The sequence below is a fragment of the Strongylocentrotus purpuratus genome, unplaced genomic scaffold, assembly GCF_000002235.5.
Source record: "Strongylocentrotus purpuratus isolate Spur 01 unplaced genomic scaffold, Spur_5.0 spur5_scaffold_21, whole genome shotgun sequence".
NCBI lineage: Eukaryota > Metazoa > Echinodermata > Echinoidea > Camarodonta > Strongylocentrotidae > Strongylocentrotus > Strongylocentrotus purpuratus.
This window is the reverse complement of record NW_022145607.1, coordinates 33,039,710-33,111,798: the sequence shown is the minus strand read 5'-3', so window position 1 is coordinate 33,111,798 and position 72,089 is coordinate 33,039,710. Positions and strand designations below refer to the sequence as shown.

At 37.9% G+C, this 72,089-nt stretch overlaps 1 protein-coding gene and 1 long non-coding RNA gene across 4 annotated transcripts; both read right to left on the bottom strand.

Moving 5' to 3' along the window:
- Positions 1-18,401: 18,401 nt before the first annotated feature.
- Positions 18,402-24,576, bottom strand: LOC115928027. Its single transcript, XR_004065829.1, has 3 exons — positions 24,510-24,576; positions 21,132-21,211; positions 18,402-20,041 (listed from the first exon to the last, which is right to left on the bottom strand). It is a non-coding gene; the product is annotated as an uncharacterized LOC115928027 (long non-coding RNA).
- A 14,792-nt stretch (positions 24,577-39,368) lies between these two features.
- LOC577272 (xaa-Pro aminopeptidase 1) lies at positions 39,369-71,684 on the bottom strand. 3 transcript variants are annotated; one of them, XM_030994551.1, is made up of 27 exons: positions 71,530-71,684; positions 70,429-70,526; positions 69,308-69,424; positions 68,553-68,616; positions 67,688-67,795; positions 66,467-66,607; positions 65,417-65,584; positions 64,358-64,483; positions 63,108-63,189; positions 62,424-62,512; positions 60,751-60,911; positions 59,886-59,972; positions 59,670-59,735; positions 58,573-58,643; positions 57,427-57,504; positions 56,562-56,633; positions 55,801-55,897; positions 55,310-55,379; positions 54,450-54,554; positions 53,026-53,091; positions 51,325-51,422; positions 50,103-50,201; positions 46,759-49,144; positions 44,158-44,287; positions 43,442-43,569; positions 42,427-42,554; positions 39,369-41,316 (listed from the first exon to the last, which is right to left on the bottom strand). In XM_030994551.1, exons 1-23 carry the CDS (start codon positions 71,573-71,575, stop codon positions 48,938-48,940), a joined length of 2,316 nt encoding a protein of 771 aa, XP_030850411.1. In that variant the 5' UTR covers positions 71,576-71,684; the 3' UTR covers positions 39,369-41,316; positions 42,427-42,554; positions 43,442-43,569; positions 44,158-44,287; positions 46,759-48,937. The 3 variants fall into 3 exon arrangements, with proteins under 3 accessions (XP_030850411.1, XP_030850414.1, XP_030850413.1); XM_030994554.1 differs by lacking the exon at positions 43,442-43,569; XM_030994553.1 differs by lacking the exon at positions 44,158-44,287.
- Positions 71,685-72,089: the final 405 nt, after the last annotated feature.

Genomic DNA, 72,089 nt, shown 5'->3' with positions numbered 1-72,089 from the left:
GCGCATGCTTTCCGATAATAGGATCCCGAGTTCGAACCTTTCCCACTGCCTTTTTGACCTTCATCAAAGCAATTTATCCACAATTATTGATGCTTTATACTCTGGTGTATAAATGAACACCCTGTAGGAGGTAAGACCCCTCATGTACAAGATCTTCTCAATGCCCATGAGCCGCTTAGGAGGATTGCTCCCCAGGGAGTTGAGATGGTGCACACAATGTGCGCTGGCTTGCATTGTTTCCTATGACCGGGCTAATAATATCATTGTAAAGCGCTAATCATCCAAAATTGGCGCTATATAACTCGAAATATAACTATTAATCATAACTTATACTTAACTGATATTGTCTTTAGTAATTATTACAATGCCTACGTTATTTAAGCACTTTGCAACTCCGAAACAAGAGGACACTGTAGTAACCACGATTAGACAGGGCTATGGGGACATTATTTGTATATATATCATTAGTATTTTATTTGTGATCATGAACGTCGATCAAGGGGATCATCTGTCCGACCGTCCTGTACAAGTATATACAGGAATTCGCGCTATATGCACATTCATGTGCATGTGGCTTTTCAAGATTGGTAGAGCGCATGCTTTCCGATAAATAGGATCCCGAGTTCGAACCTTTCCCACTGCCTTTTTGACCTTCATCAAAGCAATTTATCCACAATTATGGATGCTTTATACTCGGGTGTATAAATGAATACCCTGTAGAAGGTAAGATCCCTCATGTACAAGATCTTCTCAATGCCCATGAGCCGCTTAGGAGGATTGCTCCCCAGGGAGTTGAGATGGTGCACACAATGTGCGCTGGCTTGCATTGTTTCCTATGACCGGGCTAATAATATCATTGTAAAGCGCTCATCATTCAAAATTGGCGCTATATAACTCGAAATATAACTTTTAATTATAACTTATTATAGTTATTATAGTTAACTAATACTGGCTTTAGTAATTATTACAATGCCTACGTTATTTAAGTACTTTGCAACTCCGAAACAAGAGGACACTGTAGTAACCACTATTAGACAGGGCTATGGGGACATTATTTGTATATATATGATTAGTATTTTATTTGTGATCATGAACGTCGATCAAGGGGGTCATCTGTCCGACTTCCTCTACAAGTTTATACAGGAATTTGCGCTATATGCACATTCATGTGCATGTGGCTTTTCAAGATTGGTAGAGCGCATGCTTTCCGATAATAGGATCCCGAGTTCGAACCTTTCCCACTGCCTTTTTGACCTTCATCAAAGCAATTTATCCACAAGTATTGATGCTTTATACTCGGGTGTATAAATGAATACCCTGTAGGAGGTAAGACCCCTCATGTACAAGATCTTCTCAATGCCCATGAGCCGCTTAGGAGGATTGCTCCCCAGGGAGTTGAGATGGTGCACACAATGTGCGCTGGCTTGCATTGTTTCCTATGACCGGGTTAATAATATCATTGTAAAGCGCTAATCATCCAAAATTGGCGCTATATAACTCGAAATATAACTTTTAATCATAACTTATTATAGTTATTATAGTTAACTGATATTGGCTTTAGTAATTATTACAATGCCTACGTTATTTAAGCACTTTGCAACTCCGAAACAAGAGGACACTGTAGTAACCACGATTAGACAGGGCTATGGGGACATTATTTGTATATATATGATTAGTATTTTATTTGTGATCATGAACGTCGATCAAGGGGGTCATCTGTCCGACCGTCCTGTACAAGTATATACAGGAATTCGCGCTATATGCACATTCATGTGTATGTGGCTTTTCAAGATTGGTAGAGCGCATGCTTTCCGATAATAGGATCCCGAGTTCGAACCTTTCCCACTGCCTTTTTGACCTTCATCAAAGCAATTTATCCACAATTATTGATGCTTTATACTCGGGTGTATAAATGAATACCCTGTAGGAGGTAAGACCCCTCATGTACAAGATCTTCTCAATGCCCATGAGCCGCTTAGGAGGATTGCTCCCCAGGGAGTTGAGATGGTGCACACAATGTGCGCTGGCTTGCATTGTTTCCTATGACCGGGTTAATAATATCATTGTAAAGCGCTAATCATCCAAAATTGGCGCTATATAACTCGAAATATAACTTTTAATCATAACTTATTATAGTTATTATAGTTAACTGATATTGTCTTTAGTAATTATTACAATGCCTACGTTATTTAAGCACTTTGCAACTCCGAAACAAGAGGACACTGTAGTAACCACGATTAGACAGGGCTATGGGGACATTATTTGTATATATATGATTAGTATTTTATTTGTGATCATGAACGTCGATCAAGGGGGTCATCTGTCCGACCGTCCTGTACAAGTATATACAGGAATTCGCGCTATATGCATATTAAGTGCATGTGGCTTTTCAAGATTGGTAGAGCGCATGCTTTCCGATAATAGGATCCCGAGTTCGAACCTTTCCCACTGCCTTTTTGACCTTCATCAAAGCAATTTATCCACAATTATAGATGCTTTATACTCGGGTGTATAAATGAATACCCTGTAGGAGGTAAGACCCCTCATGTACAAGATCTTCTCAATGCCCATGAGCCGCTTAGGAGGATTGCTCCCCAGGGAGTTGAGATGGTGCAGACAATGTGCGCTGGCTTGCATTGTTTCCTATGACCGGGCTAATAATATCATTGTAAAGCGCCCATCATTCAAAATTGGCGCTATATAACTCGAAATATAACTTTTAATTATAACTTATTATAGTTATTATAGTTAACTAATACTGGCTTTAGTAATTATTACAATGCCTACGTTATTTAAGTACTTTGCAACTCCGAAACAAGAGGACACTGTAGTAACAACTATTAGACAGGGCTATGGGGACATTATTATATATATGATTAGTATTTTATTTGTGATCATGAACGTCGATCAAGGGGGTCATCTGTCCGACTTCCTGTACAAGTATATACAGGAATTCGCGCTATATGCACATTCACGTGCATGTGGCTTTTCAAGATTGGTAGAGCGCATGCTTTCCGATAATAGGATCCCGAGTTCGAACCTTTCCCACTGCCTTTTTGACCTTCATCAAAGCAAAATTTTTATCCACAATTATTGATGCTTTATACTCGGGTGTATAAATGAATACCCTGTAGGAGGTAAGACCCCTCATGTACAAGATCTTCTCAATGCCCATGAGCCGCTTAGGAGGATTGCTCCCCAGGGAGTTGAGATGGTGCACACAATGTGCGCTGGCTTGCATTGTTTCCTATGACCGGGCTAATAATATCATTGTAAAGCGCTCATCATACAAAATTGGCGCTATATAACTAGAAATATAACTTTTAATTATAACTTATTATAGTTATTATAGTTAACTAATATTGGCTTTAGTAATTATTACAATGCCTACGTTATTTAAGTACTTTGCAACTCCGAAACAAGAGGACACTGTAGTAACCACTATTAGACAGGGCTATGGGGACATTATTTGTATATATTATATGATTAGTATTTTATATGTGATCATGAACGTCGATCAAGGGGGTCATCTGTCCGTGCATGTGGCTTTTCAAGATTGGTAGAGCGCATGCTTTCCGATAATAGGATCCCGAGTTCGAACCTTTCCCACTGCCTTTTTGACCTTCATCAAAGCAATTTATCCACAATTATAGATGCTTTATACTCGGGTGTATAAATGAATACCCTGTAGGAGGTAAGACCCCTCATGTACAAGATCTTCTCAATGCCCATGAGCCGCTTAGGAGGATTGCTCCCCAGGGAGTTGAGATGGTGCACACAATGTGCGCTGGCTTGCATTGTTTCCTATGACCGGGCTAATAATATCATTGTAAAGCGCTCATCATTCAAAATTGGCGCTATATAACTCGAAATATAACTTTTAATTATAACTTATTATAGTTATTATAGTTAACTAATACTGGCTTTAGTAATTATTACAATGCCTACGTTATTTTAGTACTTTGCAACTCCGAAACAAGAGGACACTGTAGTAACCACTATAAGACAGGGCTATGGGGACATTATTTGTATATATATGATTAGTATTTTATTTGTGATCATGAACGTCGATCAAGGGGGTCATCTGTCCGACTTCCTGTACAAGTATATACAGGAATTCGCGCTATATGCACATTCATGTGCATGTGGCTTTTCAAGATTGGTAGAGCGCATGCTTTCCGATAATAGGATCCCGAGTTCGAACCTTTCCCACTGCCTTTTTGACCTTCATCAAAGCAATTTATCCACAATTATTGATGCTTTATACTCGGGTGTATAAATGAATACCCTGTAGGAGGTAAGACCCCTCATGTACAAGATCTTCTCAATGCCCATGAGCCGCTTAGGAGGATTGCTCCCCAGGGAGTTGAGATGGTGCACACAATGTGCGCTGGCTTGCATTGTTTCCTATGACCGGGCTAATAATATCATTGTAAAGCGCTAATCATCCAAAATTGGCGCTATATAACTCGAAATATAACTATTAATCATAACTTATACTTAACTGATATTGTCTTTAGTAATTATTACAATGCCTACGTTATTTAAGCACTTTGCAACTCCGAAACAAGAGGACACTGTAGTAACCACGATTAGACAGGGCTATGGGGACATTATTTGTATATATATGATTAGTATTTTATTTGTGATCATGAACGTCGATCAAGGGAGTCATCTGTCCGACTTCCTGTACAAGTATATACAGGAATTCGCGCTATATGCACATTCATGTGCATGTGGCTTTTCAAGATTGGTAGAGCGCATGCTTTCCGATAATAGGATCCCGAGTTCGAACCTTTCCCACTGCCTTTTTGACCTTCATCAAGGCAATTTATCCACAATTATTGATGCTTTATACTCGGGTGTATAAATGAATACCCTGTAGAAGGTAAGACCCCTCATGTACAAGATCTTCTCAATGCCCATGAGCCGCTTAGGAGGATTGCTCCCCAGGGAGTTGAGATGGTGCACACAATGTGCGCTGGCTTGCATTGTTTCCTATGACCGGGTTAATAATATCATTGTAAAGCGCTAATCATTCAAAATTGGCGCTATATAACTCGAAATATAACTTTTAATCATAACTTATTATAGTTATTATAGTTAACTGATATTGGCTTTAGTAATTATTACAATGCCTACGTTATTTAAGCACTTTGCAACTCCGAAACAAGAGGACACTGTAGTAACCACGATTAGACAGGGCTATGGGGACATTTTTTGTATATATATGATTAGTATTTTATTAGTGATCATGAACGTCGATCAAGGGGGTCATCTGTCCGACTTCCTGTACAAGTATATACAGGAATTCGCGCTATATGCACATTCATGTGCATGTGGCTTTTCAAGATTGGTAGAGCGCATGCTTTCCGATAATAGGATCCCGAGTTCGAACCTTTCCCACTGCCTTTTTGACCTTCATCAAAGCAATTTATCCACAATTATAGATGCTTTATACTCGGGTGTATAAATGAATACCCTGTAGGAGGTAAGACCCCTCATGTACAAGATCTTCTCAATGCCCATGAGCCGCTTAGGAGGATTGCTCCCCAGGGAGTTGAGATGGTGCACACAATGTGCGCTGGCTTGCATTGTTTCCTATGACCGGGTTAATAATATCATTGTAAAGCGCTAATCATCCAAAATTGGCGCTATATAACTCGAAATATAACTTTTAATCATAACTTATTATAGTTATTATAGTTAACTGATATTGGCTTTAGTAATTATTACAATGCCTACGTTATTTAAGCACTTTGCAACTCCGAAACAAGAGGACACTGTAGTAACCACGATTAGACAGGGCTATGGGGACATTATTTGTATATATATGATTAGTATTTTATTTGTGATCATGAACGTCGATCAAGGGGGGTCATCTGTCCGACTTCCTGTACAAGTATATACAGGAATTCGCGCTATATGCACATTCATGTGCATGTGGCTTTTCAAGATTGGTAGAGCGCATGCTTTCCGATAATAGGATCCCGAGTTCGAACCTTTCCCACTGCCTTTTTGACCTTCATCAAAGCAATTTATCCACAAGTATTGATGCTTTATACTCGGGTGTATAAATGAATACCCTGTAGGAGGTAAGACCCCTCATGTACAAGATCTTCTCAATGCCCATGAGCCGCTTAGGAGGATTGCTCCCCAGGGAGTTGAGATGGTGCACACAATGTGCGCTGGCTTGCATTGTTTCCTATGACCGGGTTAATAATATCATTGTAAAGCGCTAATCATCCAAAATTGGCGCTATATAACTCGAAATATAACTTTTAATCATAACTTATTATAGTTATTATAGTTAACTGATATTGGCTTTAGTAATTATTACAATGCCTACGTTATTTAAGCACTTTGCAACTCCGAAACAAGAGGACACTGTAGTAACCACGATTAGACAGGGCTATGGGGACATTATTTGTATATTATGATTAGTATTTTATTTGTGATCATGAACGTCGATCAAGGGGGTCATCTGTCCGACCGTCCTGTACAAGTATATACAGGAATTCGCGCTATATGCACATTCATGTGCATGTGGCTTTTCAAGATTGGTAGAGCGCATGCTTTCCGATAATAGGATCCCGAGTTCGAACCTTTCCCACTGCCTTTTTGACCTTCATCAAAGCAATTTATCCACAATTATAGATGCTTTATACTCGGGTGTATAAATGAATACCCTGTAGGAGGTAAGACCCCTCATGTACAAGATCTTCTCAATGCCCATGAGCCGCTTAGGAGGATTGCTCCCCAGGGAGTTGAGATGGTGCACACAATGTGCGCTGGCTTGCATTGTTTCCTATGACCGGGCTAATAATATCATTGTAAAGCGCTCATCATTCAAAATTGGCGCTATATAACTCGAAATATAACTTTTAATTATAACTTATTATACTTATTATAGTTAACTAATACTGGCTTTAGTAATTATTACAATGCCTACGTTATTTAAGTACTTTGCAACTCCGAAACAAGAGGACACTGTAGTCACCACTATTAGACAGGGCTATGGGGACATTATTTGTATGATTAGTATTTTATTTGTGATCATGAACGTCGATCAAGGGGGTCATCTGTCCGACTTCCTGTACTATTATACAGGAATTCGCGCTATATGCATATTCATGTGCATGTGGCTTTTCAAGATTGGTAGAGCGCATGCTTTCCGATAATAGGATCCCGAGTTCGAACCTTTCCCACTGCCTTTTTGACCTTCATCAAAGCAATTTATCCACAAGTATTGATGCTTTATACTCGGGTGTATAAATGAATACCCTGTAGGAGGTAAGACCCCTCATGTACAAGATCTTCTCAATGCCCATGAGCCGCTTAGGAGGATTGCTCCCCAGGGAGTTGAGATGGTGCACACAATGTGCGCTGGCTTGCATTGTTTCCTATGACCGGGTTAATAATATCATTGTAAAGCGCTAATCATCCAAAATTGGCGCTATATAACTCGAAATATAACTTTTAATCATAACTTATTACAGTTATTATAGTTAACTGATATTGGCTTAAGTAATTATTACAATGCCTACGTTATTTAAGCACTTTGCAACTCCGAAACAAGAGGACACTGTAGTAACCACGATTAGACAGGGCTATGGGGACATTATGATTAGTATTTTATTTGTGATCATGAATGTCAATCAAGGGGGTCATCTGTCCGACTTCCTGTACAAGTATATACAGGAATTCGCGCTATATGCACATTCATGTGCATGTGGCTTTTCAAGATTGGTAGAGCGCATGCTTTCCGATAATAGGATCCCGAGTTCGAACCTTTCCCACTGCCTTTTTGACCTTCATCAAAGCAATTTATCCACAAGTATTGATGCTTTATACTCGGGTGTATAAATGAATACCCTGTAGGAGGTAAGACCCCTCATGTACAAGATCTTCTCAATGCCCATGAGCCGCTTAGGAGGATTGCTCCCCAGGGAGTTGAGATGGTGCACACAATGTGCGCTGGCTTGCATTGTTTCCTATGACCGGGTTAATAATATCATTGTAAAGCGCTAATCATCCAAAATTGGCGCTATATAACTCGAAATATAACTTTTAATCATAACTTATTATAGTTATTATAGTTAACTGATATTGGCTTTAGTAATTTTTACAATGCCTACGTTATTTAAGCACTTTGCAACTCCGAAACAAGAGGACACTGTAGTAACCACGATTAGACAGGGCTATGGGGACATTATTTGTATATATAATGAATGTGCATATAGCGCGAATTCCTGTATATACTTGTACAGGAAGTCGGACAGATGACCCCCTTGATCGACGTTCATGATCACAAATAAAATACTAATCATATATATACAAATAATGTCCCCATAGCCCTGTCTAATCGTGGTTACTACAGTGTCCTCTTGTTTCGGAGTTGCAAAGTGCTTAAATAACGTAGGCATTGTAATACTTAAGCCAATATCAGTTAACTATAATAACTATAATAAGTTATAATTAAAAGTTATATTTTGAGTTATATAGCGCCAATTTTGAATGATGAGCGCTTTCAATGATATTATTAGCCCGGTCATAGGAAACAATGCAAGCCAGCGCACATTGTGTGCACCATCTCAACTCCCTGGGGAGCAATCCTCCTAAGCGGCTCATGGGCATTGAGAAGATCTTGTACATGAGGGGTCTTACCTCCTACAGGGTATTCATTTATACACCCGAGTATAAAGCATCTATAATTGTGGATAAATTGCTTTGATGAAGGTCAAAAAGGCAGTGGGAAAGGTTCGAACTCGGGATCCTATTATCGGAAAGCATGCGCTCTACCAATCTTGAAAAGCCACATGCACATGAATGTGCATATAGCGTGAATTCCTGTATATACTTGTACAGGACGGTCGGACAGATGACCCCCTTGATCGACGTTCATGATCACAAATAAAATACTAATCATAATATACAAATAATGTCCCCATAGCCCTGTCTAATCGTGGTTACTACAGTGTCCTCTTGTTTCGGAGTTGCAAAGTGCTTAAATAATGTAGGCATTGTAATAATTACTAAAGCCAATATCAGTTAACTATAATAACTATAATAAGTTATGATTAAAAGTTATATTTCGAGTTATATAGCGCCAATTTTGGATGATTAGCGCTTTACAATGATATTATTAACCCGGTCATAGGAAACAATGCAAGCCAGCGCACATTGTGTGCACCATCTCAACTCCCTGGGGAGCAATCCTCCTAAGCGGCTCATGGGCATTGAGAAGATCTTGTACATGAGGGGTCTTACCTCCTACAGGGTATTCATTTATACACCCGAGTATAAAGCATCAATACTTGTGGATAAATTGCTTTGATGAAGGTCAAAAAGGCAGTGGGAAAGGTTCGAACTCGGGATCCTATTATCGGAAAGCATGCGCTCTACCAATCTTGAAAAGCCACATGCACATGAATGTGCATATAGCGCGAATTCCTGTATATACTTGTACAGGAAGTCGGACAGATGACCCCCCTTGATCGACGTTCATGATCACAAATAAAATACTAATCATATATATACAAATAATGTCCCCATAGCCCTGTCTAATCGTGGTTACTACAGTGTCCTCTTGTTTCGGAGTTGCAAAGTGCTTAAATAACGTAGGCATTGTAATACTTAAGCCAATATCAGTTAACTATAATAACTATAATAAGTTATAATTAAAAGTTATATTTTGAGTTATATAGCGCCAATTTTGAATGATGAGCGCTTTACAATGATATTATTAGCCCGGTCATAGGAAACAATGCAAGCCAGCGCACATTGTGTGCACCATCTCAACTCCCTGGGGAGCAATCCTCCTAAGCGGCTCATGGGCATTGAGAAGATCTTGTACATGAGGGGTCTTACCTCCTACAGGGTATTCATTTATACACCCGAGTATGAAGCACCAATAATTGTGGATAAATTGCTTTGATGAAGGTCAAAAAGGCAGTGGGAAAGGTTCGAACTCGGGATCCTATTATCGGAAAGCATGCGCTCTACCAATCTTGAAAAGCCACATGCACATGAATGTGCATATAGCGCGAATTCCTGTATATACTTGTACAGGACGGTCGGACAGATGACCCCCTTGATCGACGTTCATGATCACAAATAAAATACTAATCATAATATACAAATAATGTCCCCATAGCCCTGTCTAATCGTGGTTACTACAGTGTCCTCTTGTTTCGGAGTTGCAAAGTGCTTAAATAACGTAGGCATTGTTATTACTAAAGCCAATATCAGTTAACTATAATAACTATAATAAGTTATGATTAAAAGTTATATTTCGAGTTATATAGCGCCAATTTTGGATGATTAGCGCTTTACAATGATATTATTAACCCGGTCATAGGAAACAATGCAAGCCAGCGCACATTGTGTGCACCATCTCAACTCCCTGGGGAGCAATCCTCCTAAGCGGCTCATGGGCATTGAGAAGATCTTGTACATGAGGGGTCTTACCTCCTACAGGGTATTCATTTATACACCTGAGTATAAAGCATCAATACTTGTGGATAAATTGCTTTGATGAAGGTCAAAAAGGCAGTGGGAAAGGTTCGAACTCGGGATCCTATTATCGGAAAGCATGCGCTCTACCAATCTTGAAAAGCCACATGCACATGAATGTGCATATAGCGCGAATTCCTGTATATACTTGTACAGGAAGTCGGACAGATGACCCCCTTGATCGACGTTCATGATCACAAATAAAATACTAATCATATATATACAAATAATGTCCCCATAGCCCTGTCTAATCGTGGTTACTACAGTGTCCTCTTGTTTCGGAGTTGCAAAGTGCTTAAATAACGTAGGCATTGTAATACTTAAGCCAATATCAGTTAACTATAATAACTATAATAAGTTATAATTAAAAGTTATATTTCGAGTTATATAGCGCCAATTTTGGATGATTAGCGCTTTCAATGATATTATTAGCCCGGTCATAGGAAACAATGCAAGCCAGCGCACATTGTGTGCACCATCTCAACTCCCTGGGGAGCAATCCTCCTAAGCGGCTCATGGGCATTGAGAAGATCTTGTACATGAGGGGTCTTACCTCCTACAGGGTATTCATTTATACACCCGAGTATAAAGCATCTATAATTGTGGATAAATTGCTTTGATGAAGGTCAAAAAGGCAGTGGGAAAGGTTCGAACTCGGGATCCTATTATCGGAAAGCATGCGCTCTACCAATCTTGAAAAGCCACATGCACATGAATGTGCATATAGCGTGAATTCCTGTATATACTTGTACAGGACGGTCGGACAGATGACCCCCTTGATCGACGTTCATGATCACAAATAAAATACTAATCATAATATACAAATAATGTCCCCATAGCCCTGTCTAATCGTGGTTACTACAGTGTCCTCTTGTTTCGGAGTTGCAAAGTGCTTAAATAACGTAGGCATTGTAATAATTACTAAAGCCAATATCAGTTAACTATAATAACTATAATAAGTTATGATTAAAAGTTATATTTCGAGTTATATAGCGCCAATTTTGGATGATTAGCGCTTTACAATGATATTATTAACCCGGTCATAGGAAACAATGCAAGCCAGCGCACATTGTGTGCACCATCTCAACTCCCTGGGGAGCAATCCTCCTAAGCGGCTCATGGGCATTGAGAAGATCTTGTACATGAGGGGTCTTACCTCCTACAGGGTATTCATTTATACACCCGAGTATAAAGCATCAATACTTGTGGATAAATTGCTTTGATGAAGGTCAAAAAGGCAGTGGGAAAGGTTCGAACTCGGGATCCTATTATCGGAAAGCATGCGCTCTACCAATCTTGAAAAGCCACATGCACATGAATGTGCATATAGCGCGAATTCCTGTATATACTTGTACAGGAAGTCGGACAGATGACCCCCCTTGATCGACGTTCATGATCACAAATAAAATACTAATCATATATATACAAATAATGTCCCCATAGCCCTGTCTTATCGTGGTTACTACAGTGTCCTCTTGTTTCGGAGTTGCAAAGTGCTTAAATAACGTAGGCATTGTAATACTAAAGCCAATATCAGTTAACTATAATAACTATAATAACTTTAATATAAAGTTATATTTCGAGTTATATAGCGCCAATTTTGAATGATGAGCGCTTTACAATGATATTATTAGCCCGGTCATAGGAAACAATGCAAGCCAGCGCACATTGTGTGCACCATCTCAACTCCCTGGGGAGCAATCCTCCTAAGCGGCTCATGGGCATTGAGAAGATCTTGTACATGAGGGGTCTTACCTCCTACAGGGTATTCATTTATACACCCGAGTATAAAGCATCTATAATTGTGGATAAATTGCTTTGATGAAGGTCAAAAAGGCAGTGGGAAAGGTTCGAACTCGGGATCCTATTATCGGAAAGCATGCGCTCTACCAATCTTGAAAAGCCACATGCACATGAATGTGCATATAGCGCGAATTCCTGTATATACTTGTACAGGACGGTCGGACAGATGACCCCCTTGATCGACGTTCATGATCACAAATAAAATACTAATCATAATATATATACAAATAATGTCCCCATAGCCCTGTCTAATCGTGGTTACTACAGTGTCCTCTTGTTTCGGAGTTGCAAAGTGCTTAAATAACGTAGGCATTGTAATAATTACTAAAGCCAATATCAGTTAACTATAATAACTATAATAAGTTATGATTAAAAGTTATATTTGAGTTATATAGCGCCAATTTTGAATGATGAGCGCTTTACAATGATATTATTAGCCCGGTCATAGGAAACAATGCAAGCCAGCGCACATTGTGTGCACCATCTCAACTCCCTGGGGAGCAATCCTCCTAAGCGGCTCATGGGCATTGAGAAGATCTTGTACATGAGGGGTCTTACCTCCTACAGGGTATTCATTTATACACCCGAGTATAAAGCATCTATAATTGTGGATAAATTGCTTTGATGAAGGTCAAAAAGGCAGTGGGAAAGGTTCGAACTCGGGATCCTATTATCGGAAAGCATGCGCTCTACCAATCTTGAAAAGCCACATGCACATGAATGTGCATATAGCGCGAATTCCTGTATATACTTGTACAGGACGGTCGGACAGATGACCCCCTTGATCGACGTTCATGATCACAAATAAAATACTAATCATAATATATATACAAATAATGTCCCCATAGCCCTGTCTAATCGTGGTTACTACAGTGTCCTCTTGTTTCGGAGTTGCAAAGTGCTTAAATAACGTAGGCATTGTAATAATTACTAAAGCCAATATCAGTTAACTATAATAACTATAATAAGTTATGATTAAAAGTTATATTTCGAGTTATATAGCGCCAATTTTGGATGATTAGCGCTTTACAATGATATTATTAACCCGGTCATAGGAAACAATGCAAGCCAGCGCACATTGTGTGCACCATCTCAACTCCCTGGGGAGCAATCCTCCTAAGCGGCTCATGGGCATTGAGAAGATCTTGTACATGAGGGGTCTTACCTCCTACAGGGTATTCATTTATACACCCGAGTATAAAGCATCAATACTTGTGGATAAATTGCTTTGATGAAGGTCAAAAAGGCAGTGGGAAAGGTTCGAACTCGGGATCCTATTATCGGAAAGCATGCGCTCTACCAATCTTGAAAAGCCACATGCACATGAATGTGCATATAGCGCGAATTCCTGTATATACTTGTACAGGAAGTCGGACAGATGACCCCCTTGATCGACGTTCATGATCACAAATAAAATACTAATCATATATATACAAATAATGTCCCCATAGCCCTGTCTAATAGTGGTTACTACAGTGTCCTCTTGTTTCGGAGTTGCAAAGTACTTAAATAACGTAGGCATTGTAATAATTACTAAAGCCAGTATTAGTTAACTATAATAAGTATAATAAGTTATAATTAAAAGTTATATTTCGAGTTATATAGCGCCAATTTTGAATGATGAGCGCTTTACAATGATATCATTAGCCCGGTCATAGGAAACAATGCAAGCCAGCGCACATTGTGTGCACCATCTCAACTCCCTGGGGAGCAATCCTCCTAAGCGGCTCATGGGCATTGAGAAGATCTTGTACATGAGGGGTCTTACCTCCTACAGGGTATTCATTTATACACCCGAGTATAAAGCATCTATAATTGTGGATAAATTGCTTTGATGAAGGTCAAAAAGGCAGTGGGAAAGGTTCGAACTCGGGATCCTATTATCGGAAAGCATGCGCTCTACCAATCTTGAAAAGCCACATGCACATGAATGTGCATATAGCGCGAATTCCTGTATATACTTGTACAGGACGGTCGGACAGATGACCCCCTTGATCGACGTTCATGATCACAAATAAAATACTAATCATATATATACAAATAATGTCCCCATAGCCCTGTCTAATCGTGGTTACTACAGTGTCCTCTTGTTTCGGAGTTGCAAAGTGCTTAAATAACGTAGGCATTGTAATAATTACTAAAGCCAATATCAGTTAACTATAATAACTATAATAAGTTATGATTAAAAGTTATATTTCGAGTTATATAGCGCCAATTTTGGATGATTAGCGCTTTACAATGATATTATTAACCCGGTCATAGGAAACAATGCAAGCCAGCGCACATTGTGTGCACCATCTCAACTCCCTGGGGAGCAATCCTCCTAAGCGGCTCATGGGCATTGAGAAGATCTTGTACATGAGGGGTCTTACCTCCTACAGGGTATTCATTTATACACCCGAGTATAAAGCATCAATACTTGTGGATAAATTGCTTTGATGAAGGTCAAAAAGGCAGTGGGAAAGGTTCGAACTCGGGATCCTATTATCGGAAAGCATGTGCTCTACCAATCTTGAAAAGCCACATGCACATGAATGTGCATATAGCGCGAATTCCTGTATATACTTGTACAGGAAGTCGGACAGATGACCCCCTTGATCGACGTTCATGATCACAAATAAAATACTAATCTATACAAATAATGTCCCCATAGCCCTGTCTAATAGTGGTTACTACAGTGTCCTCTTGTTTCGGAGTTGCAAAGTACTTAAATAACGTAGGCATTGTAATAATTACTAAAGCCAGTATTAGTTAACTATAATAAGTATAATAAGTTATAATTAAAAGTTATATTTCGAGTTATATAGCGCCAATTTTGAATGATGAGCGCTTTACAATGATATCATTAGCCCGGTCATAGGAAACAATGCAAGCCAGCGCACATTGTGTGCACCATCTCAACTCCCTGGGGAGCAATCCTCCTAAGCGGCTCATGGGCATTGAGAAGATCTTGTACATGAGGGGTCTTACCTCCTACAGGGTATTCATTTATACACCCGAGTATAAAGCATCTATAATTGTGGATAAATTGCTTTGATGAAGGTCAAAAAGGCAGTGGGAAAGGTTCGAACTCGGGATCCTATTATCGGAAAGCATGCGCTCTACCAATCTTGAAAAGCCACATGCACATGAATGTGCATATAGCGCGAATTCCTGTATATACTTGTACAGGACGGTCGGACAGATGACCCCCTTGATCGACGTTCATGATCACAAATAAAATACTTATCATATATATACAAATAATGTCCCCATAGCCCTGTCTAATCGTGGTTACTACAGTGTCCTCTTGTTTCGGAGTTGCAAAGTACTTAAATAACGTAGGCATTGTAATAATTACTAAAGCCAGTATTAGTTAACTATAATAACTATAATAAGTTATAATTAAAAGTTATATTTCGAGTTATATAGCGCCAATTTTGAATGATGAGCGCTTTACAATGATATTATTAGCCCGGTCATAGGAAACAATGCAAGCCAGCGCACATTGTGTGCACCATCTCAACTCCCTGGGGAGCAATCCTCCTAAGCGGCTCATGGGCATTGAGAAGATCTTGTACATGAGGGGTCTTACCTCCTACAGGGTATTCATTTATACACCCGAGTATAAAGCATCTATAATTGTGGATAAATTGCTTTGATGAAGGTCAAAAAGGCAGTGGGAAAGGTTCGAACTCGGGATCCTATTATCGGAAAGCATGCGCTCTACCAATCTTGAAAAGCCACATGCACATGAATGTGCATATAGCGCGAATTCCTGTATATACTTGTACAGGACGGTCGGACAGATGACCCCCTTGTTTGACGTTCATGATCACAAATAAAATACTAATCATATATATACAAATAATGTCCCCATAGCCCTGTCTAATCGTGGTTACTACAGTGTCCTCTTGTTTCGGAGTTGCAAAGTGCTTAAATAACGTAGGCATTGTAATAATTACTAAAGACAATATCAGTTAACTATAAGTTATGATTAATAGTTATATTTCGAGTTATATAGCGCCAATTTTGGATGATTAGCGCTTTACAATGATATTATTAGCCCGGTCATAGGAAACAATGCAAGCCAGCGCACATTGTGTGCACCATCTCAACTCCCTGGGGAGCAATCCTCCTAAGCGGTTCATGGGCATTGAGAAGATCTTGTTCATGAGGGGTCTTACCTCCTACAGGGTATTCATTTATACACCCGAGTATAAAGCATCAATAAATGTGGATAAATTGCTTTGATGAAGGTCAAAAAGGCAGTGGGAAAGGTTCGAACTCGGGATCCTATTATCGGAAAGCATGCGCTCTACCAATCTTGAAAAGTCACATGCACATGAATGTGCATATAGCGCGAATTCCTGTATATACTTGTACAGGAAGTCGGACAGATGACCCCCTTGATCGACGTTCATGGTCACAAATAAAATACTAATCATATATATACAAATAATGTCCCCATAGCCCTGTCTAATAGTGGTTACTACAGTGTCCTCTTGTTTCGGAGTTGCAAAGTGCTTAAATAACGTAGGCATTGTAATAATTACTAAAGCCATAGTTAACTACAATAACTATAATAAGTTATGATTAAAAGTTATATTTCGAGTTATATAGCGCCAATTTTGAATGATGGGCGCTTTACAATGATATTATTAGCCCGGTCATAGGAAACAATGCAAGCCAGCGCACATTGTGTGCACCATCTCAACTCCCTGGGGAGCAATCCTCCTAAGCGGCTCATGGGCATTGAGAAGATCTTGTACATGAGGGGTCTTACCTCCTACAGGGTATTCATGTATACACCCGAGTATAAAGCATCTATAATTGTGGATAAATTGCTTTGATGAAGGTCAAAAAGGCAGTGGGAAAGGTTCGAACTCGGGATCCTATTATCGGAAAGCATGCGCTCTACCAATCTTGAAAAGCCACATGCACATGAATGTGCATATAGCGCGAATTCCTGTATATACTTGTACAGGACGGTCGGACAGAATCGGCGTTTACATGAACCGTCGAATCCGTCCACTGAATTCTAAATCTTACTTTCGAGAAAAACGGGTTTGAAAGTTTGACATTTTCCAACAGCGCTACAGCGCAATGTACGATAATTGCTATTGATAATTTTTAGTTAGTGTGAAAGCCTGAAACCAGCTTATAATCACCATATAAAAAACTAATCATAATTTTGAACGATCGTCGAGTAATGATAAAATAAGAATGATGATGTAATTTCGCACTACGCCTTTTACACCAAAAGTGGCAAGCGGAGCGCATTCGACAGTTCATAAAAACAAAAAGTGAATACGCGCAACACAAAAGCGCTGAATGCGCATGGATTCGTCGGTTCATGCAACCGTTCTTGCTCGTTTAATACACGCGCCCAATGCGGGTCATCGAACTTTCAATGTTGAACTGTTCGAGCTTACCTATCGAGTAATTTGGTTTAGGCCTACTACTTTCATTTTTCTTAATGAGACTTTAATTGATAAATGAATAATTCAGGAAATAACAGGACTTCGATCATAAACATTTCCTAAATATTGATCTCCCTTCAAATTGTGTTCCTTATAATATTGTTTCTGTTTCAATTTGTTATTTGTCTAATAAGCCACTCTACCCCCCCCCCCCATCACATCTTGTTTCCCCAATCGTTTTCTATATAATTCATCTTTATATGGAGTTGAATTCAACCACTCATTGAATCATTGCATACTGCTTGGCCTCTCGATCATACCACTTCATTATTTTCTTTATCCTCTTTCTGATTTCTCTTTCACTTTTCTGAATCAATTTGATCTCCATATATTTTCGCTCACAATTTGGGTATTTTCATGATCATATAATTCCATTTCCAACACTCCTACATGTATACCATCTCTCTTCAAAGACCTTGATTTATATGAACGAAAATGTAACCATAAACTAAACACATTATTGATATCGGGCTTGACATGTAGCATCTACTTCTAGTATAGGAAATAATCCTGAACTGAAGTTTGTAACCCCTTTTCCTGAAGTATGACAGGTAGATTACTACAATTATGTTGGAACATTGTATATAATATGTTATCAAATAATAACTAAACACAACAAAATTATATTTTCACATCCAAACTTTATTTGACATCAATCTTAAACACACTAGACAAAGCTTATTTAATAATCAATTATCACAAATTACAACTCTTTGAGTAATAACAACTGTGGCATTGATACCGCTGACGATTGTAGTGTGACCTAATCTAAAACACATCATAATCCTATATATTTAGGTGAAGTAATAGGACAATTTTCGAGTGTTACACATATTTAATGAATAAAATAAATTAAATTCAAATCATGCGCCATTCAGTGTACTTATTTTCTTGGGCTATATCATGAATTCATCACGAGTTACATAATATTATCATGAGATTCAAAACGATTTGAGTAAAGGTCAAATAAAGATCTGCATTAAAGTGAACTGGTAACAATGTTCATGATTTCACAAGCAGTGAGCTGAAATAACAAGCCAGAAAGTTATAACTTTTCCAGTTCAAATCAGCTTCTGACCTGGTATACTATACCTCATATTGTCCAATAGGTAATGCACAAGAACAACGGTTTTCACGAAACCATGTAACACTATTCACACATATATTTTCAGTGAAGATATGTTTTTGAAATTATTTGTATTTACAGTGCGTTATTCCTTCATCAAAAGTTTAAGATACAGTATCACAATTAAAAAAAACTCTCTAATACAATGCGGCCAGTTCACTAATTGTTATTAAATGCCCCTTGTCAATGTACTAAATTTGTAATGCGCTTATGGTAACTTTGCCTTGAACTTGTACTGATCTTCAATACCTAATATAAATAACCACTTAAAGAGGTAATGTTCAACACAGTAAGGGCTCAACATGATGTATGATCATGAACCCAACACTATACATATGCACATTAAGCCGGCACCCATTGGCACCAAAACAAATTGAACATCCTTGCCCAACTGTCAGCTATTGTAGCTTTAACCAGATGTGGTAGCTTGAAATATTCTATTTTACAAAAGTGGGCAAATAGCAAAAGATAATAAAAATATCTTGGATATGAATCATAATTACAACATGTAAGCATGCTCCATCAGTGTAACCATAGAATCCTGAAAGGTTTTACATTCATTTGCATCAATTTATTGACAATTAAATTAGGCTGAATCTTTTATATTTTTCATTCATCACTTTGCTTTTTATAATTATGAAATTCTTAACCTTGAAATCTTGATGTTCTTACAGGTGTAATAATAATAATATTCTGTTTTTATATAGCACATGATACATCAATAAAACGATGTGTCTAAGTGCTTTACAGATATATATATATCATTACCCAGTCATCTGATTTAGGCTTGCCAGCACACAATGTATGCATGTTCTTCACTCCCTGGGGAGCATTCCGCCCAGTCCCCATTTTACAAACGCACACTTGCTCATCCAACTACATTAACTTTTGCATCCTACCGGGTACCCATTTAACACCTGGGTGGAGAGTGACAAATGTAGATTAACGTCTCGCCAAAGGACATTAGTGCTGCAGCAGAACTTGAACCCTGTACCTTGTGATCTGCAGTCGGATGACTTATCCACTAGACCACAACACCTCTATGATGAAAGTAAAGTTGAGTTATCACATTCCTGGAATCTGGTGGTACATGTACAAGAGATTGCAGCACAAAGCAAGTTCAGGTCATCTCCACCTGAAAATAAAATAAAAAGATAACTGCATGTGATGTCTTGCCTGCACCTCACAATTTGCCTATTACGTATGAACACTACCAATTGATATCTAAATTTGGTAGCATTCGGCCAAGTTGACTAAAAACAGGTGAAATGACCAACCACTGGATGGCAACACTATTCATTCACTAAAACATAATTGATTTTTGATCTTGGTGATGAAATTCTTCCTCATAATGGTTGGGTGCAGGTTTAATGAAATTTGGACATATACTTCTGAAATGACAATTTAACAAAAGGTTATTTTTGAAGCAAAATATAACACAAGTGACCATAATTCACCTTTGTCCACGACCTTAGATATGAAAATTCTTCCACATAATCTACATGTATGATCCTTAATAATGATCGGGTGCAAGTTTCATTAAATTGCATACTTAAAAGTTTCTGAAGTAATATTAAACATTACTTACTTTTGACCTTGACCTTGACCTTGTTCATAAAATTTCTTCCACATAATAAAGTGATGCTTGATAATAGGCCATTTTTGTAATGTAGCCAAATTTAATGCATAAGTCTTTGTGAAGTGCCTCAATACATGTTATTTCATTCACCTGAAAAGAATAATAGTATTTCAATAGACAGAATCCGAACTGCATATATTAGTTGTTGCCAGGTTGGACAAACATTATGGCTTGACCTACCTAGCAACACTAAATATATGCAGTTTGCCTTCTGACTATTGAAATACTATTATTCTTATAAGGTGAATGAAATAACTTGTACTGAGGCACTTCACAAAGACTTATGCATTAAATTTGGTTACATTACGAACGTGGCCCATTGCTATATGCAATTTTCATCAAATTTGGACATAACCTTTTGAAATGAGAGTGATTTTAAATTTTTGATGCCGGGGTAGGAAAAAGCGGTACCTACATTGTATGTCTCACTCTAGCTATGCAGACGAGACAAAAAATCTTCAGAGAATCATGACAGTTAAATAATGACTCTGTAAATCACTCTGCTATCACAATTATTCTTTTGTTGAACAAACAAGACATAAAGGAGACATAAAGAAGAAAAAAAAGGTCAAACTGAATTACTTACCAGATCACACAGCACTCTTCACCAGAATGCAGCTAAAGGTCATGCCAGGATTTCTGCGAGAAACTTCCAACTTTTTATTGCTGGAAAACAAATGAAAATTTTCAAAAAATTAATTATTTGCCAAGTTGACCCGGCCGAGTCTTGTCATAGATTACAGTTTGAATTCATAAACATACCGTTTCCCTGGTTCTGAGATAAAAATTGGATAACTCGTATAAAGTAATTCCGTAAATTTCGCCTTTGGAAATACGTAATTTAAATTTTTTAAATTTTACATAGAAAAGAAATATGTATTTTTTCTTCTGTCTCATTTTTTATTTCAATTAGATCTAAATCAAGAAAAAAGGGAGAGAAAGTTTTTGTACCAGAACTTCCAGAAGTGGTACAAAATCGGTAGTAATCGATCAATCTACCCCCATTGTGCGAGCCGTAAAAAGTACCATCTAAATGGGAAATGTTGGCAAAAGTCCGTTTTATTAAAGAATGACCCATACCAGACGGTTATTTCTGTCTAACCCAAACCATGCTAACCCAATCCTGACCTAAACTGAAGTAGTATCACCAACCTAGACCGAAAAATCAGGTCAACGTCGCTATTCATAAGGACCGCTATTCATAAGGACCGCTATTCATAAGGTCCGCTTTTCATAAGGACTGCTATTCATAAGGCTGCTTTTCATAATTTGAGAAAAGGGTTCCTATTCATAATACTAGAAAAGGGTCGCTATTCATAACACGACAAGAGGGTCGCTATTCATAACACGGAATGAGGGTCGCTATTCATAATACCGAAAGAGGGCCGATCGCTATTCATCAGGATCATTATTCATAATCGAAGAAGAGGGTCACTATTCATAACACGAGAAGAGGGTCGCTATTCATAATACAAGAAGAGACTCGCTATTCAGAAAACGAGGAAAGGGTCGCTATTCATAAATTTTAATGAGGGTCGCTATTCATAACAGGAGAAGAGGGTCCCTATTCATACAAAAATGAAAGTAAAAAAAGCAATAAACAAAATGATAATAAGAAAGCAAAATGGATAGGGGACACCCCACGGCTGTAGCGTGGGTGCGGGGGGTGGGGGGGGACGCCACATGGCCCTGAATGTTTGTAGAAAACATTCATTGAAAACATACATTTTTTTTTTAAAGAAAAAAAAGGCATGCCCCAATAAGATATGTGACCCATCATCCCGGGCCCTAGCCCCCTCCCCCCCCCCCCCCAATCAGTCTGACCAAGCTGCGCGATTCGGCCCACCCACCCTGAAGTATTTCCTTGGTACAAGTGCATATTATCGACAATTCTCGTCCAAGTAGTTCATAGATGGCGTAGCCTGTGTGTGTTTCATGGGGGGGGGGGTGGTGGGGGTGTAGCACTGTTGCCATCAAGGGGCTGATCTAACATGTCCCTTATCCTCAGCAAAGGAAGGAAGCGACAGAGAGGGGGTTATAGGGACCTAAGTTATATACAATATTCAAGCTTTTCGTAAATATACAATACAAGTAAGGATTTTCAAGATTTTAAGCCATATAAGATACGATTTTGTGACCTTAAGGCATTATGGGAACGGTGGCGTCCCCTGTATCATGTCTTTTTAAAAGTATTTTTTTCTTTTCAGCTTTGATAATTATATAGAGACATCCCCATAATCTAGCTAATATATTTCCCCCGCTTCAGTGGGGACAAGAGAAAGGAAAACAAAACACAGCCATAATCCTGTCGTAATTTGTCCCCTTTGTGGGAAATCTTGCTCCCCCTCCCCCCCCCCCCCCCCCCCCCCCCCCTCAACTGAGAGTCAAACTTATGAACATTTATTTTGGTGACAATTAAGACGATACATTTTACAAGGAAACCACCTCGGCCACCCCCCCCCCCCCCCCGAAAATAAACATAAATGTTCAATATCTGACTGTCCGAGTCGTCATCATATAGGCATAGGCGGCATGGGGGTGGAGGGTGGGGCTGGATATTTCATAATTCAAATTCAAATTGTATTGATTTAAAAAGAATCTTTAATTTGTGAATGTATAGAGAGAAAAGGTGAGTAGATCTACACAAATCACAGACCAATTGACACTGTTGCAGTTTGTGTCAGCATCATCAGGACAGAGCTATTACCAGCCAGGCCCCTATTTCTATTAGTTATTAGCGTTCCCGCACAGAAAATGTACCCATGACATTGTGCACAGAATTTTTGGAATAGAATACTCATCTTTCTATTACAATAATATCAAAACAAAACAAAAGACAAGGGATTGAAACAATTATTTGCATACTAAGTTAACTAACACTAACAGTAGTTCGATCTAAATCTAGACAAAATCTAGTCACTAATTTCAAAGTTAAACTCATAGTCTTAAACCACCCTGACACTTGCACGATATTGGTTTGCGCATTGGTTTGCCCATTGTTTCATGTCACGTTTTTGCCATAACAGGAAGCGTTTGCGGAACATGCTGGAGGATGATCGAGGCCAATGCGGGACAAAGCTTGAAATTTGTGGCAGAATTTTCAAAATGTTTAAAATTTTGGCACAACAAATTTGGTGGATGACTTTCGTGAACACTTCAGGAACATGAGTATCCTATACGTATTCTACCTGTGTCCATACTGACCGGTGCGTGCCAATGCCCGAGTGACACGCATGTTTACGACTAGTTCACTATATGATTTACAAATAAATTGCTCATAATTTGTGCATCGGCTGCGGATACTTCCAGCAGTTTTCACATTACTTGCGCATTTTCTACGCATGGGCATTCGACGGCACAGAAAACTAAGGAAAACAGGAAAAGAAAAAGTGACCGCTGCGCGCTGAAAGCATCTTGTAGATCTAACACTGCTTGAATATTAATGGCGTGAACAATATTTAAGTATGGCGTATATGCGGGACTCAAAATTTGTGAAAGCTTCAGGGTGGCTAAACTCTTATTTAACTTAGTCTAAACTCTAGTTTAAAATAAAATGAATAGTAGTGAGTGATCGACAACCATGAACAACACCATGCATTTACCGCCGTCCACACTTAATAATTTCAACAGTTAATAATAATAGTCTACCCATATTTTAAAACAAATACTGAAATGATAACACATTAGACTTAGAGTTAGATTTAGAATTCATAGTACGAACAATCGTCCGTCTTGACTTGGACCTATATATTGTCCATTGTCCATTGAAATTGATTTTATCTACATCTCTAGATTTACTAACACCGAAATCAACAGGTGGGACAACCCGAGTTTTGAGTTCGAAATATCTGCTTAAATGTGTTATAAATTGGTATAATTTAAGCAGCGACTTCAGATTTTCATTAAATTCATGCATCTAATATCATAAAAGTACAACTAGGTACACGAAACACAGTTTTCTTACCAATTTTTACATCCCGTTCAGACGCTGCTACAGATTCGACGGTTCATCGTCTGCTAGAATTGAAGGAAGGCGGGTTTCATGAACCGTCGAATTCGCGGATTCGTCGGTTCATGCAATCGCTCCGGGCAACGTTTCGTTTGTAGTAAAAATATAAATATGTTTTTGTCAAAAATTATCTCAAATCAGCATCTGAAAATTTGTCAGTAGAAAGATATCATAACAATCAACGCAATTATGGAGAAAAATTTTTTTGAAAAATTTGCCAAAAATCGACGGATTCGACGGTTCATGTAAACGCTGACGGGACCCCCTTGATCGACGTTCATGATCACAAATAAAATAATAATCATATATATACAAATAATGTCCCCATAGCCCTGTCTAATAGTGGTTACTACAGTGTCCTCTTGTTTCGGAGTTGCAAAGTACTTAAATAACGTAGGCATTGTAATAATTACTAAAGCCAATATTAGTTAACTATAATAACTAAAATAAGTTATAATTAAAAGTTATATTTCTAGTTATAGCGCCAATTTTGAATGATGAGCGCTTTACAATGATATTATTAGCCCGGTCATAGGAAACAATGCAAGCCAGCGCACATTGTGTGCACCATCTCAACTCCCTGGGGAGCAATCTTCCTAAGCGGCTCATTGGCATTGAGAAGAACTTGTACATGAGGGGTCTTACCTTCTACAGGGTATTCATTTATACACCCGAGTATAAAGCATCAATTGTGGATAAATTGCCTTGATGAAGGTCAAAAAGGCAGTGGGAAAGGTTCGAACTCGGGATCCTATTATCGGAAAGCATGCGCTCTACCAATCTTGAAAAGCCACATGCACATGAATGTGCATATAGCGCGAATTCCTGTATATACTTGTACAGGAAGTCGGACAGATGACTCCCTTGATCGACGTTCATGATCACAAATAAAATACTAATCATATATATACAAATAATGTCCCCATAGCCCTGTCTAATCGTGGTTACTACAGTGTCCTCTTGTTTCGGAGTTGCAAAGTGCTTAAATAACGTAGGCATTGTAATAATTACTAAAGCCAATATCAGTTAACTATAATAACTATAATAAGTTATGATTAAAAGTTATATTTCGAGTTATATAGCGCCAATTTTGAATGATGGGCGCTTTACAATGATATTATTAGCCCGGTCATAGGAAACATGCAAGCCAGCGCACATTGTGTGCACCATCTCAACTCCCTGGGGAGCAATCCTCCTACGCTCATGGGCATTGAGAAGATCTTGTACATGAGGGGTCTTACCTCCTACAGGGTATTCATTTATACACCCGAGTATAAAGCATCAATACTGTCTTGTGGATAAATTGCTTTGATGAAGGTCAAAAAGGCAGTGGGAAAGGTTCGAACTCGGGATCCTATTATCGGAAAGCATGCGCTCTACCAATCATGAAAAGCCACATGCACATAAATGTGCATATAGCGCGAATTCCTGTATATACTTGTACAGGAAGTCGGACAGATGACCCCCTTGATCGACGTTCATGATCACAAATAAAATACTAATCATATATATACAAATAATGTCCCCATAGCCCTGTCTAATAGTGGTTACTACAGTGTCCTCTTGTTTCGGAGTTGCAAAGTACTTAAATAACGTAGGCATTGTAATAATTACTAAAGCCAGTATTAGTTAACTAGGCTATAATAACTATAATAAGTTATAACTAGACTTTAATTCGTCACTTAGACGAATTAGGTGATACGTATGATAATGGTTTACATAACAAATAATGCATTACACGATATATTATGTTATGAAATGCTTCTCCCATTTATATACTTCTCCCATTATGATCTATCCATATATCAAGATTAAATTGTGTCTCCTTGATCATCATGGATCTAGGGAAGATAGATTGAAACAATATATGACCTTTGACCCTGTGCAGTAACCAGTTACACATTTGACTCTAATTTACATCATGAAGAACACCTTTTGACGATTTTATCTTATTCAAAGAAATGAAAATGTAATTGATAAATGATAATGAAGATGATCATGATCATGAGCGTGATCCTGATATCTTATTGAAAAAATGAGGGGTGATTTAGATAGCATATAGTCTCAGCTACAACATCCTTAAATATCAACAAAATCCAAGCAGGAATAACGGCGATATTGCTCGCAAAAGACAGAAATGTAGAATCCAGATTTGAGGAAAAGTCATCTCCCATAGGGATTAGACACAAAAAGTAATCGTTTAAGTGAAAATAGGGTAATAATAAAGCAAATAGTTTATTCGCAGATGTACGTGTTTTAATAATCAAAGGAGATGGTACAGTGAAAGGTCAAAAAGAAAAAAAAAAGTAAAGGAAAAAAAGTGGTTGGAGACGCCCAGACTCGAACCAGGGACCTCGAGGATAGAATTCAAGTGCGTTAACGATATACCAAAACAATTCTCGCTACCCTAAATAGGTACGAAAATCTCGAAATTCGCGAGACGAGGTAATTTTCACTCTCTCGGGTCGTCACTACAACTTCCGGTATAGAGTCCCATCCCAAGTCACGGCCTTCATCCACCCCCATTTTTCAGGGTTCTTACGCTTGGAATCATGAGCCCAGCACTGTGCAGCCTCACAAAAGAAAACCATCGTCACTGATGTTAAAAGACGCAAAAAACAACGAACGAAATGTTCAAATAAACGTTGAAATATTTGCGAAAAAAAAAACAAGACCGAGCAGACGACATATTCGGTGCATACACGTTGTGTGGCGACGGCGTTTTACGTTTGCGCTATCGCGCCTAGTAATATAGTGCCTGCACAGGAAGCTGTAATGTCGAAAAGCTATCCCATAATGCAATGCGCGTTTTCAGGATTTTCCCCGGATCTCGGCAGAATCGCTATTTGGGGTAGCGAGAATTCACATAGCGATTACACGTAAACGGAAAATGGGATTCTCAAATCCCACTTTGCAAGTGCAATATGAGCATGATCCCGGCATCTGATCAAAAAATAAAAGACACATTTGAGATAGCTTATTGTCTCCGCTACAACATACTCGAAGCTCAGCGTAAACAAAGATAAAACAACAGAGATATTGCTCGCGAAAGAGGGAAATGTGGAATCCAGTTTTGAGAAATAGTCATGTCCCATAGACAATACACGCAAAATGTGAAAAACTGACATGCCTCCTTTAATCGCAAAAATACGCCATGATACCTTTGTCAAACTGGAAAGGTGTGGTCACTGCATTTGTAGAAAATTATCTCAGCTAGAAAATATCGAAATTAAAGAGAAAAACAATCTATATTTACAGAAATACAATCAATTTCCCAAAAATATGCAAACGTCATAATATGCAAATTTAAATTTTGAGTTTGGAGGCCATTATGATGACATTATGACTTAATTGAGGGTCAAATGAGACATGAAATCATATCTCCATTTCATAATCTATCCAAATATGAAAAAATATTAGGAGTTTCTATCTATTCTAAAGAGTTAAAATGAAATTTATATAGGCATGTTTTTGCCCATGTATTGTGGATAAAGATAACGCAAATCCGCGCGTGCTGTCAACTTTGACGGACGCTCATTGCGTTAATAAAATGTGAACAAATTATCAATATGCTTGGAAAAATGTGCCACATATGATGACAGAGAAAATTCGGCGATTCTACGTTGCAAAATGCCAGTACGCGCGGAAACGCGCACGCATGCGCGTTTGCGCGATTTTTTTGCGAAATGCTTTAAATGGCCTGAAACGTATGCAAAAAAAATTTGGGATGATTCGGAGCATTTTAAATTTTTGCGCGCGCGTAAACGCGCGGACGAACGCGCACGCGCTCATTTGCGCACTTTTATTGACCTCAACTTGACCGGACGGATATTGATCTTAATCATGATAATTATGAATAGGAAATAACTTTCCGTTACGAAGATATGATCATAAGTTGATTTTCACAAAATGGCGCATGGATGACGTCACGATCAATTTGACTCTCTAAAAAGTCACGCAGTTCTAAGTTAGACTAAGATCTATCATCATGGCAAGTTTCATGATAATGGCATTATTCAGTCTTGAGATATCCTGCGAACAAATTCGAGGAAGAATAATAATAAATAAATAAATAATAAAAATCTTGACGAAATCAAAAGGTGATACGTCTACGTACGTATCACCTAATTAAAAGTTATATTTCGAGTTATATAGCGCCAATTTTGAATGATGAGCGCTTTACAATGATATTATTAGCCCGGTCATAGGAAACAATGCAAGCCAGCGCACATTGTGTGCACCATCTCAACTCCCTGGGGAGCAATCCTCCTAAGCGGCTCATGGGCATTGAGAAGATCTTGTACATGAGGGGTCTTACCTCCTACAGGGTATTCATTTATACACCCGAGTATAAAGCCTCTATAATTGTGGATAAATTGCTTTGATGAAGGTCAAAAAGGCAGTGGGAAAGGTTCGAACTCGGGATCCTATTATTGGAAAGCATGCGCTCTACCAATCTTGAAAAGCCACATGCACATGAATGTGCATATAGCGCGAATTCCTGTATATACTTGTACAGGACGGTCGGACAGATGACCCCCTTGATCGACGTTCATGATCACAAATAAAATACTAATCATATATATACAAATAATGTCCCCATAGCCCTGTCTAATCGTGGTTACTACAGTGTCCTCTTGTTTCGGAGTTGCAAAGTGCTTAAATAACGTAGGCATTGTAATAATTACTAAAGCCAATAACTATAATAACTATAATAAGTTATGATTAAAAGTTATATTTCGAGTTATATAGCGCCAATTTTGAATGATGGGCGCTTTACAATGATATTATTAGCCCGGTCATAGGAAACATGCAAGCCAGCGCACATTGTGTGCACCATCTCAACTCCCTGGGGAGCAATCCTCCTAAGCGGCTCATGGGCATTGAGAAGATCTTGTACATGAGGGGTCTTACCTCCTACAGGGTATTCATTTATACACCCGAGTATAAAGCATCAATACTGTCTTGTGGATATGATCACAAATAAAATACTAATCATATATTATACAAATAATGAATGGTTATGAGTTCAATAGTGCGAATATGTTCATGAGTTGAAAGATTAACATTCTATTCAACGAGGCGTCAGCCGAGTTGAATAGAATTAACGTTAATCTTTCAACGAATGAAAATATTTGCACTATTAAACGAATGAAAAACATTCATTATTTGTTTTATACAACATCGAAGAAGACCTAATAGAACGTTAATCAACAAATTATGCTTTACTCCTTATAAAGATAAATTACAGTTCGAGTCAAGCCTTCTCAATTACATGCAGATTGCCTTCGCGTCAGATACACGCAGGGATACGCGCGCGCACATGCAGCAGAGAGATACGCAGTCTGCATATAACCAAAAATGCACGGCGCATATAACCAAAAATGCACGACCGTGCAATATACCATCTATTGAATATCATGTGACCAACAATCGTCCAATCAAATGACAAGGATCCACGTAGGTGTTGTATAAATACAAATAATGTCCCCATAGCCCTGTCTAATAGTGGTTACTACAGTGTCCTCTTGTTTCGGAGTTGCAAAGTACTTAAATAACGTAGGCATTGTAATAATTACTAAAGCCAGTATTAGTTAACTATAATAACTATAATAAGTTATAATTAAAAGTTATATTTCGAGTTATATAGCGCCAATTTTGAATGATGAGCGCTTTACAATGATATTATTAGCCCGGTCATAGGAAACAATGCAAGCCAGCGCACATTGTGTGCACCATCTCAACTCCCTGGGGAGCAATCCTCCTAAGCGGCTCATGGGCATTGAGAAGATCTTGTACATGAGGGGTCTTACCTCCTACAGGGTATTCATGTATACACCCGAGTATAAAGCATCTATAATTGTGGATAAATTGCTTTGATGAAGGTCAAAAAGGCAGTGGGAAAGGTTCGAACTCGGGATCCTATTATCGGAAAGCATGCGCTCTACCAATCTTGAAAAGCCACATGCACATGAATGTGCATATAGCGCGAATTCCTGTATATACTTGTACAGGAAGTCGGACAGATGACCCCCTTGATCGACGTTCATGATCACAAATAAAATACTATTCATATATACACAAATAATGTCCCCATAGCCCTGTCTAATCGTGGTTACTACAGTGTCCTCTTGTTTCGGAGTTGCAAAGTACTTAAATAACGTAGGCATTGTAATAATTACTAAAGCCAATATTAGTTAACTATAATAACTAAAATAAGTTATAATTAAAAGTTATATTTCTAGTTATAGCGCCAATTTTGAATGATGAGCGCTTTACAATGATATTATTAGCCCGGTCATAGGAAACAATGCAAGCCAGCGCACATTGTGTGCACCATCTCAACTCCCTGGGGAGCAATCTTCCTAAGCGGCTCATTGGCATTGAGAAGAACTTGTACATGAGGGGTCTTACCTTCTACAGGGTATTCATTTATACACCCGAGTATAAAGCATCAATTGTGGATAAATTGCCTTGATGAAGGTCAAAAAGGCAGTGGGAAAGGTTCGAACTCGGGATCCTATTATCGGAAAGCATGCGCTCTACCAATCTTGAAAAGCCACATGCACATGAATGTGCATATAGCGCGAATTCCTGTATATACTTGTACAGGAAGTCGGACAGATGACTCCCTTGATCGACGTTCATGATCACAAATAAAATACTAATCATATATATACAAATAATGTCCCCATAGCCCTGTCTAATCGTGGTTACTACAGTGTCCTCTTGTTTCGGAGTTGCAAAGTGCTTAAATAACGTAGGCATTGTAATAATTACTAAAGCCAATATCAGTTAACTATAATAACTATAATAAGTTATGATTAAAAGTTATATTTCGAGTTATATAGCGCCAATTTTGAATGATGGGCGCTTTACAATGATATTATTAGCCCGGTCATAGGAAACATGCAAGCCAGCGCACATTGTGTGCACCATCTCAACTCCCTGGGGAGCAATCCTCCTAAGCGGCTCATGGGCATTGAGAAGATCTTGTACATGAGGGGTCTTACCTCCTACAGGGTATTCATTTATACACCCGAGTATAAAGCATCAATACTGTCTTGTGGATAAATTGCTTTGATGAAGGTCAAAAAGGCAGTGGGAAAGGTTCGAACTCGGGATCCTATTATCGGAAAGCATGCGCTCTACCAATCATGAAAAGCCACATGCACATGAATGTGCATATAGCGCGAATTCCTGTATATACTTGTACAGGAAGTCGGACAGATGACCCCCTTGATCGACGTTCATGATCACAAATAAAATACTAATCATATATATACAAATAATGTCCCCATAGCCCTGTCTAATAGTGGTTACTACAGTGTCCTCTTGTTTCGGAGTTGCAAAGTACTTAAATAACGTAGGCATTGTAATAATTACTAAAGCCAGTATTAGTTAACTAGGCTATAATAACTATAATAAGTTATAATTAAAAGTTATATTTCGAGTTATATAGCGCCAATTTTGAATGATGAGCGCTTTGCAATGATATTATTAGCCCGGTCATAGGAAACAATGCAAGCCAGCGCACATTGTGTGCACCATCTCAACTCCCTGGGGAGCAATCCTCCTAAGCGGCTCATGGGCATTGAGAAGATCTTGTACATGAGGGGTCTTACCTCCTACAGGGTATTCATTTATACACCCGAGTATAAAGCCTCTATAATTGTGGATAAATTGCTTTGATGAAGGTCAAAAAGGCAGTGGGAAAGGTTCGAACTCGGGATCCTATTATTGGAAAGCATGCGCTCTACCAATCTTGAAAAGCCACATGCACATGAATGTGCATATAGCGCGAATTCCTGTATATACTTGTACAGGACGGTCGGACAGATGACCCCCTTGATCGACGTTCATGATCACAAATAAAATACTAATCATATATATACAAATAATGTCCCCATAGCCCTGTCTAATCGTGGTTACTACAGTGTCCTCTTGTTTCGGAGTTGCAAAGTGCTTAAATAACGTAGGCATTGTAATAATTACTAAAGCCAATAACTATAATAACTATAATAAGTTATGATTAAAAGTTATATTTCGAGTTATATAGCGCCAATTTTGAATGATGGGCGCTTTACAATGATATTATTAGCCCGGTCATAGGAAACATGCAAGCCAGCGCACATTGTGTGCACCATCTCAACTCCCTGGGGAGCAATCCTCCTAAGCGGCTCATGGGCATTGAGAAGATCTTGTACATGAGGGGTCTTACCTCCTACAGGGTATTCATTTATACACCCGAGTATAAAGCATCAATACTGTCTTGTGGATATGATCACAAATAAAATACTAATCATATATTATACAAATAATGAATGGTTATGAGTTCAATAGTGCGAATATGTTCATGAGTTGAAAGATTAACATTCTATTCAACGAGGCGTCAGCCGAGTTGAATAGAATTAACGTTAATCTTTCAACGAATGAAAATATTTGCACTATTAAACGAATGAAAAACATTCATTATTTGTTTTATACAACATCGAAGAAGACCTAATAGAACGTTAATCAACAAATTATGCTTTACTCCTTATAAAGATAAATTACAGTTCGAGTCAAGCCTTCTCAATTACATGCAGATTGCCTTCGCGTCAGATACACGCAGGGATACGCGCGCGCACATGCAGCAGAGAGATACGCAGTCTGCATATAACCAAAAATGCACGGCGCATATAACCAAAAATGCACGACCGTGCAATATACCATCTATTGAATATCATGTGACCAACAATCGTCCAATCAAATGACAAGGATCCACGTAGGTGTTGTATAAATACAAATAATGTCCCCATAGCCCTGTCTAATAGTGGTTACTACAGTGTCCTCTTGTTTCGGAGTTGCAAAGTACTTAAATAACGTAGGCATTGTAATAATTACTAAAGCCAGTATTAGTTAACTATAATAACTATAATAAGTTATAATTAAAAGTTATATTTCGAGTTATATAGCGCCAATTTTGAATGATGAGCGCTTTACAATGATATTATTAGCCCGGTCATAGGAAACAATGCAAGCCAGCGCACATTGTGTGCACCATCTCAACTCCCTGGGGAGCAATCCTCCTAAGCGGCTCATGGGCATTGAGAAGATCTTGTACATGAGGGGTCTTACCTCCTACAGGGTATTCATGTATACACCCGAGTATAAAGCATCTATAATTGTGGATAAATTGCTTTGATGAAGGTCAAAAAGGCAGTGGGAAAGGTTCGAACTCGGGATCCTATTATCGGAAAGCATGCGCTCTACCAATCTTGAAAAGCCACATGCACATGAATGTGCATATAGCGCGAATTCCTGTATATACTTGTACAGGAAGTCGGACAGATGACCCCCTTGATCGACGTTCATGATCACAAATAAAATACTATTCATATATACACAAATAATGTCCCCATAGCCCTGTCTAATCGTGGTTACTACAGTGTCCTCTTGTTTCGGAGTTGCAAAGTGCTTAAATAACGTAGGCATTGTAATAATTACTAAAGCCAATATCAGTTAACTATAATAACTATAATAAGTTATGATTAATAGTTATATTTCGAGTTATATAGCGCCAATTTTGGATGATTAGCGCTTTACAATGATATTATTAGCCCGGTCAAAGGAAACAATGCAAGCCAGCGCACATTGTGTGCACCATCTCAACTCCCTGGGGAGCAATCCTCCTAAGCGGCTCATGGGCATTGAGAAGATCTTGTACATGAGGGGTCTTACCTCCTACAGGGTATTCATTTAATATACACCCGAGTATAAAGCATCAATAATTGTGCATAAATTGCTTTGATGAAGGTCAAAAAGGCAGTGGGAAAGGTTCGAACTCGGGATCCTATTATCGGAAAGCATGCGCTCTACCAATCTTGAAAAGCCACATGCACATGAATGTGCATATAGCGCGAATTCCTGTATATACTTGTACAGGAAGTCGGACAGAATGACCCCCTTGATCGACGTTCATGATCACAAATAAAATACTAATCATGTCCCCATAGCCCTGTCTAATAGTGGTTACTACAGTGTCCTCTTGTTTCGGAGTTGCAAAGTACTTAAATAACGTAGGCATTGTATTATTACTAAAGCCAATATTAGTTAACTATAATAACTATAATAAGTTATAATTAAAAGTTATATTTCTAGTTATATAGCGCCAATTTTGAATGATGAGCGCTTTACAATGATATTATTAACCCGGTCATAGGAAACAATGCAAGCCAGCGCACATTGTGTGCACCATCTCAACTCCCTGGGGAGCAATCCTCCTAAGCGGCTCATGGGCATTGAGAAGATCTTGTACATGAGGGGTCTTACCTCCTACAGGGTATTCATTTATACACCCGAGTATAAAGCCTCTATAATTGTGGATAAATTGCTTTGATGAAGGTCAAAAAGGCAGTGGGAAAGGTTCGAACTCGGGATCCTATTATCGGAAAGCATGCGCTCTACCAATCTTGAAAAGCCACATGCACATGAATGTGCATATAGCGCGAATTCCTGTATATACTTGTACAGGACGGTCGGACAGATGACCCCCTTGATCGACGTTCATGATCACAAATAAAATACTAATCATATATATACAAATAATGTCCCCATAGCCCTGTCTAATCGTGGTTACTACAGTGTCCTCTTGTTTCGGAGTTGCAAAGTGCTTAAATAACGTAGGCATTGTAATAATTACTAAAGCCAATATCAGTTAACTATAATAACTATAATAAGTTATGATTAAAAGTTATCTTTCGAGTTATATAGCGCCAATTTTGGATGATTAGCGCTTAACAATGATATTATTAGCCCGGTCATAGGAAACAATGCAAGCCAGCGCACATTGTGTGCACCATCTCAACTCCCTGGGGAGCAATCCTCCTAAGCGGCTCATGGGCATTGAGAAGATCTTGTACATGAGGGGTCTTACCTTCTACAGGGTATTCATTTATACACCCGAGTATAAAGCATCAATAATTGTGGATAAATTGCCTTGATGAAGGTCAAAAAGGCAGTGGGAAAGGTTCGAACTCGGGATCCTATTATCGGAAAGCATGCGCTCTACCAATCTTGAAAAGCCACATGCACAATCATGAATGTGCATATAGCGCGAATTCCTGTATATATACTTGTACAGGAAGTCGGACAGATGACTCCCTTGATCGACGTTCATGATCACAAATAAAATACTAATCATATATATACAAATAATGTCCCCATAGCCCTGTCTTATCGTGGTTACTACAGTGTCCTCTTGTTTCGGAGTTGCAAAGTGCTTAAATAACGTAGGCATTGTAATAATTACTAAAGCCAATATCAGTTAACTATAATAACTATAATAAGTTATGATTAAAAGTTATATTTCGAGTTATATAGCGCCAATTTTGGATGATTAGCGCTTTACAATGATATTATTAACCCGGTCATAGGAAACAATGCAAGCCAGCGCACATTGTGTGCACCATCTCAACTCCCTGGGGAGCAATCCTCCTAAGCGGCTCATGGGCATTGAGAAGATCTTGTACATGAGGGGTCTTACCTTCTACAGGGTATTCATTTATACACCCGAGTATAAAGCATCAATAATTGTGGATAAATTGCCTTGATGAAGGTCAAAAAGGCAGTGGGAAAGGTTCGAACTCGGGATCCTATTATCGGAAAGCATGCGCTCTACCAATCTTGAAAAGCCACATGCACAATCATGAATGTGCATATAGCGCGAATTCCTGTATATATACTTGTACAGGAAGTCGGACAGATGACTCCCTTGATCGACGTTCATGATCACAAATAAAATACTAATCATATATATACAAATAATGTCCCCATAGCCCTGTCTTATCGTGGTTACTACAGTGTCCTCTTGTTTCGGAGTTGCAAAGTGCTTAAATAACGTAGGCATTGTAATAATTACTAAAGCCAATATCAGTTAACTATAATAACTATAATAAGTTATGATTAATAGTTATATTTCGAGTTATATAGCGCCAATTTTGGATGATTAGCGCTTTACAATGATATTATTAGCCCGGTCATAGGAAACAATGCAAGCCAGCGCACATTGTGTGCACCATCTCAACTCCCTGGGGAGCAATCCTCCTAAGCGGCTCATGGGCATTGAGAAGATCTTGTACATGAGGGGTCTTACCTCCTACAGGGTATTCATTTAATATACACCCGAGTATAAAGCATCAATAATTGTGGATAAATTGCTTTGATGAAGGTCAAAAAGGCAGTGGGAAAGGTTCGAACTCGGGATCCTATTATCGGAAAGCATGCGCTCTACCAATCTTGAAAAGCCACATGCACATGAATGTGCATATAGCGCGAATTCCTGTATAATTTGTACAGGAAGTCGGACAGAATATCCCCCTTGATCGACGTTCATGATCACAAATAAAATACTAATCATGTCCCCATAGCCCTGTCTAATAGTGGTTACTACAGTGTCCTCTTGTTTCGGAGTTGCAAAGTACTTAAATAACGTAGGCATTGTATTATTACTAAAGCCAATATTAGTTAACTATAATAACTATAATAAGTTATAATTAAAAGTTATATTTCTAGTTATATAGCGCCAATTTTGAATGATGAGCGCTTTACAATGATAATTATTAACCCGGTCATAGGAAACAATGCAAGCCAGCGCACATTGTGTGCACCATCTCAACTCCCTGGGGAGCAATCCTCCTAAGCGGCTCATGGGCATTGAGAAGATCTTGTACATGAGGGGTCTTACCTCCTACAGGGTATTCATTTATCGCCCGAGTATAAAGCATCAATACTTGTGGATAAATTGCTTTGATGAAGGTCAAAAAGGCAGTGGGAAAGGTTCGAACTCGGGATCCTATTATCAGAAAGCATGCGCTCTACCAATCTTGACAAGCCACATGCACATGAATGTGCATATAGCGCGAATTCCTGTATATACTTGTACAGGAAGTCGGACAGGTGACCCCCTTGATCGACGTTCATGATCACAAATAAAATACTATTCATATATATAATGTCCCCATAGCCCTGTCTAATCGTGGTTACTACAGTGTCCTCTTGTTTCGGAGTTGCAAAGTGCTTAAATAACGTAGGCATTGTAATAATTACTAAAGCCAATATCAGTTAACTATAATAACTACAATAAGTTATGATTAATAGTTATATTTCGAGTTATATAGCGCCAATTTTGGATGATTAGCGCTTTACAATGATATTATTAGCCCGGTCATAGGAAACAATGCAAGCCAGCGCACATTGTGTGCACCATCTCAACTCCCTGGGGAGCAATCCTCCTAAGCGGCTCATGGGCATTGAGAAGATCTTGTACATGAGGGGTCTTACCTTCTACAGTGTATTCATTTATACACCCGAGTATAAAGCATCAATAATAATAAATTGCTTTGATGAAGGTCAAAAAGGCAGTGGGAAGGGTTGGAACTCGGGATCCTATTATCAGAAAGCATGCGCTTTACCAATCTTGACAAGCCACATGCACATGAATGTGCATATAGCGCAAAATCCTGAATATACTAGTACAGGAAGTCGGTCAGATGACCCCCTTGATCGACGTTCATGGTCACAAATGAAATAGTAATCATATATATACAAATATTGTCCCCATAGCCCTGTCTAATACTGGTTACAACAGTGCCCTCTTGTTTCGGAGTTGCATAGTGCTAAAATAACCTAGGCATTGTAATAATAACTAAAACCAATATTTGTTAACTATAATAAGTTATGATTAAAAGTTATGTTTCGATTTATATAGCGCCTAATATGGATGATACGTGCTTTACAATGATATTATTAGCCCGGTCATAGAAAACAACGCAAACCAGCACACATTGTGTGCACCATCTCAACTCCCTGGGGAGCAATCCTTCCAAGCGGCTCATGGGCATTGAGAAGATCGTTCACATAAAGGCTTTCACCTTCTACCGGTTCCCCATTAATTTATACACCTGAGAGCAGCAATAATTATTGTAGCCTATCTGATATGCGTCGAGCTCTATGGCAAGTGCACTAATCGCGTTTAAGGAGACTGACATCGGCTGACGCTCGCGCCGATGTCAGTCTCCATAAACGCGATTAGCCACTATATGCCCTTTCAGCTAGAAACCCCCAATATCTCATATTTTCAGACATATTTATACATAGTTTTAATTTAATGCTCAATACGTATACGCATGATAATGTTGAATATATATAACAAGTTCCAATTGGTTTCACGAGGTTACGTCTCTAGCTAGTCTAGCCTAGCTGGAAAATGTGGGTCTTTGGGGGCGTCTGGCGGCTACACCCCACCACTTAAAAAGTTTGGCACAGTCATTCGTTTGCCCTTCAGATATAAATAACAAGTTCCAATTCGTTTCACAAAGTTACCTTTTCAGCTAGCCTAGCTGGGAAAGGTCGGATCAACATCAACTTCATCCTCATCACGGTCACCATCTTCATCATGAACGGGAGGTCGTGGGTTCGATCCCCGGCCGAGTCATACCAAAGACTTATAACAATGGGACCTTCTGCCTTCTAGCTAGGCGCTCAGCATATTAGATTGGAGAAGGGTAATAGTAACATGTTATGTTATGCAGGGCCCGCTGGGAGAGCAGTTTTATAACTGAAGTGGCTACCCTGGGTAAATAAAACGTTATTATTATTATTATTATCATCCTCACCATCACCATCATATTCTTCCTCATCACCACCACCATCTTCATCCTCATCATCATTGCATCACGGTCACCATCATCATTATCATCACCATCATAATCATCCTTCATATTTCATCATGCTGACATGTTAGTCATAATAAACCAAAGTAGAGAATATGAATGTGCTGAATTTAATATAAAAAGGTTTATTTTGTATGTTTACATGAACTAAAGTTTGATTTTCAAATACACGCATCAATGTTTATCTGGTTAGTTTACGAGTATGTAAGTACTAATAAGCCTATGATATTAACTCCATCCATGATAAAATGCCTTACTATGAGTTCTAGTGTTGGCGGAGGCATAACAACTGTGAACAAGAACGTTGTATGTTTAGCTAGATCATTGCAAAAAGCTGGACATTAAACATAATGATTGCTGAATATGTAAAGTTAGTCTTGCCCTATGTTGTATGAGTTTGTACTTTGTTGGTATTATATATTGACAAATGTATATCGAAAACACTGAAATATGGTTCACTAATTACAATTACCCGGTAAAGATTAAACTATGTGTTTGTACTACATTTTTATTCTGACATATTGAACATATATATATATATATACAAACATTTTCAAGGAGTGATCAATTCAATTCAATACACATGCAGTACCAGGGTTGCCAACTTTGAGCCAAGAATGAGGCCTGAGGGAGCGAAGCAACATAGGGCTGGGGCAGAGCCAGATTGGGGGGGGGGGGGGAGGGGGAGGGTTTGGGAGGGGGTTATCTCCCTCCCACGGTAAGGAAGATTTTGCATATATACTTGACATGGTGCAATTTGGTGCACGACATGCCATACATGTGTCAAACGTGAAACAGGAGTTTTCAACAGGAACTGTTTTTATCTCCACAGGTCAATCACCAAATGAACTGCACACAGATTGTGATAGAACAATGGTGCAAGCAAATACTAAACAAAATAACTAGGACTCATAAAACTTATAGCTAATATGTAATTTTCATTGTCAATTTTCGAGAACTTGTTCGTGTCAAACCTGAAAGAAATGTTGTCCATACAATATCTTTATGTCAAAACTCCAACATTGTAGTAACATTATGCTAAATCAAATTAAACACATTTAATGGCTGCTGTGTATTTTGAGGAAGGGATGATATCTACACACACGTTTTTCATTTGTAGAATCCAAATAACAGGTGTTCGACCTGACATTTTATTTGAATATTGAATTCGTCCCCATCCATCTACGAGAAAATATTCAGACGATTTAAATGGTGGACATTCCCTTGAGAGGGGTAGTACAATTTTGGTAGAGCTAAGCTTTAGTTACCATAAAACAACAACACTACAATCTAATAGTTATTATTTCACCATGCTTGAAGGTTATAGAAAATTACGAAGACTATGGAAGAAAAAAAACCTGTCATCATTCAAAAAGAGCCATTGAAACACAAGAAGGCGCTCTAAAAAAAACATTGGTTTGAACCATTTTTCATACAAAGTTATGCTCGTGATGTTGTGTTGAAATAATGATGATATAAAGAAATCATCAACAACTATTTAAAAACCTCTTTTGAAAATGTTTGAAAAGTGTAAGCATTTTATTAATTTTTAGAAAAATCATCTTATAAATTTGGGGCCCAAATTTATTCAGACTGGAAATATTTTACATTTTACACTTGGTTTTCATTATCTCACAAACAAATTATTTTGTGTAGCACCCTCTTTACCAAAACTGAACTACCTCTTTAAGCGATAGGAATTTAAACAAAAAGTGACAATGCTTTCCATTTACTGAAACTTATGGAAAACATACATTTCAATAACATTCAATTTGGCCTTGATCATGTTGGTAATGGCTGTCTGTTAGGATCATTCACACCCCTGCTGTATGTACATGAATTATGTGGTGCTAGTGGCGACTAATCAAACGAAAGTCCACTCTACTGCTTTCCGCTTGAGGGAAACATCATTACTGGTTGTGCCATAGCAGGTTCTTTCATGGTTTCGAATAGATGGAATCCATTTGCATACCCACTTCAGTATTGATGTCCTTTCTCTGATGCATTGGGGTGATAAACTGTGTGGTAGACCCTATATCCATCGATACCTATATATAATTATAGGACAAAAGAAAGAAAATGGGCATATCAGTGGCAATTATCAATGCATAAAGATAATAAAAATGGTTGGGACTAATATTCCAATTTGTCTTTTAGACGAAAAGGATTGACCCTGATAAGCACTCTATCAACAACAAAAACATATATGCAAACTGGGAAAGGTAAGGCCGATATTAATTTAATCCTAAGAATCGTAAGGGGTTGAGGAGCAAGAGATCATCTTCAGTTGAAAATGATGACTCCGCTATCAAGCCAAAATTAACATGCACTAAATTAATCTGTAAACTCGACTTTGATGGTAATTCATCAACCAGATCCTGAGAAATCACAATTTCAAGCTATTTTAGAATGATTCCTGTGACCTTGACCTTTGACCTCATAACCCCAAGATTGTACCACTACATTGGCTTCATAAAATTCAGGTACCAGGTGTGATTAAAATCTGACATTCATTTCTTGAGTTTTTACAATTAAAGGCCATTTCGCATCTATAAATTCTGTGACCTTGAACTTTTACCTCATGACCCCAAAATGGTACGGCTACATAAGTCCTCTAAGATACATTCAGGTACCAAGTTTGATTGAAATCTGATATTTAGTTCTTGAGATTTTGCCATTATAAACAGTTTTAGCATGTATTTATAATATACCGGCAGTCATATGACCTTGATCTTTTAGACTCGTGTCCCCAAAAACTGACCAAATATTTTCCCCTTAAGAGACATACAGGTACAAAACTTGATGCTATTTTGTCTAAATAATGTGATCACAGTAAAACAATATGTTTGTAAATATATATAAGCCCTGTGACATTTTATCTAAAGGCCTCCAAAATCCAAAAGATACACATATTACTGGTAATATGTGTCAACTGGTTCTTATGATATTGTACACCTTAGCAGTTATCATAAAGCCTTGTGACCTTTTATTCCATGATCCGAATATCAATCATATCATTGTCACCCACAATGTGGAAACATACCAAGTTACAAATTGATCCATCAACAGGTGCTCTAAGATATCACAAGACTCTTCATGGGACAAAATCTCTCAAGGGTCCCGACACATGTGTTGAGATATATCTGGCAAAATCTTACCCAGCATTAAAGGATGTTTCACAGCCTCTTCACATTGACATGCATCCTGATGCTAAGCTGGTCTAAGTGCTGGTCTAGTATGTGGTTGTTCAAACTGCCTCTCGATCAAATGCTGCACAGGTATGGTACTGTAGTAAACAAATACATATAAGAAGACAATAATACAAAAATAACAAAACATACACAAAATGGCGTTCTGCATTTATGCATTGCTATCATAAACATATATTTCCTCTAAGCTATCAAGAAGTATAGGTGAGTTGTATAAAATTAAAAAACTTTTTACATCTCAAGATATTGTTTTATATTTATAACACGATTATATTAACACATTTAAATTATTGCAATGAAATATGGGGAAATACATACAAAGCTCATAAAAAATGATTCTTGCTCCAGAAACGTGCCATACGTATAATATCAAACAGTAAATTTGATACCCACTCACTTCCCCTTTTTGTAAAGTTAAAAACTCTTTCCTTGTTTCATCTGGTAAAACTAAATATATTAATTGTTATGTTTAAATTTCATAGGGGTATCCTCCCTGAAGTATTTGATAATATGTTTAAGACTAATATTTTTTTCATACATATCCCACAAATCAATCTGTCATCAACTCATCGTCAGCTCAATCGGTAAGGACAGCGTGTTACTAATAGGACCTTGGATTTGACGTGAGGGTTCGAATCTCAGTTTATTCAGTTTTTTGCCTTTATAAATAGTGGGGCAAAGCATTAAATAATCGAAGTCCAATTTTTACTTATGACCTCTTTTTATGTATGAAAATGAGTTCATACTGGAATCAGGGCTCGCTAGGGTACGAAAAAATAAGACCCGGCCTGAAACGACCTAGCCGATTGGCCTTCCTAACATCACAATTAAAGAATATGCTGAAAATGATGACATTCTGGGAGAAACAAATCACTGTGTATGGCACCAAGTGATGTGAGGATGATAAGATGCATTTCAGTGTTTTCACAAAATCAAGGAGGGGTACAATTTTTGAAAATCTTACCCTGCATTTGGAGAGGTTTCACAGCCTCTTCACATTGGCATGCATCTTGATGCTAAGCTGGTCTAAGTGCTGGTCTAGTATGTGGTTGTTCAAACAGCCTCTCGATCAAATGCTGCACAGGTTTGTTACTGTAGTAAAGAAATAAGAAGACATTTATACATAATAACACAAAAATATATACACAAAATGGCATTCTGCATTCATTGCTATCATAATATGAGCACTGGTTTCTCTTACAGCACGGAAAGATCAAGAAGTTAATTTGACACATGTTCATTGGCTATTACACTGAATTTTAGTTTTTCTAGAAGAATTAATCAAGTGTAACCATGTGTCAAATAAACCGTATACACGTCATACAGTAATTTGTTGTAAAATCTGACACAAATTATTGCTGTATTAACCAGGAAAGCAGAGTTCTTTTTCAATCAAACTTTCACACATCATACGGACATATCTAACAATAGGTGAATAGGTGAATAGGTGAACAGTTCATACTGGAATCTGGGCTCGCTGGGGTACGAAAAAATAATACGCGGCCTGGAAAGTCCTAGTCGATCGGCCTTCCTAACATCACAATAAAAGAATTTGCTGAAGACGATGACATTCTGGGAGAAACGAGTCACTGTGTATGGCACCAAGTGATGTGAGGATGATAAGATGCATTTCAGTGTTTTCACAAAATCAAGGAGGGGTACAATTTTTGAAAATCTTACCCTGCATTTGGAGAGGTTTCACAGCCTCTTCACATTGACATGCATCCTGATGCTAAGCTGGTCGAAGTGCTGGTCTAGTATGTGGTTGTTCAAACAGCCTCTCGATCAAATGCTGCACAGGTTTGTAATACTGTAGTAATCAAATAAGAAGACATACATAATAACAAAAAAATATAATACACAAAATGGCATTCTGCATTCATTGCTATCTTAATATGAGCACTGGTTTCTCTTACAGTACAGAAAGATCAAGATGTTAATTTGACACATGTTCATTGGCTATTACAATGCTGTCTTTCTATTTCAATTTAGTTTTTCGAGAAGAATTAATCATGTGTACCATGTGTCAAATAAACCGCATACACGTCATACAGTAATTTGTTGTAAAATCTGACACAAATTATTGCTGTTTTAACCAGGAAAGCAGAGTTCTTTTTCAATGAAACTTTCATACATCATTCGGACATATCTAACAATGATTTTGGCATGGGATGAAAGACTCAAATGTCATTTTGGGCGATACCTGACAATTTCCAGGTGCACCTGTAAGGGTAGCACACCACTTGAGTCAAATCTTGTCAGTATACCAGGTCTCTACTTTTAACGGAAACACCACCCGTAATCGATAATCTTACAAATGAGTTTTAGTAGTCCAGTCCATTCCACTAATAAGTTCAGAAAAAACAGTTTCCAGACTAATTGTATAATTTGAATACCCATTACAATACTACAGTAATCGTTCATGGGTCTGCAGATAGAGACTAGTCCATTGTCTAGGATGTACGCATCTACCATGCTTTGAATGTATGCAGGTAAGAATTGGCGCACACACAATGTACGTTCACTTTGGGCGCTTGCCTTTACCAAACTCTCTAGCCTTAGCTTGGCAAAGGGGTACGTGTTTCTCAAAAATGGGCCATTTTAGCTTTTTTCCATTCCCAGGGTTTTCAAGGTCCAAATTGTAATTAAGCAAACTCCCGTATAAGCTTAGATTTAGGTTTCCGAGATATCAGGGGCCATATACACCCAATTACATAATTTGTATAGTACTACTGTATGGTACTGTAGATCTATATATCCACGTCCATGGAATTGTTATAACTTAAGCGATTTACATGTTGTGTTGGGACGTATGGGATGCTGGCCTGGATCAACCTTACCTTAAAGGGGAATGAAACTGTGGCTTTCGGTTATTATTATTATTATTATTATTGTTTAGAGGGTGAACAGACATTTGATTTAATACATAACTTGGTAATTGTGGCCTCCTGGATCCAATAAATCCTTACGTGAACATAGCAACATAACCACATTTTACTAATTCTTATGGCGGCAAAAGATGATGGGAGTGGCCATGTTCTTGTAAATTACCTGACATGCTTTGCAAACTCTGACGTACATGTACTGTATGTGCCAATGGTCGAACAAAAAGCTTTTCACTGATTTCAAAGCGTCTACAAGTATTCAGATTTCAGACGATGGTTTCTTAAAGCATGTACATTGTAGTTGTACAGTGTCAGCCAAGCCCAAGGCCAAATTTTGTAATCAATTGCATGATGCGCAAAATCAGGGGGGGGGGGGGGGGCATGCACTCAGTCATAGATCCAGACCTAATGTAATAGTATAAGACGGGTATGTGCTACTACTGCCTGCTAGTGCAGTTAACCTTTTAGTTCTACAACCATGCGCGTAGCCAGGGGGGGCAGTCGCCCCAAAACGCCGGCCAAAAAAAAAAGAAAAAAAGAAAAAAAGAAGAAAGGAAGTGGACGTAGGAAGAAAAAGGATTAATAAGAGTCGAGAACGGTACAACAAATCGTGTTCTTTCTTTAATAATCTAATTAAAAACGTCAAAGCTTCCGCGCTATGCGCAGAGGAAGGGGAGCTTGATTCAAACAAGGATTAAGAGTTGAGGACGGTACAACCAATCTTCTTCTTTCTCTAAAAGTCTAATGAAACGTCAAAAGAAACTGAATTTAGATAAGGATTAAGAGTCGAGTACGGTCCAACGAATCGTCTTCTTTCTCTAATAATTTAATGAAACGTCAAAGCTGCACCCACCCCCTAGGGAGCCGCTACGCGCGCTCTGTGTTTTGCAGGCTTCGCGTGCTCACTAAAATTAGATCCTGGCTACGCGCTTGTCTACAACGGCTAGTGCAACACGCCGGTAACTGCAAGTTTAGCTAGACTAGATCTAGAGACTAGTAGTAGTACTAGATGGATCTAGATCTAGTCTAGTATTGTTTAGTAGTCTATTCCTGTTTTCGACGCCTTTGGCGTCGGCATCGGAGCTTCCTGGCCATGGAGTTCTATAAAGAATTTAAAGTTAGATCGACAAATCTATCGCTTTCATATGGCCCCTCTTTCATATTTACTGCAGCAGCAGTCTTTCAGTTTGGCCGTTTCTAAATCTAATTCACCACAAAAAAAACACTAAAATAATAATATTAATAACTCATAAGACTAAGCAAAGGCAAAGGAAAAGAGGCCATGCATTGTTAACAATACTAGATTTGTAGGCCTAGACTCGAGTCTAGTTCTAATTTATCCTCCTAGACGTCTAGTCTATGATTAAACTAACAACACAGCCGGTAAAGTACATACCAGCCTTCGTCCAGCTCGTCGAGTAAGCTGCCTCGACATCCACGTCGACAGCAATCATGTCGATCCTGCAAAAATGTGCATGCATTCACGTCACCGTTTGGCGTCCAGTCTAGTAGTAGCTAGAGCTAGCTACCCTCTCGGGCCGCGAGTCGACCAGCCCGGCTGGCCGGCCCGGCTAAGGAGGCGCGCATCGCAGTCGGATATCCTGGTCGCTCGATCAGGCGAAAATCAATACTGTACGAAAATGTTAGAGTTTTCCTAACCCTAGCTAGCTAGCCCTATGGCCTAGGCAGCTAACCCTAGATTGTTCACATTTCAACGCAAGTTGGCGCTTTTTGCCTTTGAAATCGAGAGTCCGTCATGATCTTTGGGAAGATCAATACTATTTTGTAAACTTTATTTAAAAACAGGAAAATGCGTTTCCAGTAAAATTTCCAGCGGATTTAAATCACAATTTACTCCTGCTAACTTGGTTTAAAAGGGCAATCAATAAATCCAAGAATTGGAGCCGTCAGAAAGGGATTGTGTTACGGGGACATATACGAGTCCCCGTAACGCGGCAAGTCCCCGTAGCACGGGGATATACCGACAGAATGTCCGCGTAGCACTAGTTTTACATAAATATACATATATATATATATATATATATATATATAAATTTAACCAATCAAAAAGTATTACAGTTCTAAGAATTTTCTTTGCTCTATCTCTATTATTGTGAATGTACTCCATGCAAATAAAGCCTAATTAAAAGGGGGAAAGGACTTTAAGCAAGGCACTTAATTACTTAGCAATAAAAAGCATGAAAGCATAGTTAAGGTGCATAGGCAATAAATCATTACTTTAGGTTGAAAGTGTATTATATACAAATGCTATCAGTAGTACATCTATTGTCGTAAACTAACCAAATTCACACGCATGTCAATTTCTTTAACACACACAGAAAGAAATAAGTAGCTCAGAGAATGAAAAATTCGTTTTTGAAGCCTAAATAAAGATAACTCAGTAATCAATGGAATATTATACGAAACATGAAGAGTCTATTTCAAAGAATATTGCTATTATTGTAGCAAACACATAGAAAAGAAGAAATATTACTAAAGGTTTAATATGGTCAACGGATATTTCAAATTTTAGAAAATCCAGTCCAATAATTAAAGGTTACCGTTTTAAGCTTCGATATACTTTCATTAATCACGTAATATATAGAGTGAACATCGAACAGAGCCTTTTGATACAATCAATTGGTTTAGGGCTAAAGTTACAGCTAGTATATTCACCATATTAACTTAAATATGAATATTCATGAAATTGCACAAATTGCCTTTCACAATAACGTTACACAGGATATACAATATATGATGGATATGGGATAGTTTATCTGGATACATAACTCATTGCTGTAAAAACATTACCGTTCAGTTTGTTTTGAATGAGATTCAACAAGTCAAGATTTATTTTGGTCGAATTTTAATTTTTCGACTTACTTTCAACGGTACAATAGAAATAAACTTTCGAATGTCTTCATGTACGAACCTAAACATTTCTACAGCGAACTCTGTATTCTATAGTGCAAAAAATGCTATTTTCGTAATGTAACTAAAGTTAATGCATACATCTTTGAGGAGTGCCTTAATGCAAATTGTTTCATCTACCTGTTGCAAATAGTTGTAATTTAGTAGTCATAATACGCGTTGCAAACGTTATTTGTTGCTAGGTAGGACAAACATTAGGGTTTGCCCGACCTAACAACAAGTAATGTATGTTATTGGCATTCTGACCACTGAAATGTAATTGTTCGTAACAGGTGAATGAATTTGGTTTGTAACATGGCATTTAACAAAGATTTGTGCATTAAATTGGAATCCATTACGAAAATGGCCTAACGCCTTTACATACGTGATTATCATAGGCAATACAGCAATCAATACGGAGGCCTTGTGCAACAGGCATCACACTAGCGTCTACCTTTCCCTCATTTAATAATTCAAAACAAACCTGTCTATAACGGCCACTCAAGGGAAACATTTAAATTGACCAATATTGACAGGTGGCCACTATTAGAAACAGGTTTGACTGTATTACATTTAAAAAGCGCCTTTTCATATTAAAGATACAAAGCTTCATTCGACACGATTTTGCAATCAAAACATACAAAAAAGGTAACGTAAACCAAATTCTACTTTGACATGAGATGTGATACAATCAAACATAGAGAAATCAAGATGGCGGTCGTTGTCATGGAGATGGATGAGGCTCCACCGATGTACTCCCAGCGGTATTGCTGGAATCTCGTCCTGGAGAGCATCCATTCACGTGCATTACCCGAAAGTTTCCCATCCAACTCTTCTCGAATTCGTTCGTTGTAGTTGTTATACCATTCAAGCTTTTGAAGGAAGAAAGGGTACCAACAATTATTTACACTTCTCAGCATAACCAATAGCAAAATGTATACGTACTAGTTCAACTTCATTAAAACATTAGATTTAATTCATTTTTTTGATTTGTTTTAATTACAAAACGTTAATAAAAAGACCTCTCTTTAACATCTCATTTATAAGACCTCTCTTTAATTAAACATCCCATCATCAATGCCATTATCCTATTTAGACAATATTTAAGATGGGATAAATTGAAATATGATTCCATTAAACAGATGTCAAAAAAGTAAACTTATAATACTACTGCATCTAGTTCTTATCTAAAAAAGAGTGCCATTGCATATTTAGTTTAACCGTACTTTTCATTTCATTTGTTTTGTAAAGCGCTAAGAAACTGTATCTGTATATATCTTAGATATTATTATTATTATTATTATTATTATTATTATTGCGGGGAGGTTGCAATTGATTAAATGATATAGTCATTGCCTTCAAAGGTGAATAAAAAAAGTACCAGAAACTATTAAATTGAAATATGATTCCATTAAACAGATATCAAAAAAGTAAACTTATAATACTACTGCATCTATTTCTTATCTAAAAAAGAGTGCCATTGCATATTTAGTTTAACCATACTTTTCATTTCATTTGTTTTGTAAAGCGCTAAGAAACTGTATCTGTATATATCTTAGATATCATTATTATTATTATTGCGGGGAGGTTGCAATTGATTAAAAGATATAGTCATTGCCTTCAAAGGTGAATAAAAAAAGTACAAGAAACTATTTACAAACAAAAATGTTCGTGAAACGTGATAACCACGAGTGTCCAAAAGATCGTATATTACATGTAGTTATCTTCTTCCAATCAAGCTTAATCACCATTAATTCTTGCATTTGATTTAAATTGTCAACTTTTTTTTACATCGATATTTTAATTTTAGAAAAGGCTAAGTCCCCTTACCTGTTTTCTCGTAAACATTTCAAAGTCAATCAGCCTCGGTTCAAAAGGCACAAAAGAAATGACCTCAAACTCAAGATACTCCTCACCTTCCTGTCCATACTGTATAGGAAGAAAAATCAATTCATGGAAGGTGTCGTAGTGTAGTGGTTTGCTGATATGACTGAGAATGAAGTCATTGGTTCAAGCCCCTGTAGGGTACGTATGTTGTTTATTAAGAGTTTGATCTTTATTCGCCACTCCGAGAAACGGGGACTAGATGGGATCTGGAAATTGATTGTGATCGACTATAACCTATTACCCTTATTGTGTCTTATATGGCAGAAAGTTTCCTATAAAAATGAGTGGAAATGATGTATACATGGTACTTATTTTTGTTGTATTCTTTAGTATCCTTGTTATGTACAATCTATTATATAAAAAAAATAATAATAATCGGATAAATTACAGGGAACTTTTTTCTCACAAAACTATCATAGACTTGTTTAAAGCTCTCCTTTTTCATTTTATATAAATTGTAATGTTAACATTTTGTATAAATTGCCGATAATATTGATTACTCTGTCTGTTCATTGTTTTGTTTTATGAATGTTAATTAGCTTCGATTGTATTTGTATGAAAATTGAATAAATACACGATTGATTGAAAATTGTGCGAATGAATCCGATTACCGGGGTACTTATATCTTTAAAGCGCATACATATATCTTTTTACAAACGTTATGTAATCTAAATTTGTATCATTACCAGTGAAATGCTTTAGATGTTGGAGATCATAACTATGACACAGATTATTCAATTCCTGAATGGAAACGTCTACCAACAATAATTTTTTGTTTACATCATCTTATTATGTTTCGAGGAAGAAAATAACAATTCTCGCAAATTTCGGGGAAATCAACTTTGATTGAAAAAAAGAAAAGAAAAATGAATTAAAGGGGCTGTAGCATGGGAAATACTGGTTGACGCCATCTACGTCCTTTTTTGGACAATTGCACTTATATGAATGGACTTGCTTAACTAGGTCAGCGCGCGCTAGCGTTCGCGAAACAGACCGAAGTTCTCCTCACGCTTCGGTTTTTGCGTAAGTTGCGTCGTCCGTAGTCGTATTATACCCGATTGGCCCGAGTCAGGCCATGGGAAAGACACGTAGTCTCGTCATGCTACAGCCCCTTTCAATTATTAATGGAAACTGAAAAACAACTCTGACGTTCAAGATGACTTACCGGGGTTTCAGATGGAATTACCCGCATGACGTTTGTGAGGCGTACTCCGAAGTCGTTGTCAGTGGCACTGGTTGGATCGATGTTGTAGTAACCGGGACCTGTGAAGGTGGATAGGATAAACATACTTCCTGAGAAAATATCGAGGGCTGATATCTGTTTTACAAGAAGTGCGGTTCATGCGTACACAGAAGCTAATTAGTTCCGACGGACAGAAAAAATGCAATATACTATGCAGCCGAACTTTTTTGTGTGTGAATCAAACACGTGAATTCTGGGTCTCATCGAGTCAGTTTACCGTATTCCAGAATATCAGAAAACGAGAAATATAAAATCTTGTTAAATTGACGTTTCTTGAGAGAGAAAGACTAGACGATAAAATGACAAATGTCATCAAATCCCCTTAGGACGAGATCATAGACAAAACAAAGTTTATACAGGTAGTGAAGAGATGATAATATGCCGAATTTGGACAATTGGCCCTTTTTGTGACGAGAATGCCCAAACTCGTCAACCAGACTTTTTGATGACAAGAAGGTAAAAAGCTGAACTCGTCAAACCAAATTTCTGATGACAAGATGCCGAAACTAGTCAACCGTATTTTCTGCTGACAACGAGGTTAAAAGAGAAGATGCCGACAGCCGAGGCTCTACAATTCGACTTTCTGGTGATGAAAAGACAAAATGACGAAACTCCTTAACCAACTTCCTGGTAATGAGACGACAAGATGCGGACACTAGTCAACCGACCTTGGTGACGAGAAGACAAGATACCGAAACTCGTCAACCCGACTTTCTGGTGACGAGATAACAAGATGCCGAAAGTCTTCAACCCGACTTTCTAGTGACGAAAAGAAAAGATGCCAAAACTCGTCAACCCGACTGTTTGGTGACGAAAAGACAGTATTTTGAAACTCGTCAACCGATATTCGGTAAAGAAAAGACAATATGCCGAAATTCGTTAACCCGACGTTCTGGTGACGAGATATCAAGATGCCGAAAGTCGTCAACCCGACTTTCTAGTGACGAAAAGAAAAGATGCCGGAACTCGTCAACCCGACTTTTTGGTGACGAAAAGACAGTATATCGAAACTCGTCAGCCGACATTCGGTAACGATGTCGAAACTCGTCAACCGACTTTTGTTGATGAAAAGACAAGAAGCCAAGGTGACGAATCTCGTCAATAGACATCCTGGGGACGAGAAGTAAAAATGAAAAGATGCCGAAACTTGTCAAATTGACTTTCTTGTGACGAGAATATCTGAAAGCAAGATCCAGAATCTGAAGCCTCTTTGTTACAATTAGATGAAGGTGTCAACTTTAATGAAAATATATATTATCAAAAAAAAGAAAATTTATTTTCTCATTTCAACAAATGTTGGTCAAAGGAATGGTGACGTAATCACGTATTTGTTGCCGTTGGTGCTTTAAAATTCCAGTTCGCTTGATCGTAGAATAATTAATGTATATCCATTAAACTTCTTACAATCAACGAGACCTCGACTATGAAAAAATAATTACTGAATATGCATCCATTACAAACCCAAAATCGACCACGATCCAATACATTCGTTGAATAGATAACTGGATATTCAGATTCAAAATGGGAGGAACACATATACTATTCTTTTTGTACAAATTTGTTTGAACATTTCCTATTAGTATTATATGGATACAACAAAAACGAATATTAACAGAAACTTACCGTTTGAGAGTATCATGTTTGCATGAAATGTTTCATCTAGTGTGTAGTCTCCGATGTTGACAGGTTCTGAAATTGAATGAAAAATAGTTAAGAAAGGAACAATAATGTTGGTATGAATGTGTACCCACAGGGACTTGAAAAAATATAGGGTCGACGTTGCAATCTAATTCTTCCTTTAGAATGAGTTAATCACCTTAGTCATCTAGATCATTTTCTATTGGAATAGATATTCATATAGCATATTATAGTTGATTGAATATAATGTTTGAAGCTTAAATGATATACAGTGCGTCCCAGAAAAAACGAAACCGAGAACTATCGATGTTTTATCATAACTTAGTCACGTTTATAATTAATAAATGACACATATTTGGAAAGCTTAGATCATCTTCTTTCATTTGATGCAACTCTTATAATCCACATTTCATGCATGAGTGATTTAAGTGAATATGAAGAGAGGAAACCAAAAAGTCATTTGGCGGGCGGTATCTGAATTTCAAGGAGAAAATCACATTTCCAAAAAATTGAGATTCTGCCCTTTCATATGACACCTCAATCATGAAAAATGAGCAAGGAATGGACAAATTCTGTTTGTTTAGGTAGTGCTTGCATTTCCATAATTTTATCAAACGAATTCGTTTTCACTGGCTAACTGCCGCAGCAACAAGCAGAATCGACAAAAGACTTAATTCCGTTTCGTTGACAATAAGCCATGCATGACGTCTTACGTCTACGGCTATATGTGTCATTTATTAATTATAAATGTGACTAAGTTATGATAAAACACCGATAGTTCTCGGTTTCGTTTTTTTCTGGGACGCACTGTATATGCGCATAGCGTGCTACATATACATGTAAAACCACAAACAACACGAATTGCAGAGTTTGATTAATATAAAGAAGACAGTGCTGGCCGAATGCGTATATCCACCTTCATGCTAGTATGGTGCATGTAATATATAGATGCTGACGCGCTAAGACAATAAAATCGCGACCATACGGCTAAAAACTACAAGTAAGTCACAACAGACGCGACAATCTGGGTAAATGTTTGTGTGCGTGAGGGGTCTCTAAATAGATTCAATTGATTATGCTTGGTATTGAAGCAAGTTATACCGAAGTAAACTACGAGCATTATCAAGTTTTAGAAGACAAACAAACTGCGGCTTATTGGTAGTTTTTAACGGACAGATCACAGTTTATACCTTAAGAAAAAGAAGCATAACAGCAAAAGTATGTATTCTATTTTATAATTCAATTAATGATTTGCAAAATGCATTATATTAACGTACATTGATTCCTGTGATTGATTTCTTGTCATAATTATCTATATCAATTGTTCTATTGGAATAGAAAATAAAAATAAAACTGAAACTGAAACTGAAATTGAAAATCAATGAACCGGACAGTTCTTTGATACGTACCTTCATGTACAGTAAGATACTGTCCTAGTCCGTAGCCAGTAGGATGGATGTAATCTAAGCCCACGTCCCACAGATGCTGACGTGCTAACATATCGAGGTCACGACCTATAGAGGATAAACATCAACAACACAAATAATGTTATAGCGTGGATAATACCATGCAGATAGTAGCAGTCTTTCCATGAAAATAATGGAACCGGTAGAGTTTTAAATGAAAAGAAGAGGAAGAGGTTATTACAATTTTTAGGTTCAGGTGTCGCGGTCGAGTGGTTATGTCGTCGGACTGTGGATCCCAAGGTCCGTGGTTCGAGTCCTGCCACGTGACCAACGTCCTTTGCAAGACATTAATCGAAATTTGCCAACCCCGAACCCAGGTGATTTAAATGGGGTTAATTAGGATTAATTCCTTGAAATGCTAGAGCGCTGCTATGGCAGCCATGCTAAAGCCGGGGTAATAATCGGGAGCGCCAGGAGGGTCAAATCTGACTGACATGAGCGCTGAACAAAAACCCACTATTATTATTAATGTTTTGTGGAATTTATGATCACATCTTATTCACCTGTAAATATCGATTAAAACAGGTTCATACGTGTACATTGACCACTATCTCTTGCTCGTTAGCTCACTAATGATTGACAGATGATGTCACAAGATGAATGAGATCTGAAGCATTTTCTTTGGGGGTGGAGCTTTTCCGGTCAGTGAAAGATATTTTGAAAAATATTTAAAAATCTATGAAATATATTTAGATGTTTGAATAACAAAATATGAGTTGTATGCATACCTGCACATTAACAGGAATAAACTAATATTTAGATTTCACCCGACCTTTAAGTAGGAAATCAATTGAGAAGCTTACCGTAGATATTTGCGCGAAATGATGCATTGCACAGGTCGATATGGCCTAGGAGCACTCGCGTATAGATTTCCTGAACGAAATAAATCAGAGGGGAAAGGGAACGAGAGAAGAAGGAGGGGAAAAAAATGAGAGAATGAATAGCAGAGGAAAGAGGGGGATGGATAACGATGGATATGGAGAGAGAAAGAGAGAGGTAGAGAGAGAGAGAGAGAGATAGAGGTTACAATAGAGGTTAAACAATGAGGTTATGCGAACTTTTAATAACACAGCTAAGGCAGATGTAGCCATAAAATACAGAAGCCATCATGTTTGTCCTACCTAGCAACGATCAATGTGAGGTGTGTGAAATAATTTGTAACGAGGCAATAACAAAGATTCATGCATTATCTGATTACATTACAGAAATAGTCTATTAAAAAATGTTATATTTCAGCGAAAAGGGGAAAACAGTGTAGTACACTGTGGTTTAAACATTGATAGGAAAGATATACCATCTCGAGGTCTGTTGGTTCCTGTACGTCATAGTACTTGGACACATCGACTTCCTTGGCGAAAAAGAATGCTCTCGATAAAGTTGTGGTCCCTTCTCTGTGGAAAATAAATATGATATGAAATATTACTAGCTGTCTTTATTGGAACATTGAGGAGGGATAAGAAATAATAAGGAAGAGAGATGAAGACACAGAGAGAGAGAGAGAGAGAATGAGAGAGAGAGAGAGAGAGAGAGAGAGAGTTAATTTATTTTATTTGTCGTTTTATTTTGATAGGGTAGCCCTTTCTCGACCAAGGGACCCTGTATCAACATGATCACAGACATATTTACAAAACATATAAACATACGTAAGTTATAATAAGCACATACATTAAACAAAATATATATTAAATACATTATAAATTATGTGAGGGAAAGGAGTTTGCAGTGTTTTTTTAAAAATGAATCCAGTGAGTTTAATAAACCTGAAGAAGGGGGTAATGCATTCCATATAACGGAGCCTTGGCAACAGAAAGATTTTATTCATCAACATTTGTCATTAATAACTTAGTGTTTGATCATTTATAGGCGTATTGGTATCAATATTCTTTTTCCTTCAACGATCGCTATAACATTGTACACAGCTGGAAGAAAGAAAAAGGATTTGAAAAAAAAAATCTATGAATAGACGGGGAAAATGTTGAAAAGAAGATGGCGTTTAGAATCCATTTAACAATGATAATAATTAATAGTAAATCTATTTAACAAACAAATCTGTACCTGTATTGGGCACCAATATCGTAGAGGAATATCTTGCCCGTGGTGATCGGAACACGATCATTCTCCTCCGAACTGAAATACAGAAGATTGATTTAAAAAAAGTAGTAGAAATAATAATAATACCAATAATGTATTTTGAACCTAATTGTTTGAACTGAACTTTGACCTTGTGTGAGGAAAGATTTGATGAGCTTTAATTGACCAGGAACAGGTCAATGGTAGTGGTGACATCTACAGGTCTTTAAACTTAATGGGCGTCATCATGTGTGATTCTGATAATTGTAAGATAGGTATGGTGCGCATATTAAAAGAATATTTTTAGTTTCTCCATGCGTACAATCCAAATGTTGACCATTATACATATTACAAAGTACTACATCTGATATTATACAAAATAAGGGTGATTATCATTCAAGATACGACGATATAAATTATTAACATTAAACAGCATAAAGGTACTACTAGAAATAATGACACAGCAACCGTGGTGTCATAAAGCAACCGTGGTAACATAAGGATGTTATTTATTTACCGCTTTATTCTTAAAGGAAATGGGTGGAAACTGTAAATAGACTACATAGATCAAATCAAATCAAATCGAATAAGCACAAGGTACAATGTATGTAAAGTTTTCAGGGTTACACTATGTAATTTTTTTCAAAGGAACTAGAGCCCTGAAAGGGTTTGTAAGTTGAGCTAAGAGCTCTTGGTTCTCATCGCTTCTCGATGTTTGCTCTGATCGTCTTTAGAAGGATTGTTCATTTTGATGCGTGTTTCATCTTTATTTCTGGTATAAAAATGTTTCCTCGTCTTGTAAAATACATGTTAAAATGGAGAGGTATATCTTTAAGAAGGGGGTACTTACCGGTAATAAAAGTCTGCACTGTTTGGTCCAAATGCCGAGATCGTTTCGTAACTCGGGTACATGTACGACCCTTGGTAGCTATAAGATAAGGAGAATAAAAATAACAAGATTTTTTTTTCATTGACGACTAATAAATAATTGCGTAATGATCAGTTTGGAATCAAAATGGTCAACAAAGTCTATAATAAAAGCTGTTTTCCATTTGTGCTTTCCATAATAATAATGATGGTGGGTTTTTGTATAGTGCTCATATCCGTCAGACTTGACATTCCTTGCGCTTCACAATTGCCCCGGCTTTAGCATGGCTGCCACACGACGCTCTAGCATTTCAAGGAATTAATTCCTGTCAGGTTCCCATTTACATCACCTGGGTCGAGTGTGGCAAAGTGAGATTATGCTTACTTATGTAGAGGTACTGTGGTCCAGTGGATAATTCCGGACTGTGGATCACATGGTTCATGGTTCGAATCCCGCCGTGGCAAGACATTAATCTTTATTTGCCACTCTCCATCCAGGTGATAAACGGGTACCCGGTAGGATTGGCATGTGCGCTTGTAAAATGGCGCCTTCCCAGAATACTCCCCACAGAGCGGGGCACGTTCACTATTATGTCCTGATTAGCAATTTAATCCAATGACAGGGATAATGATTATAATATTCACAATGTAAAGTTATTAGAATCGTAAAATTAAGCGCTATACAAATTTGAGTATTATTATCATTTTGTTATTATTTTTAATTTCTTGTAAATATATAGTTTTGGATTCTTGTCCGATTGCACTCGTTTAAACAGTAAAACCTGTATATAAACGAAGACGAGAAATTTGGTCTTTATAGACAAGTACAAGCAGTCACTAAGGCAGTTGTGACTATACTGATCATTAATATTTTTGGCCAAGAGAAAACACATCATCGTCACTTGAAGTAATGACACATGGGACCCGTTTCACGAAGCCCTTTTTTCAATGACAAATGAAACAAATCAGTGACAAATCTGCTGATAAGCAATCAGAATGAAGGATTTTACTAGTTTATAACAAAAACTGTTATTTTGTCACTGATGAAAAGTTTTGTGAAATGGGGCCCTGGTATTTTGCACAACTTTCCGGTATGTTTTTTTCTTCTTCAAAGAAGTTGATCGCTTACTCTCGTATAGTCTGCAGTCTCTCGGCCGCCATGTATTCCGTCAAAACTTCCGCATTGCCCACCGCGGGATCCTATTGGAATAGAGAAAGTAGTTACTTACATTGTTGACTTCAAATTAATTTGTGCGCTTGAAGCCCCGCCCCTGATCCCTGCCAACAATCAGTAAGGATTTACCGTTAGAAAATGATCAGCCTGGCCCAATATTATAGTTTTATAAGGTCCTTTAAGTAACGAAGGGGCTATGTCTTATACAGAACTGCGATTCATCCAAATAGATCGCAAGTCCCTTAATCAATTGCGAACTTGCAATGTATAATCACATAGTTTCGAGTGACATTAACAAACATTTTATTATAGTGACGACGCCATCGTTATGTATCACGCGTACCTTCTTGCATGATGGTTTCCAGACATTTACCAACAAAAACAACAACAACTACGACAAAAAAATATAAACAGAAAATAACAACATTTTCGTTGGTCCAGACGTTACGAACATTTGGCAGCCCAGCTACACCCCCTCCCCCATTTTCAATTTCTTGCCTTTCAACTTAAAACTTAATTAAAATATAAAAAAGGGAGGAGCAACACTGAATTCTTTCCTTGCCATCGATTAGTTTTATTGTAGAAACACTGGTCAAGGGTATCCATGAAAGGATATCATTTTAAGAAAAAAAACATTCCTATTAATAAGCCAGACCTCAGTCACACCAACGAGACCGACAGCAGACCAACTACAGACCGATTAAACAATTACATTATCCCCTATGGCCGAAAATCGGCGGTTTGGTGTCGGTACGGAGGTCGGGTTCGGGGTGTAACTGGGGTATGAAAGGAGAATCTTCCGGGGAAGCGGTGAGGTTATTAAGGAGAAAAGGAAGACTGTTAAAGCCTATCTGCACTAGTTTGGCCAGGAGGGATTAGACCTCCCTGCAAGGTCACTGACAGGTGGTTATCTCATCAAATCAGCTCTCAATTTTCATAATAAAAAGGGATCATGTGGGATCATGGGGACCAACGGGTACCGGCTTATGCATTATTTGCTACATAGAGGGCGCAAGTAGCTATAAGTAGTGCAGTGGGGCATTAATACTTACATTCATATCCTCTATCAGTCCTTGCATCCATGTGACCATTTCTATCATTGTTGACGATTCAATTAGCTAGAATAAAAAAAAACCAAACAGCAAAAACAAGATTTTAGTGTAACAATGTACATTTTAAAACTTCTGTGCCACATTTCCAATATAACCCAATATTTCAAGGTCAAATGAACAAGATCAAATGAACAAATTTATATTTTTGTTTCTTACCATCGCTTCTTTCATGACTTCTACTTCTACATCGTTCTTGGTAGCTTTCATTAGAAGAATGGGAGATGGCTCCATGATGTATTTCCTCTGCAATGAAGAAGAAGATAAACTAAACAACCAAAACCCTCAAGACATAGGCATGGCACAAATTAAATTCGAAGTTATATAAATTAAACTATTGAAGCTGAACGTGACTTAAAGGTAAAGTTGAGTTCTGGTCATGCGATTGCATTGTGAAAAAAAATGCGTGGAATCCATCAGAAAAGGTTGATCATCTAGCATATAAGTATTGTGTGTACGGTAAGGTTCGGGAGTCATCAAAATGATAAGAATGTTGGCACCGTCTTGATAAAGGTAACAAACACTGTATAGAGAAAGATGTATATGGGACTACACAAACATGTGGCATAAAAATTGGGCCTCATTTTTAAGCTGTTTCTCGTCATATTTAGAATATGAAGGCATTTGAAGAGCCATGCTTTTCAGGGAACATTTTTTCTTTGAAGTTTTTCCATACTTGCATAATAACAATGAAAATGCTTATAAATTATTTTTCACCTCTTCCCAGAACCCAACCCTCTCTTTAAGTATTAACAAAAAAAATTCATTACAGTAGAGAATGAGCTGCAAATTTGTATACGCAAACGTAAACAAGAGCGACACTCCTAACATAGGGTGCAAATTTGAACTTAACAAAGGTGAAATTTGCACCCTGGACAAAACATTGCTCCTCAAGAGGGGACAATGTGCACATTGAGGGCGCACTCTGCATGGAAAAGAGGACTTTGGCCTCTGCAACTGGCTCCAAAGTCCTAGTTCATTAAAAAAGTAGCGAAGATACTATTTTTGAAATGATAATTCTTACGTCATCACTGTCGATTTTGTTCATGATAGCATTGTATACAAAGTAGCTGGATGAATTGCTGAACCAAATTTTCTCGGAGGTGACCAGATTGTTGTCGATAGTCAAATCGTTGTAGAAAGAAGAAAGTCCTTTGGCAGTGATACACGTGGAGCGATCTGAACCTGCCAATGTTATACATACGATTAAAGATCAAAATATGAAGTTCTGCAAGAAAGAGGGGAAGATGTATTTAACTAGTTAAATACATGTATGTGCGCATAGTATTTAGAAACTGACATTTGCATAGCGGTTTCGCACAAACTCTCTTGCATATAAAGGTTGCGTTTACACGCATCTCGATTTTAGACAATTATTATCGCATATCTGCGACTCGATTTTTCGTTATTAGTTTTGTTGTTTGTGTTTTTTCCCTGTTGTTTAAACAAAACGTTTAGTGAAGGAGTTACGCGTTGGGATATATATCCCAGTCTGATACCCATTTCTAGCCTGATTTTCACCGGATGCATCCGGACGCATCCGATGAAACGGCCAGTATTAATGCTACAGAGGAGAAAAAGGCGATTAAATAGCCGATGAAAAGAAGAGAAATAGACGATTAAATTCTCATTCTATCGGTGTGACACCGACGAAGCAGCCACTGTGAAAGCGTTCGGGAGAAAACACCGATTAAAATGGTCAAAGGTCGCAGTGTACGCGCGCTTTATCGTAACCAGCTGTGTTTGTTGACTTATGGTTCAACATGCTGCATGCTAGCTAGATGGAGCGCGGGCTTAATAATTACGCAATAATGTTTCACTTCCGGCAAGGGTTCGCCACAGCGAGTGAATTTCGCCGGCAGTATGAAAGCGACAGGGAGAAAACGGCAGTTTCACCTTTGTTTACATAAGGAAAATTCAATCGGTATTTTCATCGGTGTGACTCCGATAGAAGCCAGTTTGAAAGCAGATTGATATAGTGTTTTTTTTAAGGATATCTTAAATACTATGCTCTCGGTAGCATGTTTTTGTTTTCTTGCGTTACTTGTTCGCTTGCTAGTTAGCGAATTATGGAGTACAAAGCAACTTACCACCCACCTAGTATATATACGACTGTGCTGCCAACACTAGTCGAAATGTCGCACCGATACCCCTAGACTTAAAGGGAGTGTAGCTTGGCAAATACTGGTTAACGCCATCTACATCCACATCTTATTGGACAACTGCACGTAAACAAATGGACTTGATTTAACGGTAGTCAGCAACTTGATCTCTACATGGTCAGTGTTCGCGAAACAGATCAAAGTTCTCCTCACGCTTCGGTTTCGCGTATGTTGCACGCACGTGATTGCTGCGGTCGCGTCGTCCGTAGTCCTATGTACCCGATTGACCCCGAGTCAGGCCACGGGAAAGACACGTAGTCTCGTCAGTCTACAATCCCTTTAACTCATATAGCCTGCCATAAGGCATTCGCAGCATTCGTAATAGCAGTTATGGTTCATGCTTATTGGACTGTGCTGTGTGTTTTGCACTCGCTATTAATAGAACCATGGCGTTAATCAGATTATCTCCAAAACAAACTGGCACGGTGGGATTTGGGGCTTGGCACAATGGGGATTAGCCCTGTGGCACGATAAGAGTTAATTGACTTTGTAATAAATCACAATATAATATTTCCTTGAGGGAATGATAGCTTACCACACTGCTCAGAATCCAGCTCCAAGTGCTGTCGGATCTCAGGGTAGCGTTCATTATCCAGTCTCACTCCAGTATCGTACAAGTACAGACTACAAACAAAAAGAATGGGGAAAGATCGGGTCAAGCTCGCTATCCATAAGGACCGCTATTCACAAGGACCGCTATCCATAACGCGTGCCTAAATGAATAGCGTTCCTTTATGAATAGCGTTCCTTACGAAAAGCGAGCAGACCCGGAAAGATCGAAGCATCAGCAGCGTTATTTTACTGTCAATACTGCCTTTGGAACAGCAGTGATTTTAAGATTGTAATATCAAATTCATGACATCTTTTGACAAAAAACTGCAGCTGGAGTTTCATGATGACTAAAAATCCATTTGAAAATGCCAAAACTTTGAAATGGAAATGTTCAATGAAGAAAAACAATCGCATTAAAGAAAACAATATCACTATAATTATGCCCTACGATTTCGTTTAAACAGGACTGCACTACTCGTAGCTACTTGCGCCCTATATATAGCAAACAATGCCTAAGCGGTACCCGTTTGTCCCCCATGATCATGCATGATCATGCCTGTCAGTGATCGTGCAGGGAGGTCTAATCCCTCCTGGCCAAACTAGTGCAGACAGGCTTTAATTCGCCTTAGAGAAATGATTGGTATTGTTGACAAAAAAGATAACTTACTAGATGTAGCTGAATCCGATGACTGCATATGATATAAAGACAGGGTTATATGGGACATCTTCTCCGCGGAGATTAAACAACCCTGTAACCATAGTGATGTAAAAGAAAATAAAGATAAAATACTAGGGTGTCAGCAAGATTACAAATACTGAGTTTGATCTTAAGATAATGTCAAACATAATCTAAACGATCTTAACGATACAGAAGATAGTAGTTATCAACAAGTCGTCGTTTTAGTCTTTTTGTCACCTTTTGTAGATTTCGTTCTGTCTACATATACATACATGTTGATATTTATATAGCGCCTTTACATAAACATTCTCAGAGCGCTTTACATCAGTAAATAAAAACAGAATAATTATATGCTCCCCAAGTGCATTACACTCTAAAAATAACAATTACAAAGAAAACAAATGAGTTTTTAGATGTCTACCTTCTAGCTATACCGTCATATACATGTAGAAAATGGATGATGTTGATGATGATAATAAAGATGATATAGTTATTGATTATGATCACGATGATGATGATAGTGACGAGGTGGATGGCCATGATAATGGTGATGATAATGGTTATGATTGTCTTCATAATGAGGACGGTTTGATGATAATGGTGGTGCAGATAATAATCGTGATGATAACGATGATGAAGTTGTTGATGGTTGTTGTAGTCGTGGCGGTAGGGGCGCTTTTGCTGCTACTTTTGACTGTGGCGGTGATGAGGGTAATGATGATGAATGTGATGATTTTAAGAGTAGTTGTGGTGATGAGATGATGATGATGATAAAGTTGATGTCTATGGTAGATGAGGCGGTGAAGGGGATGATGATGATGATGATGATTATGGTGAGGATGATTATGATGATGAAGATGTTAGCGATGGTGATGACAATGATGATGATGATGATGACGATGATGATGATGATGATGACAATGACGGTGGTGGTGACGATGATGATGATGATGATTATGACAATGATGATGATGATGATGATGATGACGATGATGATGATGATGATGATGATGATGACAATGATGATGATGATGATGATGGTGATGAAGATGATGATGACAATGACGGTGGTGATGATGATAATGATGATGATACTGATGATTAAAATTATAAAAGTGTAGTACCAGGATTGTCAAGTGTTGACAGATACATGTATGAGCTCTATATACGGGAACCCACAATGATGATGATGGTTAATGATAATGAGGATGAGGATGATGTCACTCTCAGCTACTTACATGCAATCTCGTCAAGCCCTGTAATGACGAGCAGATCGCAATCTCTCTCTGCCATTATTTGTCGGACATTCTTGTAGTCCGGGTTATCAGGAATCGACTGGAAAATCTTCTGCCTCCACGTATAACCTGGCCAGAAAAAGAAAAAGAAAATCCCAAATAGAGGACGGTAGATCAATCATACTAATCGTTTGATCATCCTGTCTACTAACTAATTAGCATGTCAATTAAAGCGATCACTTAAAGTAGACACACGGAGAATCAAAAGTGTTTTGGATTGATGCAAAACTCATATCATTGCGAAGGGGAAGCCTTACTGATCAAATACAACAACTCTCCTCTTCAAAATATGTTTGGGGCCCGCAGTAATCAACTCTCAAAAACGTTAGTTCTGAGATCCAGATTTTCTACCTTCAGCGGTCCTTTGTAGAGCGTCAATATTTGTGACGACACGGCTGGCTAGCTGCAGACTAATACACGCGCGACTCCGGTACTGAGCTGTTTGTCCAGTGTATGACGTCACTATTCAGAGCTCGCCACGCTCGTGTGTTTGGCTTACGTTCAGGGGCGTTCGGGGGTCTAAGAAGGGTCTTGAAAAAAAATGCATTTTCCGCCTTTCCATGATATCTATATGATTTTTCAGCAAATTATTCGTGTTTTTCAAGAGAAAATCTTTCCATCCATATGTAATTTGTTCTAATTATCAGTTGTAGTGAATTTTTCTTTGTGTAGCTCCTTTAACGAGCTGTCCATCATTACATTTTAATCTATTGCCCATAACAATTCTCGATTTACAAGGTGAAATTGGCTGAAATCATATCTGAGAAGTTATTTACAAGTCAAATCAAAACCCTCTCTATCCTTCGTTGACATGATTACGCGATGCAGAGTCCATGGTGTATTCCCCTTAACCAATAATGTATCCAACCCCATCCTTTACGATATATACCGACTTTCAAAGTCTCAAATTCACTGCGTATTAAATGCTCAAAATTATTGTCACCATTCTCGGAACTCGACCTTCTCTATCAAAGCCCATTTTTTAGTTTACCGCTATCTTACCTGCCATGAAGTCGTTCTGCACCTCTAGTTTCTCCCCGGGATAAGGGTCTTTCGGGCTCTCTAGATCTTCCCAGATTAGGTCGACCAGGTTGTGTTCTTCGTCGTGGGTTCGAAACTGCATGGTCCGAGTCTCCAGATGGTTCGTCTCGGTCAGCTCCAACCAGTTCCCTAAAGAGAGAGATAGAGAGAGAGGGAGTTAGAGAGAGAGAGAGAGAGAGAGAGAGAGAGAGAAAGGGGGGGGGGGAGAGAGAGAGAGAGAGAGAGAGAGGGAGATAAGCTCATTATATATCTCATTAACTCAGCTCTCAACTAACATAAGAAAAAGAGGATCATGGGGGACCAACAGGCACCAATTGGGGAAGTTTTCTATATAGAGGGTGCAAGTACATGTAGCTACAAGTAGGACAGTGGGGCTTTAAAGCACTGCTGCTACACCGACGAATTATAATGTTACTAATAAATGCACTAGATGGTGCCAGAATACCAAGAGGGTAGTTGAGGAGAATGGGGTGACCGGGGGGTACAAAATGTAGAGGTACACACATATTTTTCTAGATTTATAACCAGAAAAAAACAGTTATCCACCACTCTGTCAAAGGGGAATAACCTAATGAATCGCCAATACTTTTAAAGATAACTTTAATTAAAAAAAGGCATCTCCACAATCTTGTTCAGGAGTCAATTACTAGTGTAGTCGGAGTAATTTAGCTAGGATCAATGCCCCCTCCCCCTTCCCCGATCCATCACCCACTACTGCTACTATGAATAATGAAAGACTTGCTTTTTATATTATTTTCCTTAATTTTGTTTTCTTCAATCCTCTATCGGTATTTTACTATTGATTCTAGACTTGTGGCTGAAACGTACCCTTGATACGTTCATCATGCAAAATATACCAACTTACCCCTATTTCTGAACTCTTCTTAAAAAATGATTGGAAATGACACCACAACACAAATGTATTATAATATTCTTCTATTAAAAATGATCTTATATCTTGATACCTACCATTCGCTTTATCCAAATCGTATTCTAACTTTCTTGACTTACTGTAAGGCATGAGGCGGGGATCGAAACCGACTTGTGATCCGGCAGGCATGCCAGCTCCGGGGATGAAATTGATGTCGTCCGGATCGGTTGTCCGGTCATCCCGGATTATCCACTCCCAGGGGGTCAGAAAATCATCATCACCTGCATGGTCAGTGACGTTTAATAACAAGAAAATTAGAATATTGCAAAATTAATGTTAGAAAACTTAAATCATGGCAAATACTAGAAAAGTTCTGAAGTCCACCCTGATATTAGGGGATTTGAAAAGAAGTAGAAAATGAGAGGAACAGGTTAGTCAAATTTTGAGCAAAATCTGATTAAAAATAAGAAAATTATGAATTTTTAAAGTTGCAATCAATCAAACAAAAATTAGCGACTCTGTTTACTCTGTATACAGAAATTCAGAAATGTCTATTTTTGCCCTATAGAAAATTTCAAATGATACATGCATTCTAAATATAATTGTTGAAAATATTGTTGCCCTGTATAAAACAAATCTATTCCACCATCAATAACTAATAAAGTAAAAGTGAATGAAATTTTCTGTACAGATCGAAATAAAAAGGAGCTCGCAAGATACGTCACAGAGTTTCCAATTTGTGTTTGATTGATCGCAACATAAACAAATAATTAGTTTTTTATTTTCAATCGGATTTTGCTCAAACATTCACTGACATGTTTCTCTCATTTTTATGCTTCTTCTAATATCAACTTAAAATCAGGGTGGACTTACCCTTTAATAACGTGCGATTAGTTTTAATTCTAATTGTTGTAATTGTCTTATAAACATATTTCTATTCCGTATTAAATGTTCAAAGTATTCAATTAACATGGATAGACTATGATGGATATGATTCGAAGTAGGAAGTTAAATGATATGCACGGAGTCGTAATATTTCATAAGGCCTATAGGCATAAAACATATAGCCACAATACAATAATTCCGATTTCTCCAACCCCCTGCCACCCAAATCAGAAAACATGCCCCACTTAAAAAATGTAAACAAATATTTATTGCATACATTTTTTAACCTCATCAAATCCTCAGTAAACAAGCCTTTTCCCTTGTGTTATAAAATACGACATATACAAAAATATGTACTTCTCTGTGGAGTAGGGGGTTCTGTGAATATTAATAGTAGATATTTTAGAAAATTAAAGAAAATTATAACATTATATCAGAATAGATCAAATTAAATCAAATCAAATCAAGAATCATACCGAGGATCATAATTTGCCAGTTACAATCTAACTGCTGCTGTGCAAGTAGCTCAAACTGAGGCTCCGTCCAGATCGCTGCTCCCCACTCTAGGGTGACGATGGCAAAACCTATGTGACAAAGAGGAGGAGGCGGGGGGGGGGGGATTATATAGAGAGTGAATGAAGTGTTGGGGGGGGGATTCCCCTAAAACGATACATCACAATATCCGCATAATTCAATTTGGTTGGTTGGTCGTTTGATTTTACCCGACTGCTAAGAAAGCATATAATATATGCTTGTAAGTAGGTAACCAAGGGACCCATGACTTTTTAAAAGCTGACAGTCCTCTCCGATGGACTTGGTAATGAGGATTACTGCCTTTCATACTAAATGGCACTAGCATATGGACCTGGTTTCGAACCCGGGACCTTCCTGTTACGAAACCACGAACTTCTCTAATTCATTCTTATAACCTCATATTGATGAGTGAGAATGTATTCACTTTGATGTCACTGATGGTGCGTTTGCAAAAAAGTTGAGTTGCAATCGATTGAAAATGTGCAATTAATCGCAAGACTTACGCTTGATTTGGGGCATTTGCAATTGATTGCAACTTTCTTGCATTAGAGTGTTGATAACATTTCACGTTTGTATGATGAGTATTAGTAGCTCCTTTTGAATCAAACTGGATGTCGAAAGTGACACAAATCATCGACTTTTATTCTAATCATGATTCGAAACTGACGAAACTCGATTCGAACGCTGCTTTTAAAATTTCTTAAGCACGGTCACTGCTCCAAGTGTGAGAATATTGGAATCATAGATGGTTTATAGCATCATGACCCAAAAAACAATCTATGTCTCGATAAATGTTTCGTATAGTACCTTGTGTTCCGTTGAAGCCAGACATAAAATAGATTCGTCTGTCGGGATCGGCTGGGTATTCACTCTGAAAAAATAAAATAAAAAGTTTATGTGATAAAGACGGAGGGCTTCATTGGACTGACTAATTGATTGATTTATTTATTTATTTATTTATTTATTATATCATTTTGTAATGATCGTTAATCAAATTCTAATTTTGTGTCTTTGTTTATGTTCATGTTCGGCACCAGCCAATGAGGAGAGCCTCTCGACAGGATTCCCAATCCTTTTAGCCAATCCACAGGCACTGGCTGTTACCCATTATCTTTTCTCTTTATTGTTTCTACTGATGTGTGTGTTAAATTGTATTCTCCTGGATATTAAATGATTGAATGAATTTAAATAAAAGGGGGAGAAATGATAATAGGCACGAAAGCCTTTTGTTTCCGATGATTTTATTTCTCATGCAAAACATGAATAAGTATATTACAAAAAATATACAATGTAACGACAACTAAAACAGAAATAGCAAGAGAAAAGAGGAACTAACTAGAAGCAGAGCTTGTTGCAATATTAGTTCCTCAGATGCTGTTTTTCAATATATCTTGAACAAAGTATACTTAGAAAATCAACAAATTAAAAAAATATGTAACAAAGAAGTTATGAATTTTTGGTGAAAAAATAAAAAAAATTAAAGAGTGGAAAATGGAGAAAAATAGTAGAAGGCAGAAAGAAGGAAAGATAAAAAAGAAAGAAAAAAAGAGAAAAAGACTTACCCCATGGGCATCGTATCCAGGGATGATATAAGCCTCGTACTGGAATAGATTCGTCCTCATCTCAGTCCTTAGGCGATCTAACTTCACATCAGAGATGACCGTGGTTGGTGGATAATACTAGCGGGAGAGAAAGGGGTGTGTACAACACCGAATTCTTTCATGGTTGCATTTGAAAATAATAACAATAATAATAATATCGAAAATAATTTCGCTAGTGACATTTGTTTGTCTCGCAATGTATGGTCAACAAGGGATCAAAGATCACGATGTTTCGTTCGCCGATGCAACACTTCGTCAGGTGATAAAATATAATAATAATAGTAAAACGGTGCTTATAAAGCGCTTTCCATCGAAGTCTCTAAGTGCTAGAAAGGTTATATTCTGAATGGCTGATTATGAAGTTAATTCGGATGAATACACGGTAATATTGAGTTTTGGAAACATCCCAATGAAATTGTATCGTGAGTGACTAAACCTTGCCGCAAATCAAAAATGCCGAACATAAACTTAAGACATAAAAATAAAATAATGAGAGCTTTGAAGTTTTGGGGTTTATGTATAATGGGACAAGGCACACATAATGTGACACCAATTAATATATATATATACGTTTTTCGGATCCAGCCTCTCGTGTGGGACGGGGGGGGGGGGGGTATACAGAGGGCGTTTTATCCGACGTAAATGATTTCAGAATCCATCGGCCCTCCCATGCAAGGCCCCATAATATAGGTGGCGTGAATTTTCTTTAGCCGGGATATAACAATTTTGGTTATGGAAAGCTTAATTTTGTACAAAGTGGGTGTGTGTGTGTTGGGGGGGGGGGGGGGTAGCCGTGGGCGTGTCGTATTGCCTGAACAGGCATGTGTATACAAAATAATACGGATTAAAGGGACAAAGTTTGTTAGGTTTATGTTCCTGACCCATCGAATGATGAGATGGTAACACTTTGAATTTTATAAGAAGGCCTAAAATAGCCAAAAATAATAATTAAAAAAACAAAGGAGAAATTAATGATAATAATGACAATCATAGCGAGCGCAAATGTATCCACCTTTCCAATGAAATGCTATTAATAAAAGAAAATGAATGATAAGAAAGAAAACATAAAACTGCAATCTCACCGGTGGGCTCACATCGCAGTTTCTGACATCGAGAGGTGCTCTCTTCTTCCTCGAGTGAACCTGCCGATCACCAGCTTGGGCGTTGCCAATCAACAGAGCTGTAGCGATCATAATTATTTGGGGGCAAACATTTATGAATTATATTTGTATTAATTTCATGTGTTTACATGACAGTGCTAGTAGTTTGTTCACTACCTTGTACTAGCTTCACCCAACTTTCTTTCTTGTTTCTTGATTTGATTTTGTTTGGCAATCAGTCACAGTTGACTATTTTTTCCACACACTATTTTATGAATTATTTATATATATACATATGTACAATTTCATGTCATTATTTTTTTTAAGGGGGGGGGGGGGTAAGTGTGGTTCTTTAATTCATTTTCTTCATGTGCCTCGATTAAATTCATTTATGATTGACTACATATAGACGAGCACAAAACTTGAGGAGGTGCAAAATTATACAGTACATCAGTACTCTTGAATAGTATAGGCTATATATATATATATATATATATATGACACGAATGATCAATCGTTGATGAGGTCCGCGATCTCTCTCTCTCTCTCTCTCTCTCTTTTTTTTTGGGGGGGGGGGGAGCGGGCTTGTTGGTTCTTGTATTCATTTTCGTACTGTGCCTCGATTAATGAAATAAATTATAATCAGAAGATAATTGGAGGGGGATTGAAGAATTTTGTGTGGGCGTTTGAACCCCAAAGCCCCCTCTATAGAACAGCTACTGAATATGATATGATTGCCAATAAGTCATTAAATACTTAACCTAAGAGCCAAAGTTCAAGTGCATGTTTCTTAAATTGATTACATCCAATTCAATTTCCTAGCATTAGATATGCCATGGGTATACAATATAACTGTTTGAAAACACACATACGCATACAGTACAGACAGTTCATAACATGCACACAAAATGGCGGTATATCCATTTATCATAGAATAACTAGATATATAAGATACTAGACAATCACCAAGAATGATATATATCACTGACTACCTACTGATGATTGTACAGAAGCGTCCATGGCGCCATTAATTAGGGAGAACGTGAATTTAAGAAATGTAATGGTAAAACGGGTTCTTCTTACCTGCGACTGCTACCAAAACCGTGACATGTACCTTCATGGTTGCCATAGTCTTCTTATCAATATAGCCAAAGAAATAATAATCCAGTAAAATAATCCAATATTTTGGTTTTTATTATGAGCCGTTAGTTTCGAGAGGAAAAGACCCTGCTCAACCAATAAGCATACGATGTATAGACACCCGTATGCATAGGCGTGCGTGCGCCGTGCAGTCAAATGTTCAATGTTATTTCAATCTGGTTAATAATTTACAGATAAATAAACAAACCCCGCGAATTTTTGTTTGGGAACGGTTAGGAAGGTGGTACAGCATGTATATCACACTATCTCATATTATGATTCATAGTCTGTACCTATTGAGACAATATTTGATGATAAGCCCTTTTATAATGTCGAGTATTTGTTATGCAGTTCTGTTTTAGTCATTAGGGACTTTTAGATTTGCACGTTGTCAGCTTTGACTGCAACGTGTGACGTCATTTTAAGGCACTGCGCATGCGTTACGACGTCTCAGTCGGCGATCGAGAATGCGTCAACCTTCATTTTCCTAAATCTAGTACATA

Bases quoted from the DNA above. Each gene is read 5' to 3' on its own strand.
- LOC577272 (XM_030994551.1), bottom strand. From the start codon at position 71,575: ATGGCAACCATGAAGGTACATGTCACGGTTTTGGTAGCAGTCGCAG. The intron at 67,796-68,552 runs GTACTATACGAA...TTTGTCACATAG, and splicing joins TGGCTTCAACGGAACACAAG to GTTTTGCCATCGTCACCCTA. The intron at 66,608-67,687 runs GTATGATTCTTG...CTGACCATGCAG, and splicing joins CTGGCAAATTATGATCCTCG to GTGATGATGATTTTCTGACC.